Here is a 53,873-nt window from a genome sequence, read left to right as displayed (position 1 = left end):
TACACAAATATTCCGTATTACAATTTTTGAAGGAATAAGTAGAAGGGTTGTCTGGTGACTAAAATAATATATTGTTACATTTGTGTTGGTTTGATTTATTCTAGGGACACTGTTATGAATACGCTCATAAAATGGGAATAAAATACAAGTATAGTAGATCGTATGTTCAAAAAGAAATGTGATACATTCGACTCATTGCTTCTGTAAAACGAAATTCAGGATATGGCGGAATCCCAGCGGTGTAGTGTCGGCGTATGTCGCATTTTTCGCATTTACTTCCATTGAGTACCTACATTGCCGTGATTTACCGCACTTTGAATAAAAGCTGGTATACGTACCTGATGCGGGCGAGGAAATGCTACAAATTATTCAGTATTGAATGAAGTACCTACACAAGTAGTTACATATTATTTATATAGTTAATTTATATTTTATATCAGGGATCGGATACCGGTATTTTTTCGTTCTTTGCTAATTATTCCATTTCTAATTGGGCAATCTAATAATACGAAGTCGTTACCTAAACACACAACTGAGTCCTACATTTTGAGTATGAAATAATTCGAAATATAATTGGTTATTTCGAAGTTTTTTGCAAAAAAACCGGTTCCAATCCCTGTTTTATATACATAAACTATAATATCTGGGAGACCGAGTTTTGCTCGGAAAACATATAAATACTCAAAAATGCGCATTTTTCCAGAGATAAGACCTCCATCGACTTTTCGCCCCCGAAAACCCCCATATAGCAAATTTCATCGAAATCGTTAGAGCCGTTTCCGAGATCCTCAAAATATATATATAAATAAATATACAAAAATTGCTCGTTTAAAGCTTATTGGCAAGGTGCGAAGTCGGTGGAGGGGGAAGTGGCGCTGATCGTCACAAACACCTCAATCGCCACAATCTTATGGAATGTCCGCCATTAGTACTAGCGGCAGCCGCTTGAACTAATTTTACTCCATAAGATTTAACGTAGAAAGTCCGCCAAAATGAGGGCAGCACCAGTCGTGCACCTAGCGAATACCTTTAAACGAAAATCATAAAAATGCAATATGTAACAAAGTACCTACTTTGTTACATTATTACCTACCTAATAATAGTTGTAAGCCGTCCGTACTAGAAGCGAGGTCCTATAACTATAATAATAGAAGGAAAAAAAACATTGTGTTTCTTTTAATTTCTGATGAGTACTTTACTTGTTTCATACTTTTTAGAACGTGATGTTTCAGTAGACATATTTTAGTTTTGGATCTTATTTTATTATTACATTATGAAACAATAGTTACAACTTCAATTTAAATTATGAACTTAGCACCTACCTAATATAAATAATATCCAAAATAAATTATCCAAAACAAACGTTCGGTAACTGTATTGTTTTCGTTTAATCCCGCAAGCGTTCGCAAAGTTTCTTTATACAATTATGTTGCCTCGTAATTAACATAAACATAGTGTTTACGTTATACACGCGCGATGGTTGTGCCACAATTAACTTGTGAAAACCACTCAGTACACTCTATAAACTCATTTATGCACTAATATCTGGGAGACCGAGCTTTGTTCGGAAAACATATAAAAACTCAAAAATGAGCGTTTTCCCAGAGATAAGACCTAGCTAGATCGATTTTTCGCACCCGAAAAAACCCCCATATACCAAATTTCATCGAAATCGTTAGAGCCGTTTCCGAGATCACCGAAATATACCTATAGGTATATAAATAAATAAGAATTACTCGTTTAAAGGTATACGATTTTCACGAATTTTTGAATGACTGGTTAGGTCTATGGTCAACCAAAAGGATTGGTAGACACACGCTAAACTTATTTTATATATAGTTTTCGGGTTCTCTAACACAGGGATCGGAACCGGTTTTTTGCAAAAACTTAGAAATAACTAACTAAATAACTTTCGAATTATTTTATACTCGAAATATAGGACTCAGTTGTGTTTTTAGGTTACGACTTCGTATTATTAGATTGCCCAATTAGAAATGAAGTAATTAGCAAAGAACGAAAAAAATACCGTTTCCGTTCCCATACAAAAAATACCGGTATTCGATCCCTGCTTTTACATTTTTGGTCGTATTTTGTAGAGGTATGTTTTAAATCCAAAATACTGTCACTACGCCATCTTTTACTAAATACCTATAAAATTTAGATAGGCACGCACGCACTTTTTCAGTAATGTATGGTAAACTAATGGTTGGTTCTTAGGACAAATTAAGCTATTCTAGTCACTTTCCTCTAAGCCACTCGCTTTTATAAAATTGTGCCGTTACACTACTACTACTGGCATGTATGTTTGTTGGTAGATATTGAACTAAAACGTTGAACGGCCATTAGGTGAGTCGCCGTAATGGCCACTTCCCGTGGTACTTACGCTGCGGTCTTATTGCCTGTGATTCATCTCGTTCATGCTGTAGGAACTGACTGAAACTGTTGGCTATAGGGAATATAATTATGAACGGACATGTATATAATAGTTAGGTAAACTGTGCAGTGTTCACGCACTTGAAATATATATCATAAAGTGGTCAGTGTATTGCAGAAGTGGCCCCTAATCTAACACTGCAATCGGTCCACAGTAAATTGGTTTTACTAAAAGATACATCAAAGCTCTTTACATGTACAATAAGAAACCCTAAATGTACGTATTGTAGGTACATAATATCCTATACCCATATTAGGCTGAACTAGTTTCTGCTTCCATTATATTTGGTATTGTATTCGGATCCTAGGAAGCTTCGGTTCTATATTGCAATAGTAGTTTATGCAACAGTGATATAATAAGGGTTCTTAAAATTCAAGGGTCGAAGTTACAAAACGAGACGTAGTCGAGTTTTGTAAAAAAAGACCCGAGAATTTTAAGAACCAATTATGAGCTGTTGCATACATTACTTTTTCTATGACAGCTGCAAAAAAAAAAAAAAAAAAGTTATTATTGAAAAAAAAGAGTTATTATTAAAAAAAAAGAGTTATTATTTAAAAAAAATTGAGTTATTATTTAAAAAAAAAAAGAGTTATTATTGTAAATGAAAACATACCTCTTTCAATCAAGATGATCGGAACTTGTATCTTAAAAAAAAATAAAGCAGTTGTATTATACTCATAAGATGACTGCTAGCAGTCATCTTATGAGCCTATAGACAAATCATTCAAATGACATTGCTTTAGATATCACTGTCAGTCATTTAATTGACACATTTAAGTGCTGGAGTAGAAAAAATGTTTAAAAAGTGTGATTGAAGTGTTTTTTATTTAATGATGATCGTGATCTAAAATTTAAAAAGTATTGAAACTGAATTTTAGGTCTAGTTTGTTTCTAGTGCAATTTAGAAGTAAGTAGCTCACTAAGAAGTAAAAGGTTTATTGTTGTATCCTTCAGCAATGCCTATTAGTGGGGACGGCCTCTTAATAGCCACTTTCTTTTAATATAGCCTGTACATTTTGCGCCCATATTGCTTTTGATATAGCTTCGGTATAAATAGGGTTGTCACTCGCATTTAATGGGTTAACTCGTCCTTCATACGAAAATATCTGAAATATGGACTTATAAATATCTATATGACATTTATTTTAGGAATAGGTAGGTCGGTTCTTATTATAAACACTTAGGAAGATCGATGTTTTTTTAGCATTTTATATAATAAATGTCTTATAATAAGGTATGAGCGTTCTTTTTCACGATGTAGTAACCCTACAATATGAGCGGGTAAATATTACGTTCTGTACTTATATTTACTGTACGTAAATGACTTCTATTAGTTCTATTTAATAAAGTTGCTGTTTCATTAAATTTAATACAACCTTAGCTCTAAACTAGCTTTTCCCGCGACTTTGTACATGTATAAGTCATGAAACGGCTAGTTGTCCAAAAAATATTACGTTGGAAGAAAAGACCATTACATTCATTTATTTATTACTGTACTATACCTATTATAATTATATACTTTTTGGCACATTCATCATTGTCATACGAAGTAAACTACAGTATAATATAACATGGACCTTGTATAATGATATTGGGTAGGTAAATTTGTTTATTAATACCTATTGTATACTGTGTATTTTATCTGAAGAATAGGCTCCCACGTAAATGATGATGAAAAATAAACATCTGTAATAATTACCCACTTTTTATTAATATATCATAAAACCTTGACATAACAAACCATACTTTACAAGTATTGAGGATTTGAAACAATCACATTAAAATAAATTAATCTTTTTTCACAGCTCTGGTAAACAAGTTGTACTTCCATAACAATAATATCACAATCAAACCATTACAAAATACAGCAGATCTAGTTAAATACAACAAGATAATAAATAAAATCACAACAGAGTTTCAAAGACCGGTGGTTATAAGCGTAAACTATCATTCGAAGGACCTTGTTATACTCAATGCCCAAATTATTTTGAAACATGTACCTACAGGTCTGAATTTATAATATCAACACTTAGTAACACTTAACTTTTGTTAAATACTTCATTCATTATACGCTAGAAGTTGGAGAAATGAGATAAATGAATACTAGTTTTAATCACTGGAGCCTAAAACATTTACCATTCTATTTTTATTCTTACCTAAAATACCACGGGGTGTAGGAGTTAAGCGGGGTTAAGGGTTTAATATTCCTATAAATACTCAATAAATAAGGTATTGTGCAGTGTATAGTATAAGAAAAGTAGAAAAGAAAATACTAATTTATTTTAATTTCATTCAATATCCACCCTACTTCTATCAATATGTTTGATTTAACCGTAGTTGGAAAAAATATTCATTGTCGTCATCCGTCGTCCTGGCATCTTTTTCCAGGTATCTAGGAAAATGACATACCTATAGCAAAAATAATTATTTTAATGGTTCATACATGTATAAATTATATGGGATACAATGACAATAGCGCATCCTTAATGCATTATTTTGTTTATAAATATTGCATTTAATTAGAAATATAGACTATTTTATACAGGTGTTACTTTGCTACCTTGGACGTCATATTTCTAGCCCACATTATTTCAAGCTCTCATTGATAACTATTCATTTTCAGCCTTATATAATTTCAACTTCCTTTTTAAATGTATTTATTTCGTAACTCGTTACTATTTTCTTCAAACAACTATTAAAAGAAGCAATGACGACGTCATTTTCCTGCCACGGGCGTCATATTCCTGGTCAGATTTATTTTAGTATATTATTTCTTCTAAACTATTTACTTAAAACCGGTGCTTTATGTATCATTTAAATTCTATTTCGAAGGTGTTTCTTATATCATAGTTATTTTTCTCAAAATCTAAAGAAAAGAAGTGACCAGTAAAATGACGCAAAATTACATTTCAAAAATATAACAATTGTGGAATTGAATGACAAAATAAGTCTCTATCCTCGAAGTTTTACACAAGACTTCTCTTTTACACAAGAAATCTTCAGTGAAATATAAAATATTTCATTTCTCCAACCACTAACCTAGACACTAGTCGGGGTTAAGGAAGATACAGAGGTATAAAAGGTCAGTAAAAACACTATAGGGTCTAAGTGTATAATACAGTTCTAATGTTTTCTTATTCACACATATTTTTTCTCACTACATCTTTCTGATAAATCGTCTTTGCGATTGATTCTTTAACCTAAATTTCATTACAAGTAATAGTTAAATACCGTGTGTTTTCTAAAACTACTAACATTTAATTATTTTATTCATATTCTAAAATTCGGAATAATTCTGGCCGCATGCCGTTTAAAATGTAATGTGGTCTTTTAATGTGTATTCATTATAAATAAAGATATATTATGAAAGATAACAAAAGAGCAACCGTTTAAAAACTAATTTATTTTACTAATCTCACAGGAGACTGTTAGGTACTTATTCGATAATGACTAGACTATGGAATGTGCTTGGCACAAAATACTCTGGTAACGCTTAAATAGAAACATTGTCTAAACTCTTAATATTAGTTTAAAAGTTTTTTCATAAAGAAAAAAGGTTTTGGACCGGGCAAGGGAATTAGGCGTTGCTTTATTTCATGCAATTCAGTCTTCAGCTTTAATCGATTTCGGTTTACCGATCTTAGTATCGTTGCCTACACTGTTGTTGAATCGGTTGACGACATCTCGCACCTTACCTTTGCTAATGACAAGTTCCTTATCATAAGTGGGTGTGATTAGGCCTCTGTCGTTTCCATTACAAACTGTTTTACTTTGGACAGCCATCATTGCTGCAAAATTTGCGCTTTGTGATTTTCTGAACTCTTTCACGGCTATATCAATATTGTTGATCAGATCTTTTGCTACAAATGTTGCAATTTCATGCTTAATACGGTCTCGTTCATTTAGTAATTCGAGAGGTGTTTGTTTATGAGAATCTTGAGTTTTTTGGTCATTAATTTTATATTCAGGACTCTTTTGACGATGTTTGACCGAGTGAGCTGCAGGGCTGTCAGGGCCTTGGAATGTTATGCTAGGGTTATTTGCAGTGTTTTCACTCCCATTTAAATCATCATAGCTATGAATTTGAGGATTTTTGGATTTTTTCTCGCCAAGCAACCAGTAAGTCGTCATTTTTCCTTTACCCTGTAACAATGTAAACATCATGGTTGTAAAACGTGCTAGCTATATTTTGATACCTTTAATATATTAACACATATAATGTTGATGAAATTTATAAAAAACTACTATGATACCTTCATCGTGATTTCTCCTCTGCACTCCAAGTCGAAGCAATCGTACAAGTCTAGGACTTCTTTGGTCTTGGGACTGACGTGTATCTTAAGCGCCTCGCCGTGAGACTCCATCCTCGAGGCGGTGTTCACGGTGTCCCCGAAGAGGCAGTAGCGCGGCATCTTTAGTCCCACCACACCAGCCACACATGGTCCTGTAAATTCATGTTATTTGTAATTGTATATCCGTCGTTATGAAACTAATCGCAAGGGTACCAAAAATACACAACTTCACTATACAATATACATAATTTACGACCAGCCCTAGTAGCACGGTAGCATTTTTATCGTTTATCACCGTGTCTGTCACGTTCTAACAAGTATGTAAGTGCGAAGTCCGTGCTGAGCCCGCAGTGCGCAGATCCGATACTACCGCCACCGTGACATATTCGCCAATGATAAGAATCGCTAAGTATCACACCTGTATGCATTCCAATCCTCAACAGTAGTCGCTCCCCAGGCCGGTGGGGCACAGTCTTGCATGCCACTCCATTCAGCAGCGCAAGCGACATGCGCGCGATCTCCGCCGCGTGCCGGTTACCGTTGCGCATGGGCAGACCTGATACCACCATGTATGCGTCACCAATGGTCTCCACCTGGTTAAACAAATGAAAAACCGTTTCATGTGTGTGTGGTATGGTCATAAATCGTGGGTTCAAGCCCCGCTTGTGCTGTATATACTAGAGTAGAAAAAATCGTTCTCAAAATAAACGTCAAGACGATGCAAAAAGATAAGAGAAGCATAAAGATTATTAAACATTCCGTCAGGATCCAAGATGGAGCTGACAGAAATCAAAATAATGAGAGCCTATCCTAATAAATATGAAGGGATGAGAAGGGATTTATGGATTTATCTGAGCTCGACTTTGTTAATGTCGCACTCAAATCGGATTTTAGGTACCTATCTAAGTAAATATAAGTTGAATACCGCTTGAAAGACAAACCGAACTCTTGAGACTTAGGGCCCGATTCGGATTTTGTAATAGACATCTGTTAGATATCTTTTAGACATCGCCAAGATACGATAACGATATGTTTAAGATCTAAACTATCAAATTTGACATTTCCGCGATTCTGGAGATACTCTTGAACGATTTCCACACGATATTACTTAGAGATCTAATTCACATCTAATAGATATCTAACACGATCTATCGTAAAAGTGACATTGGTTGCCCGAATTGAGCTGCAAAAGAGAACTAGTTGAAATCTAAACTATAACGTATCTAGAATGGATCTAGTACGTGTCGTCTCTTGTGAATATCTTGAAGTTCGAATACGGCAGTTACTTTCTAACATCAATGAAGACATTTTGTTATTTTTGTGCATACATTTCGCTCAAACTTGTCTTGAATGATAACAAAACAATTTCATTTTGATGTCAAAATGTAAGTTTGAATTGGCCTCCTGATATTACCTACATACGTTTATCACGTTCCACTTAATATCAGTATTACAGTATTTTGTGCTAATAGGGATATAATATTTTATTAGCACTTAAACACATCGCGTGCTTAAATAGATACAATGCAGATAAAACGGTATTATGCTCTCATTATGATATCATTATTGTGCTTAGGTAGCTACTTAAAAAGTTTAATTACCTACAAGACACACAAATACACATGGAACATTAAATAAGCTTAAAAATAATAATATGTACAAACTATAAAACACGGCCTCCAAGTCACTGCCGATAGGCAGTGAGCCTAGAAGGCTGGCCGCATTGCCACGTTGAATGGCAATGCTAATGCGTTGAGCAAAATATTAGCCAGCCCTCTGGTCCCTTGTGGCGTCTATAACCGAGCCGCTAAGGCCTTAATTGTATATTCGGCGCGCGCTTGGCCCCCATAGGTACTTATACCTACAAGTAAAAGTTCTCACAGTGTGGAGTAAATGAGGGGATGTGTAAATACCCAATTCTTGTCATCTTCCCTGGTGGAATTTTAACGATCTAAATTTTTATCATCCGTCGTCTAGGTGTTTAAGTTAAATATTGCCATTTAGCTTTATCGGCTTTTCACTAACCTTGTAGACGTCAAAGTTTTCAATAATGGAGTCGAACATGGTGTACAAATCGTTCAGGAGGTCGACGACCTCCAGGGGCGTAGATTCTGCGGACAGTTTCGTGAAGCCGATGATGTCGCTAAAGTATATTGTCACCTGAAATATTATGTCTCATTAGTCAGTTGTATATGTACTTTTGCTAATGTCACTCACAAAATCGTGACAAATTTTAATTCGATATATATGCCAATCCCTGTGCGTAATGTTTGTCATATATAGATACACAAGTACCTAAACCATAATCATCCCATCTTCGCCAATCATTTGAAAACTCTCAGAATAAGAAGTAGAAGAAAAACCGGCCAAGTGCGAGTCGGACTCGCGCACGGAGGGTTCCGCACCATCAACAAAAAAAACAAAAAAAAAGCAAAAAACGGTCACCCATCCAAGTACTGACCCTGCCCGACGTTGCTTAACTTTGGTCAAAAATCACGTTTGTTGTATGGGAGCCCCACTTAAATCTTTATTTTATTCTGTTTTTAGTATTTGTTGTTATAGCGGCAACAGAAATACATCATCTGTGAAAATTTCAACTGTCTAGCTATCACGGTTCGTGAGATACAGCCTGGTGACAGACGGACGGACGGACGGACGGACGGACAGCGGAGTCTTAGTAATAGGGTCCCGTTTTTACCCTTTGGGTACGGAACCCTAAAAATAACATAGTTATTAAAACGAATATAATAAACAAGGATATATTACCTGATCATAGGTCTCGGCCATGACCGGCTGACCCATAATAAGCTGCGAGGCGACTGACCTGCAAGTGACACCACATGTAAACACTGCGTTATAGGGTGTTGTATGGCCATACCTGGCGCGCCCTCGGCTCTTTATCATTGATTGACAATGGATTCGACCCAATTTACCTGAGTCTTAGTGTATTTAGGATCGTAGTAAGTTGTGGAACTGACACCCAATCTACGTATTGTATTCTAGGTTATTTCAGCTTTGTGTGACTTAATTGTTTTTCTACTGCAGCATTTTAATTTGCTAATTAAATGACTGGCAGTGATAACTAAATCAACTTTATTTGAAGTGCGGCGCGGGGAGCGCGGTGGCGCTGAAATATACTTGTCTATAGGATTTATACAACTGCTCAGCTGTGAATAAATAAATAATCATGCTATATGGATGCTGATAAGCAATAATGTGTAAACCCACAAAAACTTAAAAAATGAGATTTTAATGCCATATTGTAGCTGGTCCGCTCGACTTCATTTTGCAAAAATGACCTTAGTGGTTTGAAATTTATAAATATTTCAAAAGAAGGAAAAAAATGTTAACACAAATCCGTTAACATGGGTTGTCTGTTTTGCATTAATGTGTTTAGTGCCTTAACTTATGCAGTAATGGCCAGAACGCGTACTTAAATGTCAATAATGTCTTATGAGAGGTTAACTCATTATTGCGGAAATCACATTCCATTAGTTTTGTTTTGCCAGAAGCGCTATGAAGGTAAATATTGCTAAAAATAGTGTTTATAATAAGTAATTTTACAAATTTAGTGCACAAATATGTTAATTGTTGCGGTTTTAAAGAGATAAATACTGTATTTAGAAAGCGTAATCACATTAGTTTTAAGGGTTTTTTGTTTTGAGGAAAGTTCGCCGAATTAAACTAAACAAAACGGCAGAGTGCTGTAGTTTTTCTAAGCAATTCATTTTAAATGCCAATTTGAATGTATGTGCATTCGTAAAATAATGTTATTTTTAAGATTATAATGATTTTAAATAACTTGTTACACTTGAATCATTCTTGCAAATCGAAAAAAATATCATATCAATGCATTATAAGGCTTGATTGATTATTGTAAAACAAAATTTATAGTATGTTAGTATTTAACCACAACAAGTTATGTGCTATAACATGTTGATTATAAGTTCAAAGGCAATTAGCAAAACTGTGTTAAGTATAATGACACGTTCTTGAGAAAGTTTGACGTCATGATGCAATTCGCAATAAACAAAAAGGGGATTATTGCGACAAATTTTAATTTATACGAAAATTATTAGTATGAATCACTAGTATTAATTGTATTTAAACTGACAAATACAACAGTTAAATCAAAATCTTTAATTTTTAGAACAAACACTCAAAAACCGCGAAAAAATCTTTAGACACCATTTTCTCAAAATGGTGCTTATGTGGGTAAACACATTATTGCTTATCAGCATCCATATGGTACAACTGTTGTATTTTTTTAAATGGTATCTTCTTGTTAAAACAAACTGATTTACTTTTGTGCTTTTCTTCGACCTTTGCATTTTTAGAACCCTTATTATTATGTTACCTACGTAAAATATGCAAATAGAACACATATTTAAATATAATGGCCCATAAATCCCTATTTGTTAAAAGAGTGTAGGCGGCTATATTCGTGTAGGTGCTCTAAGCCTTTACTATAAGCTGCTTTTCTATTATTAAACTGCTATCAGGAACATAATCTTCGAACGGTCTGATATCTGATTAAGCGTGATATTCATGAGCCATTAAATACCTGGTTTATTCTCGTGCTAGAGCAAAAACGTTTTATATCTAAGGTCCAATAATTCTTTAAGAATAAAGGTTTAAATGTTCAATCATGGAATTGACCTCACAGGCCAATTCGAGTTTTAGTTATTCGATCTGTTTCCGATATGACACTGACAGATCCAGTATTAATATGTCCATACTTAGTTCGACGCTAAGCTATGGTTTTCTAAATATTTTATTTACTTCGTTAAGAGTTGATAGAGCAGCTCCTCTCACTTTCTCTTCTCCTCAAGATAGTCGGACGTGCACTCCTCCACCAGCGCCTCGAGGTTGTTGGCGTATTGCTCCACTTGCGTCAACAGCATGTCCAGCCGCGTGGATGTCTCGCAGTCCCTAAACAACTTACTTCGGTAAGAGTTGATAGAGCAGCTCCTCGCACTTTCTCTTCTCCTTAAGATAGTCGGACGTGCGCTCCTCCACCAGCGCCTCGAGGTTGTTGGCGTATTGCTCCACTTGCGTCAACAGCATGTCCAGCCGCGTGGATGTCTCGCAGTCCCTAAACAACTTACTTCGGTAAGAGTTGATAGAGCAGCTCCTCGCGCACTTTCTCTTCTCCTCAAGATAGTCGGACGTGCGCTCCTCCACCAGCGCCTCGAGGTTGTTGGCGTATTGCTCCACTTGCGTCAACAGCATGTCCAGCCGCGTGGATGTCTCGCAGTCCCTAAACAACTTACTTCGGTAAGAGTTGATAGAGCAGCTCCTCGCGCACTTTCTCTTCTCCTCAAGATAGTCGGACGTGCGCTCCTCCACCAGCGCCTCGAGGTTGTTGGCGTATTGCTCCACTGGCGTCAACAGCATGTCCAGCTGCGTGGATGTCTCGCAGTCCTTAACCAACTTACTTCGGTAAGAGTTGATAGAGCAGCTCCTCGCACTTTCTCTTCTCCTCAAGATAGTCGGACGTGCGCTCCTCCATCAGCGCCTCGAGGTTGTTGGCGTATTGCTCCACTTGCGTCAACAGCATGTCTAGCCGCGTGGATGTCTCGCAGTTCTTAACCAACTTACTTCGGTAAGAGTTGATAGAGCAGCTCCTCGCACTTTCTCTTCTCCTCAAGATAGTCGGACGTGCGCTCCTCCACCAGCGCCTCGAGGTTGTTGGCGTATTGCTCCACTGGCGTCAACAGCATGTCCAGCCGCGTGGATGTCTCGCAGTCCCTAAACAACTTACTTCGGTAAGAGTTGATAGAGCAGCTCCTCGCACTTTCTCTTCTCCTCAAGATAGTCGGACGTGCGCTCCTCCACCAGCGCCTCGAGGTTGTTGGCGTATTGCTCCACTTGCGTCAACAGCATGTCCAGCCGCGTGGATGTCTCGCAGTCCCTAGACAACTTACTTCGGTAAGAGTTGATAGAGCAGCTCCTCGCACTTTCTCTTCTCCTCAAGATAGTTGGACGTGCGCTCCTCCACCAGCGCCTCGAGGTTGTTGGCGTATTGCTCCACTTGCGTCAACAGCATGTCCAGCCGCGTGGATGTCTCGCAGTCCCTAGACAACTTACTTCGGTAAGAGTTGATAGAGCAGCTCCTCGCACTTTCTCTTCTCCTCAAGATAGTTGGACGTGCGCTCCTCCACCAGCGCCTCGAGGTTGTTGGCGTATTGCTCCACTTGCGTCAACAGCATGTCCAGCCGCGTGGATGTCTCGCAGTCCCTAGACAACTTACTTCGGTAAGAGTTGATAGAGCAGCTCCTCGCACTTTCTCTTCTCCTCAAGATAGTCGGACGTGCGCTCCTCCACCAGTGCTTCGAGGTTGTTGGCGTATTGCTCTACTTGCGTCAACAGCATGTCCAGCCGCGTGGATGTCTCGCAGTCCCTAAACAAACATATATATACAGTTTACATGTACAATTGTATAAATAAGATGGGGGTCGATAATGCTTCGAATGGCTTCGGGAAATGATGGTAGAACTGGCCTTTGTTAGCTCTGCTCGACTTGACGACAGACAGAAAGGAAAAAGTTAAGTAAATCATATAAGCATCAATCATAAAATGTCCCTGATATATAATTTAAAAGTCTCCTCGCCTTGTGTGGTGATAAATGTTGTTTCACTCTAGATCAAAATGTATTATTTAAAACCTCGTGCCTTTCACAACGCTCAATTCCACATTTGGAGTATTTTGCTTGGTCGAATATCAATGTTAACGCGAGGGGTGGAACAACAAGTAAATATACAATTTTGATATTGATCAAAGTAAGATAAGTGTACATAGTAATAATGTAGATAATAGGGATGTTTCCTGTACTTAAAATAAATTATTTCAAACCCTGCACAAAATAAAGCACCAGATAATTATTAGAAAAACATAGACAGCAGTTATTTTTAAACACAATTTGTATTTAATAAATCGGATTGAAATATAAAAAGTAGATGAGTTTACCGTGACGTCACTACATTCGTTTTCATATAAATTCCATATTAGCAAATCGTTTTGACAGTTCTAAAAAAGAAGCTGATTTGACTAGTAGGAATGTAGCCTATTGCTTTCAAATTTATCTGTGAAATTAGAAGAGTTGAAATTTCTTGGATATATAATTTTCTTTGTAACTACCTAACTACAAATATAATAAGCCTGTTCTGTGAAAGCACTCGCACGAGGCAATTCAAAGCGCTGGAATGAATAGGAGGGAATTATGAAGGCGCGTGTCCTGCATACTGGAACACACACCTTATAGACTAACGCAATCCTGCTTATTAGCCTGATTTTGCGGATCTCATCTGTTTGCATCGGATTAGAGGTTGGTACTATGGATATAATAAATATATTTATTTATTATTTGAAGGTTATCATCCGAGCTACAATCATGATGACTAAATTGGTAAACACACTCTTATTCTTTGTGTTATTTTAAATAGAAACACTACTTTATATATTACAAACAGAAATAAATGTCATATACAAAAAAATATATATATTTCGATTAGTAAACATTTTATGAAAAGTTAAAACTACCACAGCAGAGGTGCAATAAACAAACAGCTAAACAAGGCAGTACTTCCACCTAACGAACCATCCATAGTACAAATCTAAAGGTCAGATTGAGATCTCAACTATTTAGTTTAAAACTCGATTTCCGCAACAAGTCGTCTTGTCGTTATCCTATTTGTCGTTGCGTGAAGGAATTCTACAGTTAAGCGCTGCAAGTTCAGACCATTGCCTACGTCCACTCAGTGAGTATTTTTACTATGTATTAACTATGATGATTATTTACTAGCAATATTGTGTAAAATTAGTTTTAAGTACCTAACTATTCAAACAATGTTTTGACTGCTTACACGTACCCACATTAAAACTAAAAATTGTAGACCTACCGGGCGCTCAGATCGCTACGTGCAAACTGAGGCACCTATCGCCAACGCCCATAGTCATCTATCCCACTTTTACCCTACTTACATACTTAAATTATATTAATATTTACATATTACATGAATTTACTAAGCCAATTTAAAGATCCTTTTTAGAACTTCATATCAAACTAATCCCCAGAATACTTCCTTAAGTGGCTGACAGCTTTCAGACATACTAGTAAGTGTTAAAATATTACTCGCTCATATCTCAATAGCTACTTGATTTCACGAAAACATACTTGTTAATTCTGTGGATATTTTCCTTGAGCGCTAAGAAGTCTGGCCTATCATCTTCCGGAACCGTCCAGGGCGGTTCCCCCGTGAGAGACTGGCGCGGAGACACGGACAGCGGTGACGTGCCTCGATTGCGCATCTCTGCACTACCTGGTGGAGAAAATTTTATTTAAGAAACTTACCTACTTCTATATGGACATAGAATTTTCCGATTGAATAAACAACAGCTGACGTCTTAGTGACGTCAAAAATGTCGTACGAGTTAAACGTAAACACACGAAAATCGATGTCTGTGCAGGTGCACTGACTATAACTTGTATGGATTCGAGGGTAGGTCAGTTCCTACTATTCACTTGAAAACAATTCCTAGATAACTATTCAGAAACTTATAATTGAAAAGGTATTTGATCCACTGATATTTAAACCACACTGGTACATGTACAATTTCGCTTTTTAACACTTTTAGCCAAAATTCCCCACTAGACTTTGTTACGTAATATTTCAAGTGTTAAACTACATTAGTCCAAATACACGTTAGGGCGCTCTGTTTGTTCGTGCAAGCACAAAACTTTTGCAATTGAATATTCGTTGAGCACAATACTAACTTTACTTTCAAGAGCATTACATTTCCCGCATTGTATAAATGTTCCCTTTGATAAATGCAACTTAGTTTAGTTGAATGGAGCCGAGCCAGCGGGGAGTGTTCTAGATGCGGTTGACACAAATGGTTAGCTGGTTGAAAGTGAGGTCGGCGTGCCGGCCTGCCGGGTCATACATTACGAGTGTGCAGGTTGATTGGAATGCTTGAAGTTGGTTAGACTGCTTCAATTCCGTATTTCAGTAGTCATAAATACATATAAATGTAGATATGTATTTATAAACTACCTGCAGATCACAGCTACTTACTGCAGTAGTCAAGAGCAAGTACTTGAACTTGTCCTAATACGTATAAGTTGCAAGCGTGTAATGAAGGCGTCACAATTCCTCCTGAATTGGGTCTGACGGTGCACCAAAAGCCCGAGGCTCCCGAAAAGTTGTTAAAGTTACGCTACCGGCGCCCTGGGCACTACCAGCGACATCGACCTAAGGACATGATGTACTACATTGTACGTTAGTTACGTTTGAACTTGTCCTCCAGCACGGCCGCGCAGTAGTCGCAGGCGAGCGTGCAGTGCGGGCGGCGCGACTCCAGCAGAGGACTGACGGCGCGGCGCGGGCTCGGCGAGTCCGCGCCGCCGGGCGGCACCAGCGACATCGCCCTAACAACAATAAAACAGGTATATATGTTATGGTTTCCAGCAGTTTCATCCACATGGCATCCAGTGATTAGTAAATAAGTAGCATAAATTAATATCGTCGGTTGAAAAATGGGTAGTGAGTGTTGTGTGTCAACCGCGTGACCATTTTATCAGTCGACATTTTTAGTGTTTGCAAAACGGTCAATCTGTTAAACAAGATCAAGTGTACCCACACATCATGATTGACATCAACAACAATCTTCTGACAAGAAGCTAATACTCTTGCGAGTTTTATTCGGGACCCTGAAAACAATGTCGCCTTTGAAATGTCGAAGGTGATTTTCAAGCTTAATTATATCCCGCCCGCTTTAGTAAATAATAAGGCGATTCAGTCCCGCTTTAGTAAATAATAAGGCTATGTGGTGACACAAATAAATACTTATGTACCTACATCCTTGGTTTTTGTAGGTAGGTACCTGTGTATATGCTAAATACATGTTCAATCAAATGTGAATATTATTTACACACCCCAATAATACCTTGGTTATGTGCCATAATTTATAACCAAACCAATCAGTATATTTCTAAATAAAATCATCAAACAACAAAATCATCCAACAAATTTACTTCGCAATTATACTTCATTTCTGAAAATTCGCAATATTTGTACTTAGTCAGGTATGGAATATGGTGTTTAATATAGCTTGAAAAATATTAGTCTTGTTTCACAAGTTTTAAGTCCTGTCCACTCTTAAGCCAGAACTTGTGCTAGAGTTAGAGAAAAGTTCGAAAAAGGAAGTTCAAAAGCTCACTACCGTCACAAACACAGTTATAAACTTTCAAACTCTAAATAGAGCTTAATTAACCGCTACGGTTAAACTTTCAAATAAGACTTTTGTTTACAAAATGCTAACTTCTATTAAAAAACAAGCTTAGGTAATTTTATTCTCAACGGACTTTGTTGGTGTTTTTGCACTACTACTTTTATCATAGTGATATCAAAACATCGTATATAATGCCTTTATGTATCTTAAATAATGTAACATTTCTTATAAATAAATCCTATTTCATTTTGAAACTAATCTGTTTCGCGTTAATAAGGAAGGAAATAATAAAATTGTGTAAGCTACTATAATTTCTTATTAATAGATAAATTCAACTATGTATTAATAAGATCCATTTAAAACCCATATGGGGCATTATCTATGAAAAGGCACCTTATTGTCGATGGCGCTTACGCCGCACAGCATCGCGCGACATTGTATTTATATCGGAGCATCGTTAATAATGGCGTAAGCACCACCGACAATAAGGTCCCTTTTTATAGATAACGTCACATATTCCCCGTAATCAGCACTAACTGCACGGAGCGAGCGAAGCACAAAAGTAATCTGATACTGTTGGGAAGTGGGCCACATCAGAGTACCTCCGGAGAGGCGCTCGTCTTCAAAAGCACCATTTAAGTCTCGATAGACATATAAGTAATGATTTAACCTCGCTTGTAAATCTATAGCAAATATGGGACTCTCATATTACAACTCATTATTTTATTTATACAGGTATATAAAAGCACCGCCATTACTAAATCACTAGAACCTGTGCAATGTGTATGGATGGAGCGAAGCACAAAGGTAATTTGATACTTTTATACCTCCGGAGAGGTGCTCATCTTTAATATAACCTTTTTATCACGGTTATATGATTGACGAGATGATTAACCTCTCCCGTTTCGTAAATTTGTAGCAAATAGGTACTATTAACCATTTGAGCAACAGAGAAAATAAAAGCTGAAAGTTTACATTTTAAGTTAAATTTCTACAGCTGCCTGATTGGGTATTATCATTCATAGCAGTATTCATGTGTAGATGGTTATGGTTAAGACGATCGCCAGAGGAACCATAACGGAGAGTTACGATCTCTTGAAATATATAAATATTCCTTTCTCAGTACAGAAAATTGATTTGTGATACGCTTAGTCAAGTTGTTAAGTTAAATACTTTTGTGTGCTGTTTATTTTGTGTGCACTTGTGCGTATTCGTAAATATTTTAATTACTCACAAAACACAAATCTTGGGCTTCGTTTCATTTTATTCTTTAAAAAAAAATCTTATAAATAGATACCGCGATTATCGCATGTGCAATCAGATTATTTACGTTAGACGCTAATCAGAATTCACATCAAATGAAAACTATTGTATGATTAGTTATTTCTAGTAATCCTTTTAACGCTTTCCCTCGTCAGCAATGCTTGTCGCAGTCATATTTTGCCCCTTATGAAGCCTGTCACCCCTTTGTGCCACGATCAAAGAGTTTTGTGTTTTATGCCTTTAATTTGTATAACAAAACACGCACTTACCTTCATCATATTTTACATAGGTACCTACCTACTTTCCTACTCTTAACAGGGTCAAAAGTTTAATAAGAACGGTGCATTTTTTCTGTTCATTGAATTTGTTTTTATAGACATAACTGGGTATTAAAAAGTATAGTACAATTTAGAGCCTCTGTGTTCAAGAGAAACTTATTGCAACAATCATAAAATGAATCATTCGTTGGAAATAATGTTAAGGTAAAAAATACATTATACGAATATGTAATACTTATAAGTATAAGTACATTTTAATAGAATAGATAGAATAGAATAAAAACATTTATTTGCTTAAAGATTGTAATTGCACACAGATGTCAAAAGTAAATTAATTTAGTATCACATGTTTATCCAAAATATGGCATATAACCTTAACCGTAACAGTTTTTCATGTAATGTCATTTAGTTTTTCTTTATTGATTTAAATGCCATCTAAATGAGTGGCCATCTAAATCTTACGGTCACGTGATCGTCTTACGCTGTCTCGAGTTTAACATTTTTTCCACCAGCGCCGCTAAAGAAGTTTTCACTTCAAAACCCCTTTATATTGCATAGTTTAGTTTTTTATTTACCAAATCCTTAATTCAATCCTTCCAAATCTAGAGCTCGTCCCTTTTATAAACATGAGCAAGGGCCGAACTTCATATCAATGACAAACTCTACCTCTAGGACCAATGAAGTCTGCAAACACTTGACCCCTCCACAAACAAATATTTCTTTATGTAGATCTGTGACCAAAAGAAAAATCTCAAAGTTATTTCAGCTTCTTATGTTTAGAAGCCACTGGCAAAAATGTTCCAGAATAAATAAGTTTTCCTCGCCATAATCACATCGTCTAGACAAACAATAAACACCTACTCAGACATTTCTACAAGTTGGCATTTAAATTAATACAATTTTGCGGTCAGAGAAGTTTAGAAATCACAATTGTAAAGAACACAGCCCACTCAAGTATTATCACAAGTTTAGAAAAACATAAATAAATGTAAACGGTTTTCCCAAGTTGTTATTTTCCGCACAAAAGACGTTGCTTTGTGCAATGTAACATCAATAGTGCAGCCATCTCGAAAGATATAATTAATAACGCTCCGATGCTAATTAACTTGACTTATTAAATTTGAAATCGTACTGGGCAATTTACCTTAATTGGTTAATTAAGTACTTATTGAATAAAGCTAAAGAGAGATTGAAAATATAAACGACCAGTCATATAAAATGAACATTTATTTCCAACTTAAGGCATTCATACAAATATAAAGTGTAAGATTTTGTTTGCCTACAGAAAATTACTTACACAGAGGTTTATTAGAATCCCTCGTCTACTTAATAGGCACTTTGGCCCTTATTTTATTTCATAAAACTTCAAAGCTTAAATATAAGTAGGTTGTACTGGCGAAGAGGTGCCGTAAATGTCTAAAATATTCATAAAGACAAGTGACGACTTCAAATTTGCTTTAATTTTTCATTTATTTCATAAGCTAGTTAACCTAGTTAACCATGCGACCTTATAAAGCTGTCAATATTTGCATGGTTATTTTAACAAGTTAAGGAGACACCAATGTATATTACCTAGCCGCAAGTGTATACCCACTTTGTGAATGAATTCCATTTATGATGTGTCCATGCAATTTTGCAGGTCGATGTATCTTCAAACGGCCAAGTCACATATTTTGACTAAGGTGTAGAGTTTGTGAAGTTAGGGCTTGTAGAGTTAGAACCCAGGCTCTACAAGAGATCTGATAACAGTGATAACTTTTGGACAGTGCGAGCCTTATGGTTTCGTCTTGGCAACATTTTACATGAAAATGGGCCCAATTCGGATTTTGTAATAGACATCTATTAGATATCTTTTAGACATGATACGATAACGATATGTTTAAGATCTAACCTGTCAAATTTGACATTTCCACGATTCTGGAGATACTCTTGAACGATTTCCACAAGATATTACTTAGAGATCTAATTCACATCTAATAGATATCTAACACGATCTATAGTAAAAGTGACATTGGTTGCCCGAATTGCGCTGCAAAAGAGAACTAGTTGAAATCTAAACTATAACGTATCTAGAATAGATCTCGTACGTCTCGTCTCTTGTGAATATCTTGAAGTTCGAATACGGCAGTTTATCTCAATACAGTATAAAATAAAACCCGGACAAATACCACAAGAATACGCCATTACTCCTGCGCTATGTTCGGTCTTAAATTCGGAATACTCAATTCCGAATCTCGAGTTCAGGTTATACTAGCAACGAGGCCCCAGTCGAGGCAGAAATCTTTTAGGAATTAAATAGCTAAGCTGGCGGCGTTATCAACTCGCAGCATTCCTTTGCGCGCCGGGTTCATTCAAGGGTGAAATTCCCTCGTCTGCCACACGCCCGGAATTGTAGCAACCCTTACCTTAACATCTAGAAAAAAACCTGTTTTTGAAAAGGACTTTTCTTCCTTTATAATGTATTTTTGTGTTTAAAATGGTATCGTTTGTACTGGTAAAAGCAAAATGAGTAGAGTTAAATACTTAGCTATTCGTACTACGCCGTAGCTCGTAGCCTGCTAGTCTGTTGGTAGCAAAAATCCGCGGCCGGATTTTTTGTGGTAGGTATTGTCTTCGTTAATGATTAGCGTGGAGTTTTACTACAAATTGACATGCCATACTAAATTAATTTGGAACACAACACGTAAACCGCCATACGTTAGAGAATTACAGTGAAATTATTCTAACATCACATATTTGACAGTTACAAATTGACCCTGACATATATATGACATTAAGGCTATCAGTTAAACGGTAGATCTTAGCACTTAGCATCATATCTATAAGGGTGAATTCATAACTGTCAAATATGTGATCTTAGAAAATAAACACTGTACATCTTCGATCAACACGGAAGGGATGCGGCATTCGCACTATTTCCCCTCTGCATAGGTACAAGATCAACTGATCTAACGCGGGTAATAAAACTAGTTGCGCTCGGATTTTTAACTAGACCGAGTCCAGACGCGCGAGTGAACACAGCAGCAGAAAAAATGCCTAATTGCTCGGTTTTTTGTTGTAAAAAGAGGTCGGGGACATCAAATTTACAAAAAGAAGGTGTTACATTTCACATGTAATATTGTTTTTACATGTCATACGTTTAATTACATTTAAACACAATTATTATATTTTAGTATCATGTAATTGCTGGATTTATCGATTTTTCGCGCCCAGTACAAATTGCGGATCGGTCGAGTGACAAATCCGACTTCTCATCTCTTGACGAAATTGTGTTAGTGTGCGTGTTGTGACACTTGTGACTCGTCCGTACACAAAAACAGATCGAGGTGTGCAAGATTTGTCTGTGTAGGGTGTCATTTTCTATGTATTTGTGTCGTCATTACAGATTGGATTTTGTACGTAAGGGTGTGAAAAGTGCGACTGTGTGCACGTTCCCCCCCCCCCCCCCCGCGAAAAATGGCAGAATGATTTGAATGTCAAGATATCGCTTGGGCCTATCCCTTCCGACGTGTCGGAAGCCCGTGTTGATCGAAGCTGTACATAATCTTGTTTCCGTTTGACATGACTACTGCCACTGACGTAAAGGATTGACATGAACTGACACAACCTTGAGTGTTTGGGCTAGATAGAAATAAAAATTCGGATTTCTTTTTGCTCAGAAAAGACACTTGTTCTGCTTGCTTTTCAGGATTTTTTGTATTTTAGGGTACCTACACGTGATTCAAGTTTTATAGAATACCATAATTAAATTTTTTACGCTATAGTCATCAAACATATACAATGTAAAGGTTTTCTTGATAATAGTGGGTTCAATTGATTATCAAGTTAACAAAACACCATCATCACTGGCACATTTTTCCGAAAATCGCACGACGTATATTAAGCGTGAATTTAGCATATTATGAAATAGCGCGAGTCGAGACATATACGTAGTAGATAAGATTTTTTTGGTCAAAGAGACTTCTTTGATTTTATTACTACTTGTCAATAGAATAATGCTTAATAATGCTTATAGCGTTATAATCATTGATATAGTATAAAGAACTGGATACCCAATCAGCGGCCAAAAATGGCCCCACAAAAGTAATGTCAAAACAGATCATGCATTACTTTTTCGTTTAGTCTTGTTTGAAACGCTCAAATGTGAAGTTGTCAACAATTACGAAATGTGCCGTTAAAATATGTAAAAATAACAATGATAAAACAAGGAAAAAGGATGGAATGTATTTCTTTCGGTTAGTTCTTTGGATAGCATTACATAATTTATGTAATCTGGTGGTAATTTTATGGTTTTGAATAAATTAATTTGTTAGTACCAAAGAAGGGATGTTAAGGAACAAAAATCTAATGAGTCGATGTGAGGTCAATATTTTTTTATATTTTTATATGGAATTCATAAGAAATAATATTATGTTTAAATTCAAGATTTCCAAGAAAACCTATGCGACGTGCAAAGTGGACTGCTATTTAATTATAGCAAGAGATAGGGGTGATGCAGTTTTAAACAAGGCAAAACGGCACTTGTGTGTTCGGCCCATTTCCCTGTTTCCGACATATACACCACCAATAAGGGCTTATATCGACTAACTGTAAATGCTAAACCTGTCGGAACACAGTGACAACCACAGGATTTTTTTTATAAAGTATAGGTAGACTTTATAAAAAAATCCAATCAGTATCTAAATGTCCCCGTGCACCCGCGCTATGAGTAAATGTAGATCTTAAATACACAGTTATTTAATAAGTAGAATTTATTTCAAGGAAATTAGTATTTAAAGACGTATACTTACGAAATAAAAATTTAATTTGTTTGAATTTGAACCACGAATTAATTTTATTTGAGCTCCCGATTAAATTAATTTTGTTTTATTTATTACTTCAATTGGTTTTTCTGTACAGTAATACATATTAAAGTGTATAGTTTGTAGCTTTCTAATAGACCCCGAAGGCTATTGTCTATTGTTAAGAAAAACCGCTCGTGCCACGTGCCACAACCACCTGCATAAAAAATCGGTACTTCGGTTACTGAGTGCCGGCGAGTCGAACGCTACAGAACCAGTCTAAAATGTGTCATCGAGATGCGTAACAAAGGCGCGTTATCGGAGAGCGCACCTACACTGGTTTTTTGAGCGTTGGACTAGCCCGCGCTCAGGTGCCAAATAGAATAATTAGGACCCTTTTTGCAGGTAAGTAGCACGTGCGGTTTTACTGAACAATAGACAATAGGATAAGCCTTCGGGGTCTACTAGAAAGCTACAAACTATACCAAAGTGACTCCATTCGTTCATTATTCTCGTTTGACGTTGTTTGACGTAAATACGTTACGTTTAGTGCCATCGGACTAAATTTTTTAACAGTGTTGGTACTTATGTTTGCAAATTTGACACTTAATGCTTACGACATTAAGCTCTTTTCTGTACGAAACATTTATCTTGACTCAAAATTTACGTAAGCGTTTTTATCATCAATGCAAATGGTGCGAAACGTCATTGGGATCCACATTTCTTGACGTTTTTGTTCTGCTTTGTGTGTCTATTTCTTTTATATTAAGTCAGTGGTTATAATTAATAACTTTACTATGTAAGGAAGTAACAATATTTACGCATTTACTAATATTATATAATATTTTACTTATGTTCTGCGAGTCCACGTTTCACTAAAAACATAGGAAATACCGAGTTATTTTACGATATTATAGATCATTACATTATTTAGTCGCGCTACGGAAAATCCGGGTTTATTCATGTATGAGGTATACATAGTTGTTCCTTTTCCTTCGTAATATAACCTCCCTATGAAACGTATTTATTGCCTTAGTAGGCGATATTGTGCGCCCAAAGCCATTATGAGGGAAGCTCCGCATATTCCCAATAACGGTACAACGAAAATATAGACCGCTACCGCAAATTCGAAGTAAATTAATATTTATTGGGTCCCAGATACCTAGATGGATAGTTTTCGCTTCTCATTATTCGCGTGGTACAAATATTTTATATTTTCTGTTTCTTTTTCTGAAAATAAGAATCGTGTGCAGGTAGATAGTACCTAAGATTACTGCTTGTGTTTAAAAAAGTTTTCTTGCTTCTGCCAAAACGGAATATTTATGAAACTATAATATCATGTCCATGTATACAGTGTGTAAGTTAAATACGGGCAATAAATTAAACCAGATATAGAATTTACCCGTCTTATCATTAATTAAGATGTTTTTTTTAAGTTACACTTAATTATGACCCCGTGATTAATTTTTTTCCACATGTACCGAGCAGCAATGTACTGTAAACATTAAGAAACAAGATGATAATGACATTACGAGATACGAGCTTTTCATAGTAACTGCCAACAAGCGTTGACAGTTACTTTAAAAAGCTCGTATCCCGTAACGTGTGTGGTGTATTACATTGCGTGTAAAATCTATCTCAATATACTTTTTATGTCCTATGCTAACCACCGTTTAAATATTCGCCCGTATTGGATTTACACACTGTATAAGTTAGTTTTTGAACTGTCATAAATAAAAATCATGTCATGATTGCTTAAATCAGAAATATCAGAATACCTAAATCACAATTAAACAGTTCCATATGAAGAAATTTTACATCAAATTAGTGTAGGTGCCTAACTTTAAATTTACTTGATGCGATTACTAGGAGGCCTAGGACAGGTCTGATGAAATTTATGAGTAAAGAACTCTCGGGTTTGCCTTTTTTTCTGCCAAAGCATATCCGAAGTACCTCATTATTTTGTTCTGCTCACCCTAAAACCCATGAGCTTCGTGTATTTATAATTCATTAATAGGTGAAACTAGCACAGATGGTCATACTTCGTGTTAAGAGACTTGATAGTCAATAGTCATTATTTGTCACAGCGGCTTTTAGAAACTGACATTGAACCGAAATTGAAAACTTATATGTGCTTATGTTTAATAATGTTCTTATTATTGTAGACATAGAATTTAGACCAGTAGGTCGAAAAAATAACTGTACATAGTTTTCTTCGCATTCGAACTAAGCCGTTTGAAACTAGCCTGTAATTCAATCAGCGTCACTGTTGAATAACTGAATCTATCACGACAGTTACTTGTATTTATTTACTCGTAAGTAGTTGAATCAGCTAAATCGAATTGATAGTGAAGCAATGATTGCACTGAAGCTGGCGAAAACTGCGGCAGTCGTTACGAAACTCGCGTAATAAATATATTATGTTGAGGATTTATATTATTTTATTTACTCACACCATTGTAAAAAGTAACACAAATGGAGAAAATATAATAAATGGATATTCAATATAAATAGGGCATTATGAATCTTTAAAACGAGCCAGCATTTGAATAAACGATCCTTAGTTATTCGCTCCGTGCAAAGCACCTGGTAGGGGAAGCCGAAACGATCGCAGCGCTTGATGTGGCCAATACTGACAAGTTTGGTAACTTTGTTTCTGTCAATTCCCATACTTCTCAGTTATTTTAGCTTTATAATCACACTTACGATAAAAATGGGTCACGGTAGCTATTGTGTGGTAAACTGCAATAATACTGGACGAAACAGTAATATTAAATTTTATATATTTTCTACGCCGAGCTAGATATTAGCCTTTTATATCATATAGTACTATTCCAGGCTTAACAACGTAATGGCTAAACATTTTATCTAGTCTATGTCAACACAAGAGTTTTTCTTGTATGTTAATAAAATAGTATGGCTAATACAGTGTACCAACATTAAGTGAATGTAATATTAGTTATTGAAAGCCCGTCAAAAGCACACTTTTGGCACGTAGGGTTATCTGTCATCTGTCACAAGTGTCACAACAGACATTGTGCCTAAAGCGGGAGAACATACATTTTTAACACAAAATATGTTGATTAAAACCTGTGAAAAAGGTCAAAGTTTTTATAATTGCAAGCATCGTACGTATCCCCAGGATGAGGATCATTAAGTAAGTCATCAAAACATAGCAAAACATACGTTTTTTCATTGAATTTGTAACGAAACAACAACGAAGAAAATTGACCGAATAATATAAAATACACAGATAATTCTTACTGTTTTCACTAAAGCAAAAACCAAGTGTATTTAACATGAAATAGGAATAGATTCCGCACATTGTTAAGTACATTATAGTAAATATTTTTAAGGAATAATCTTTATTTTGTTGCGCTCGTTATTTGACAGCGCCGACCACGTTGCGAACGCTAGGCGGCGCTGCCATCGTGCACGGTCCCAATAAAGACAAACGTCTGAACCACTCGGTGCTGCATCCTAAGCTGTTTCCCAGAACTATATTTATTTTACGTAAGTAAATGTTTATGTACATATATAATAAGGGTCAGATGCCTTAGGTAATACTTTATGATTAAGAAATGACCCTCTTCGGAACGTTCTTTAACTGCTCGCCTCGGCTTGCCTTCGAGAAAGCAATGAATTATTCAAATGGACAGTTTCGGCCAGCTTACATTAATTTCAGTAAAAGAAGGCATCTCTCGGGTACGTTTTAGAGCTTTTCGTGACATTGTTAATTTAAGTATACGTTTACTTTACCTGTCCCATCAAAGGTACTTCTAACGTTTACCTATAATATGTTTAATTTTGCATTTTCTTTAACCGTTGGCTTTTCAAGCATTGAAGGCTAAGGTTGAGTGGCATCCAGATTGTTAATATTTATGGATATTTTAGCTCTATGATGAAATACCTGTTATTTTGGCTTTCTAAACACAGTACGACTACAAATCAGAATACCGAACTCATTTTCTTATGAAACTAAGTAGGTAATTGAGTTTTAAACAAATTTAATAATGACTACATAAATAAAACTTTTTAGATAAAAAAGATAATTTTCACCTCAGCAGCTCGTTCCAAAATACATACGAGTATGGATTCTTAATAATTAATTATTAATGAAAATAAAATTTAACACTTCATAAAAACTGATAAAAACACTATATTTTACGTTATTTATTGTCCGATTAAAATAATGAACTCAAGAATACACAGAATATCACGTAAAATAAATAATTATAGTTTTAAGAATCTCTACTATAGTTTACAAATAGTAAGTATCCGCAATTCGGACCGTATCATACAATGTTTTTTTTTTACAAAAAAAAGTTGTCGATTGAAGTGTCAATGACACAGTGATGGTCGTTGTTTCCATATATTACCTATTTAACTGAAATTTACTACGTTTTGTTTTTGTGTTTGATTGTGGTAATTCAACTTAATTGTTAGTATATCTTAAGAAAGCATGAGTGAATAGGTAAGTGATGAAGGAGGATTACATTTTTCAGGTTGTCTAATATGTTCTCACTGCTGAGGTGAAAAGTTTTGTGAACTACACGAGATCAAAGTTATTTACATCTCGCGCGTGAGTCCCTTACTACGCTCAAGATTCTAAATTAGATTCACGAGCGTAGCGAGCTATAAAATCTTTCGCTTGCACGGGACTCAAAATAAGCACTCGAAGAAATATCAAACTTTGATCTCTTGTTGTACAAATAACTATTACTTTACTTAGGTACTTTATTACTTGATATTTTCGTAGAATAAGTAGTGAATACTCCGATCCCAGCCTAATTGATCTCAAATAAACATGATAGGTACTTCTCAAACAAGATATCTATTCCACGAAATGAGGGGATTACCTACAATTGGGCTAGTACTAATGAACATATTATGTATTTAATACCAAACGAGGTAATTAATTGCTTAAAGTACTTTATTTTCTGGTTAATACGATCCACATTTAAATGACAATGCAAAAGTAAGACTTGGGGCTGTAAATGTACCTAAAGCCGATTTTCCCACAACATGTGTGTGTCAACGCGCGGAAGTCAGGGTGTGATTAAATTATAACCCGGCTCAAGTCGTATCCAGGGATGCGAGAATAATAATGAATGTCCAATTTCAACATTTCAGTTATAGTCGCGTTCCGATGACAAAAAATGCCTCTTAGTTTGATTAAGGATATTGTGTTGTCTCTGGCCCAAATTTGACAAATGAAAAGGGTTTCAAAGACGTACTTTACTGCGCGAAAACAAGTCACATAATACATACATCATTGAATAAGTTTCTAATGAGCAATTGAAACCATAACGAGTTTAATATGAAAAACAAAATGGCGTTACCATTAAACTAATTTCACGGTTCAAGTAACGTATTTGTAGTCACTCGCGTGACATGTTTCAGAGAGCCTAGGTTTCCATTTTCAAACACGGTCCTCACTCATGACAGTTTAAATTCGATTACGGCGTTACCATGTTATGCAACACTTAAACCGCCAACAACATTTATCCATGGAACTGAAAACTCGCTAACATGTTTCCATACAACAATGATGAAGAAAACAAATTTTCGTGGTGACTATGAGCCTTTATTATTCACATGTCTTTGTCGCAACAAAGTTAGGGCATCAATTCCATCCATCCCAGCTCCGTTATTACGGGATGTTACCGTTCAGATATTACGTAAAGGTTTTCGGCTTATAAAATTGCATATATAAGACATATCTCATGATTTAACTTGTTTATCTTTACGATAAGGCGAGGTAAAAAGGCAGACAACCAAAAGGCATTCTCTACCACTGAAACATCAGGCCAAAAAATATTTAAGTAAATATTTGGTGCGGGAAACGAGTGCACATTCACGTAACGTTTAGAGATATATATAGACTACTTCTATGATATAGTGGGATTGTATCTCTAAAATATAACAGGGACCCAGTTACAATTTTATGTCTAAAAGTAAAAATGAGATCATGAAAGTAATTTTTTGTCCATGACACTTAATAATTATAATTGTTTCTAAGTCGAGCTATTTCATATAACGGCTAACCCTCTTACACTTCCGAAGTTAAAACAAAGCTAATTTAAGATAAGTAGAAGTATTTATTTCGCTTCTTCAAACTCACGATGGATCCCGAATGTCAAAACTTCTAAATTAAATCTTAAGGAGTTTCTTTTCTTTGTAAAACAATATTAATTCTCTTTTAAGTTGGATACTTTTTGCTGGAAGTTATGGCGAAGCACGCCAATGCGAAAAAAATGACGTTAATGAGTGAAACGTACCGAATTAAATTGTGTTCTCGGTCTTTGATAAAATATCAAAGACAGTTAAAAGTTAAGTTAAGAAGTTCTAATATTATTTACATTAAAGCACGCAAAAATATATAAGTATAAAAGGTTGTTATTTTTGCGCGCTTCATTTGTAAGATAATACTAAATTACAGGTGCGGACAAGAACTTTACCTGAAATATAGGGGCTATTCATAAATCACGTCATTTCAAATGGGGGGGGAGGAAGTCTGGACTGATTTTTGGATGATTTTAGGGCCCCCCTAGGGGAGTAAAAAATCGTCACATATAATATCCATACGTATTATACTCTGGACATGTGTTTACCCCAATCAGCTGTCACCCGTCGCGGAGTGCGACTAGGCTGACGTATCTAACTGACACGAAAATATGGTCCACGCTGGTACGGCGCTGGTTACATGTTTTATCAAGGCAATTCCGGTTTTTTGTTCACTTCAGGCGGTAAAATAACATACGAGCAACTTTTACCTATATTTTCACTGATGTAATAATTTTGCATGATCCCAACGATGGACACAGTTTTAATGTTGTTAATGAATTAATAAAAATGTTAACACGGTTATTTTCAAATGTCTTTTTTTATACTACGTCGGTGGCAAACAAGCATGCATATAGCCCAACTGGTGGTAAGCAGTTTCCGTAGTTTATGAACGCCTGCAACTCCTGCTGTCATTTTCACTATTAAATTATTGAAGTATAGATTCAATTAAGTATGTCAATGGTCAGTGAGTATTTTGCTAATACGAGCATGATGAAATTCCGCGATTACCTTGGCGCATTACCTAACCGTTATAGTGGATTCTTATTAGAGTGTAAAACCTAACCTTAGATATGTAGGAAGTCAGTTATTATTATAAAAAATTGGTTTTATAATATTACCTAAATTGCGGCTGTTACATGATCAAGGGTTAAAGGGTGTATATGTAGGTACATACCCGCAATCGCAAATCTTATGAGAAATAATCATCAGTGTAATAAACATTAAAATTTATTGTATGTATTCATCAAAAAAAGTTTTAAACTAAGTTTTGCAGACATACTAATTAGAGTGATGAATCTATATCACAGACTACACAAAAAACAATAGATTTTACAGTGAAACCTGGTTAAGTGGGACCTGGATAAGTGAGAAACGTCTATAGCTGAGACGCATGGTGCGGTCCCGACAATTTAGCACTGAATTACCTCTGTTAGTGAGATAAAACGAACCTCTATAACTGGGATTAGCTGTTGTGATTTTATAGTCACATTTACCTCTATAAGTGAGACAGAGAGTGTATTTTACCTCTTTTACTGAGACTATATTTATAAGATTACATTTTCCTAATTGTTTTTTGCCAATGCCAATGAACAAAAGCTCTCCATTATGAACACTTACTTTAAAAAGAAACCAAGCAGAAAATGGACATGGGAATCTCCAGACTAAAAAACGCATAACGAAATAGATTTTATAATGTGTAATAAACCTAAACAAATATCAAATACAGAGGTACTACAAAGAGTGTCATTTCCATCAGACCATAGGTTACTGAGAGCAACTTTTATTATGAATACACCTAAAAAACCTCGAAGCGCATTCAAAACCATGCCCAGATTGCCCAAATCAGACTCTGAAAAGACCACATATATCCAAAGCCTAAAAGAAAACCTAGACCAAGGGATAACTCTAAACATACACAATATCCAAGAATATTATGATACACTGGAAAACATAATTAAGAACAGCTTAGAGAAGGTAAATAATGACTTGAAAAATAGAACCAAAATACTCAGACAAACAACAATCGATTTAATAAATAGACGAACAGAACTTATCCAAACCAAGAACAAAACACGAACTATGAAAGAAGAACTCAAAGCCCTATTCAAGCTATCCAACAAGGCAGTAAAACAAGACTACAATAAACACAGGAGGGTAATCATAGAGAGAAACCTACTCACACACAGAAGTAGTAAACGGGCACACAAGGAACTGATTATACACAAAGACTGGATTCAAAAACTAAAAAAAGGAAATGAAGTAACAAAAACCAGAGCAGATGTCATTAACCTAGCCACAGAGTTTTATAAAGAACTCTACAAAGAACCACTGGAAAATGAGAATAGTGAAGATCACCCACTCCTAGAACCGGCATATGAAAACAGCATAGAAGCAATAACAGAAAAAGAACTATTGGTGCACATCAAAAAACTCAAATCAGAAAAGAGTCCCGGACCAGACAATATTAGCAACGAACTGGTTAAAATAGGTGCCCCGCTACTGATTCCCTATCTAACAAAGCTTTTCAATGAGATACTAACAACTGAAACTGTCCCTAGACAATGGTGTATCTCGGACATAATACTACTTTATAAGAAAGGAGACCCTTTAGATATTGGCAATTATAGGCCAATCAGCCTGCTGTCAACTGTATACAAACTTTTTACATCAATAATATTAAGCCGCATATCACATAAAATTGAAGATAGTCAACCAATAGAGCAAGCCGGATTCCGTGTAGGATATTCAACCATGGACCATGTCCATACATTGGAACAAATATACGAGAAATACAAAGAGTTTAAAAGGCCCCTGTACGTAGCCTTTGTAGACTACACAAAAGCTTTCGACAGTATAACACATAGCTCGATCTGGAGTGCGCTGAAAGACTGTGGAGTGAACAAAACATACATAAACATCATAAAAAATGTCTACAAACAAAGTATCAGCAGAGTAAGACTGGAAACGACAGGAGAAGAAATACCTATAAGGAAAGGAGTGAGGCAAGGGGACCCACTATCACCAAAGATCTTTATAGCTGTATTAGAAGGCATTTTTAAAAGAATAAACTGGAAAGACGAAGGACTCTGGATACATGGCAAGAGCCTCAGTCATCTCAGATTCGCAGATGATATTGTTATCTTTGCGGAATCAGCCACAAAACTAGAACAAATGATGCAGACTCTTGCAGATGAAAGTAAGAGAGTCGGTTTGTACATGAACACAGGGAAAACCAAAGTCATGACCAACAGCCAAACCAAGCCAATTGAGATTACGGGAAACCAAGTAGAATATGTAAACGACTATGTCTACCTCGGCAAACAAGTTTCGTTCAACACAAACAACAATGAAAATGAAGTAGAAAGAAGGATAAACTGTGCGTGGCGGAAATACTGGGCACAGAAAGAGGTATTAAAAGGAGACTATCCCCCAAACCTAAAAAAGGTCATTATGGACACTTGCATATTGCCCAGTTTGACATATGGTTGCCAAACATGGACCTTCACAGGCAAAATTCGAAACAAAATCACAACATGTCAACATGCAATGGAGAGGAGCATGCTAAAACTCAGAAAGATACAAAAAGTCAGAAACGAGGAAATAAGAAAGAGAACGAAAATTATAGATGCGCTAAAACAAGCCCTACAACTTAAGTGGAAATGGGCTGGCCATTTGTCCCGATACTTGGACGGAAGGTGGACCTTAAGAGTAACAAAATGGCCAGGACCAAGGGGAAAAAGAGGCCGAGGAAAACCACAAAAACGATGGGCAGACGACATCATACAGATAGCTGGAAAGAACTGGATGGAAACAGCAAAAAATAGAGAGAAATGGAAGGGTACTGAGGAGGCTTTTACCCAGCAGGGATCAGTGCAATCAAAAGTGCAACCAATTTAATAATAAAAAAAAAAATGATATTAAAGCACTGAGCAATAAAGCTATAATAATAATAATTGTTTTTTTAGAATTGTATAGGAATTGACCTCTGTATCTGAGATAACGTCAATCTATGACCTCTCTAACTTGGACTTTATTGATCAATTTCCGTATTCATACTAACTCTTAGTCTATGCACAAATTCCGCATTTGCTTGATTGTGTCTAAACGACTTCAAGTTTCATTTAGTTATTTTATGTAGTTATAACTATCGAAACGAAAGCTGAAATTTTGATAAGTAACACGAATAAACAGATTTTCATTTAATACATTTCTAAGACGCAATGAAGGCCGTATCAAATTTAATTGAAAAAATCTATCCTTTGGAGAATCATTCAAAATAAATTCAAAGAAATATTTAAACAGACTTAAAAAAAATTAGGGACAAGGATTATTTTACCTTATTTATTTTTAAAGATAATTACAAAATACCTTATTAACCACCTCTATAACTGAAATATATCCTCTATTCTCACCTCTATTAATGGGACCCTCTGTAAATGAGACAGACATTTATTTGTACCTGGTTAACTGAGAGCCTGGGTAAGTGAAATACCTCTTTAAGTGAGACAAATCTGCTCGTCCCTTGAAGTCTCACTTATCCAAGTTTCACTGTATATTGTAGATATTCTCATATTACTAACGAGCGTGTAAAAGAGGTAAACAATTTTGTAATCGGATACAAAGTATAAATAAAGACATTTATTTGAGGTTGCGTTTCTCTTAACAAGCTACAAGTTCAAATAACTATTTTATCAATTGCTCGCAGGTAATCGCTTTGTAAAAATCTACAGTCTAGTCTACAATATTGAGATTTGCTAAAGCAAAACATCAAAGAAAAAGGTTTGCGTTTGTTAACCGAAGTCACTAGTCTCGTAAGTAAATATTCATTTAAAGGTAATCTTGTTCAACTAGGGAATAAATAAAATTATTTTATGAAATATTTTTCTAAATCTTGTAGTCAATACTCCGACGATATAATTTTCTTTAAAGCCATAGAAGAAAAGATTAACTAATGTTTCAAAGAGTTTGAAATTTAGTTTATATACGAAATAACAGTTAGGAACTTGTCTAATTAATGATTATAAAATTCTCTTAATTTAATTCCTAGATAAACTGACATAAATACTGTATAACTTCCACGCTAAAATTTTAAGAAGCCTAATTATGCGACTTTTGCATAAAATATGATTTTGCTTGACATGTTGAAAAGTTGAGAAACAGTCAATCATACACCTTGAATATTCCTTTATTACTTCTAAAATAATGATTGAATTAGGTCAAAAAGCGGTGTTGTTTTGTGTTTATCGTGCTTATGCCTGCATCGTCGGAGACCATTGTCGTTATGACGCGGGTTCGTTCGAAGTGACAAGATAATACATATCACATAACCTAGCTACCACACCCAAAAACTTGACGTCCGCAGACCGTCAACATTTTATATCACAGTATGTTTATTTGTTTAACTTTGGGCATATTATGACAATGATTAGTGACAAGGATTACACGTTATGTAAGTTATGTCTTTGGAGATTTTAGTCATATTAAATTTACACACTCCTAGTCAGAATATGCATTAACACTTTTATCGGCATTCATAATAGTGTGCCAGAATAAACATGCACTCGTATTTATTAACATACTTATTTCTACATTCATGAATATAATTTGTTAGCATCCTTATATTTTTATGTAAGATACTATATATAACTCGTGCGTAGGTATGCCATCATAATTAATAAGAATATTTTCCCTTTAATTTAATTACCCGCCCAAATTACCGGACCTAAATTAAATGAGAAATCCCGTGGCCTAACGGTCGTTTATTAGAATTCTGACAAAATGAAAAGGAGTAAATCATAATCAAGTGCTAATTTGGCTGCTTTACGACCAACCTGTGCCTGAGTAGGTACACCAACGTTGTACAGCTGCAATTTAATTACTTGTATCTATGATTTCTCTTATAAACAAACGAATACCTTATGATCAATTTATCATCAAATTACAAACGCATAAATAACCTAACTTTGTGATAAAGATATATTATAATTTGGAAACTCTAGCTTGTCAGCAGAGGCAACCATACGATCTATTATAACAACTGCAAAGAGAGTGACGAATAATTTTTTTATGTTGCTGACCAAGTTGACCAGAGTATTATAAATTGTATGCACTTAATTATTATAAGCATAATAATAGTTTATTTCATGCAACCTACATTCTACGTAAAATACGAGCCTGAGAATATATTTTTAAACAGTGTAAAAGTAGGACATGAGGTTAGCGCAGTGCACAGTAACATTATTAAATGCAGTTAGCGTCAACATTTTCGTAAACAAAGAGTTAGCAAGACCCGGGCCCGACTTAATTAAAATCTGGAATCTCGTGGAAAAACAACTTTTATGTTGCTTAAGACGAACATAAATCATTGCAGAAAGCACTAAGTACCCTTCTACTAAATTTAAAGGATATTTTTTTGGTTTGTTTGGAGCTTTTCTTCTAGGTGACTAGGGCAGACCTGTTTCCATTTTTTTATTATCTGCTCAAGAAAGAAAAAACCTTTAGCTGTATGCAAACGATGAATTTTATTTTAGCATCATAGTTTTAACAAGCCTTAAGTTACAAGTGTAGGACTATAGGTACAGTCCGTACAGTCAATAGCAAATTAAAAGTGTGCCAACGTAGCCAAATAATAATATATCGGTAGGTTACACATCATTATTTCTATGGTAACAAGTACCTACAATATATTTGGCCACTTTGTCCGTCACTGGTCACATCACACCTCTATTTGATGCTGACTGTACGATATGTATTTCCAGCTTTTGTAGCCGCGGTTCTATTTAGGCCGGTATGTCTACTCGTCTGCTCAGTATTTGTAGAAATAATAAAGATGTCATAACATAGCAAAAGAATAAAGTTATTATTTCAAACGCTGTTTATGATTTTATCTACATACTTCATTTCTTGTTTTATCATGATACTATACTTGACATTTCAGCCATACCACAGAGTAGAGAAACGGCTGTGCAGACTAATCTTGCGGGTTGTTTCATGGAGACTTTCACACTAACTCCTGAGGCGATGAAACTTTGCTGGGATTTAAAAGTGACATTTCGATGGAATAAATTGAATATCACGAAAACTACATTCAAGGTCAAATATAACTTAAGAAATTATTATAATTATAACGAACCGTATAACAGTCGGCTAATAAGGCATTGGTATTCAAAACAGACGGGCAGCGAGCGCTTAGCCCGAGCTCTGCAGCGACCGCACGTACCACAATTTGTCTGTCTGCCAAGTTGGTGTACAGGCTTAATGCGTATTTTGGCAAGTTGCTACTGTGGAGAAAGTATGCCAACAAAAGAGATGAAAAACAAACAGCTGACCGTTTGTCAGAGTTCAACAGTTGGCTACTTAAGGCCAGACTACATTTATGACAAGTCTGGATCTTAAAGCAATGACCCAGCATATAGATAACTAAACGATAAAGTATCAACAGAAAATACAACGGAAAATCTAGTAACTAATAGATTAAATTCCGGTCACGGATTCGATTCTAAAAAAAATAAACGCCTAGAAAAAATAAACGTCTAAAGAAAACAACATATCCGGAGAAAGCTTGAAACCCGTGAAGTGTTAACTAGGTCACTGACGCTGGTGAGTAACAACATAATAAATTAGGATACGGGCTTCATAAAATTAGCATAATCAGCCTTTGCAACTCCGCGAACGCCCTAATCCGAGATGAAAACGCTTCGTTACTTACTCATCGGTGCTTTTGCTGGCGAAAATACTTAAAGCTGAAGCTGACTGCAAAACGAAAAGTTGGTGGTAGATACGATTATTTAATAAAAGATTACTTCTTGAATTGGCACCTTTGGAGTCAGTGTGATTTTATTTTAAACTTATTTAACTTACTAAGAAGCTTTGAATTTCCCTAAACCGAATTATTACAGAGCGGTTTTGTAAATATTATAGGTATAGATATTCACCAAGTTTGGGTAGTTGTATTATTAATTTTAAGACGCCTTTCAAAACCCAATGCAAGGGTGAATTCTTAAGATTTTCAAAGTGGTTTTAACGGTTTTCTCCATTTTCTGTAAAATTCGACCAGAAAAATTCCCCCAGGTTAGCACCATAAATTGTATTACTAATGTATTCGTAATTAAATATCTTGTTCATTACTAATCTGAATTAACTATCTGATTGAGGTGTGGTGCAAAGCATAAAGGAGGAACATAAACTTTGTAGCCACTTTTACGAGGCCACATTACTTAATTGCTGAAATAAAATGGTATTAAAAGTAACCCAATTCCGGATGATCTAAGGACGATTAGTAACATTTTATTTGCGCTGTAAAAAAAAAAAATGATTGACAGCTTATTAAAAAATATACAAACACAGTTACAGAGGAATAATCATTTATTTACAAACAAGATATATACAGTGTATTACTAAAAGAAATTAAAAAAAAGCGGCCAAGTGCGAGTCGGACTCGCCCATGAAGGGTTCCGTATTTAGGCGATTTATGACGTATTAAAAAAAACTACTTACTAGATCTCGTTCAAACCAATTTTCGGTGGAAGTTTACATGGTAATGTACATCATATATTTTTTTTAGTTTTATCATTCTCTTATTTTAGAAGTTACAGGGGGGGGACACACATTTTACCACTTTGGAAGTGTCTCTCGCGCAAACTATTCAGTTTATAAAAAAATGATATTAGAAACCTCAATATGATTTTTGAAGACCTATCCATAGATACCCCACACGTATGGGTTTGATGAAAAAAAAATTTTTGAGTTTCAGTTCGAAGTATGGGGACCCCCAAAAATTTATTGTTTTTTTTCCATTTTTGTGTGAAAATCTTAATGCGGTTCACAGAATACATCTACTTACCAAGTTTCAACAGTATAGTTCTTATAGTTTCGGAGAAAAGTGGCTGTGACATACGGACGGACAGACAGACGGACAGACGGACAGACAGACAGACATGACGAATCTATAAGGGTTCCGTTTTTTGCCATTTGGCTACGGAACCCTAACTAGCTTAAATCTAAAATAGGCCCTTGAGGCATTGTACCAAGGATGCTGGCGACATTTCCTCGCTGTATCGCAATGCTGATACGTTGTGCGAGGTAGCCGCCAGCTCTTCGGTCACCAGTTACGTCAACCAGACGCTTCGCGATTTCTGCGAACAACTTATGCGCGCTATACAGAGTAGTAGTTGATACACTGCCGTATTCGAACTTCAAGATATTCACAAGAGACGACACGTACTAGATCCATTCTAGATACGTTATAGTTTAGATTTCAACTATGTAGTTCTCTTTTGCAGCGCAATTCGGGCAACCAATGTCCCTTTTACGATAGATCGTGTTAGATATCTATTAGATGAGAATTAGATCTCTAAGTAATATCTTGTGGAAATCGTTCAAGAGTATCTTCAGAATCGCGGAAATGTCAAATTTGACAGGTTAGATCTTAAACATATCGTTATCGTATCTTGGCGATGTCTAATAGATGTCTATTACGAAATCCGAATCGGGCCCACAGTATCACATGCAACTTGAAGAAATACCATTTGATTTAATTAATAAATTCAATATGTAATCTAGATCGATCACGGCATATAGATTTTTTAACAAGCGATGTAGCAACTTAACCGTAGTAGCAACCCAATAACATATAATAGTAGGTACCTCTAATAATATTTCAGATGATAATGGACATTATTCAATAATCTAATACCTTTAAACGAGCAATTCTTGTATATTTATTTATTAATTTATATTTATATATATTTCGGGGATCTCGGGAACGGCTCTAACGATTTCGATGAAATTAGCTATATGGGGGTTTTCGGGGGTAAAAAATCGATCTAGCTAAGTTTTATCTCTGGGAAAACGCGCATTTTTGAGTTTTTATATGTTTTCCGAGCAAGGCTCGGTCTCCCAGATATTATTTTATAAAGCCACAATAACGTGATTCGTTTATTTCCACTATATTTGACTATGACCAAACATGGATGAGAAACTCCAACAAAGAATTTGTTATCCGATGTCTTTACAGAAATAGTGTGAATGAGCGAGCAAAAAACGAGAAGCCTCTGCTGGGAAATGAACTAGAAAAGAGCCCTGAATGATGAATTGGACCGTGAATCAAATCGGGCACCGCTTGTAATGTGGACAATTGGGAAAAACGCTCAACCGATAATGTTACTATTGAATTCGGTTAGTATTATATATTATGTCGTGTTATATAAGAAGAACCTCAGCCTTTAATAATATAGGTACCTACGCCGAATGAATTCATAGTTTTGGAAGTATACTAGAAGATATTTCATATCACAGCGGTGGCTAAAAAAGAAGAGAAAGATAAATAAATGCTTCAATTACATTAGACAAGGATTATAAATTATATTTTGATTAATTTCGACAGTGACGTTTAACACTTCGCAGTAATTGGGGTAAGTATCTAAAACTCTTATAGCTTATCATCCAAACGATTAGTAAAACAGTGAAGCAAGGACCAGATTGTACTGTCATTGCCATTTATCTCTGTGGAATCGCAATTCGAATTAAAGAATCAGTCTAGACGTTGCACAGGACCTAATAACCGAAGCAAAGTAACTAAAACAGATAGCTCCGACTATCTGCTTCTTGGACATTAACAGGATTGTATCTTTAACTGGCAATAAAAATAATTGATACCAGTTTATTTGCATTTCTTTATTTAAAGAATACGATAGTATTCTGCTAGAGCTTAAACGCAGAACTTGAACTAGTTTTCAGCGTTTACACAAAACAAAGAAATTAACGGGTATTTATTAGTATAATACAAAATCACTGTTTTTTTACAAAGCTATTAAAGTTTAGTACTACGACAGACATTCTTACATTCACTTAACTATATATGTAAAAATGCATGTCATACTATAAAAGATATGGAAAACGTGGCTGGCTAAATTAACCCAACAACCTAAATGAATATGTGGTCCGGCCAAATACACGGAATATTCAATCAATTAGGATCTCCCTAGGGTTGAGATGCGAAGGCCAAAGTCCCCAATTCCCCGATTTCCTTAATCCTAAGTGGCCCAAATGCCGCAAGCACTCCGGACGAACCATTCGTCCCACGGCCGCGGACTACGTTCCTTAATGTTAATATAACGCACTATCGATAAGCGATTTCGCTAAGTGGTTTCGTATTTATATGATCTAACTATGTAATCTAAAATAAAAGTACTTACGCGATATATTTAGTAGCAGTATGTTAATATAAATTAAGCCACGAATGTTAGTTATACCTAATGTATAGACGGTGGCTAAAAAATAACTGCATTTCCGTTGCCAGGGAGGTTTTCCGATTATACTGAGCATCTTTTACTATGTGACCAACCCCGAAATCGAGAAAAAAATATTACCCTCTCATAGAAAATGGCCCAGCCAAAATGTATGAAACAGCCATATTTTTTTCCGCGATTTCGGGGTTGGTCCCATAGCACAGATTATATAATAGTTATTACGAACAGATACTTATCTCTCAAAGAAAACGCAAATACCTACCGTTTTGATACCTACACAAAAATACAATGGAGTGACCTTCAACGCGCCGCACAACGCTAGGGTTGCCGACGCGACGCTTAGAAATTTTAATACGTGTAAAGACCGGTCTCTAATTCGATTGATCAAATTATCAAACTAACATTAGAACTTGCCATAAAGTATATAACAGCATAGCGTTAAATAACTACATTTAAGCAAGTTAAGTTGCAATAATTTATAATATTCCGTTTATGCGTTAGGTTAGGTTAGTGTTTACTAAATACTCATTTTAAAAGGTCATATGTCCCTGCAGTTTTATAAACCACGCAATGAACCCAGCAAGAATTAGTTTTAAAACTTCGTGTAATTTAAAACCAGATATAGATTAATGTTACTCATTAAAGAAAAATAATAGAGAACCCATGATTACAGGTAATTCATAATAAGATAACCAGAGCATAAATGAGTACCTATTTTCCGGTATAAAATTAAGATCTTACTGTCGATAAAATGATAATTTACCAAGTTAGCTACCTATTTCAAATAGATATCTAACTATAGGTACATTTGTCGTAATAAACACTACATGTTTAATTAAAGTAATTCAATAGTACCTACGTAGCTTGTAACTATCGTAAAAATTGTCAGTGCGGCGCGCGGTAACGTGCGTGCGTGAGCGCGTGTGGCAACCAACTGGCTTGCTTTTCTACCGTGAACGGGAACAGAATCGTAGGTATAAATCCGAGCTCGCGCGGAGAGTTCCATAGGCCTGCCCATAGTAAAATTTGCTCAGTATAATTTCAACACCTCCATGGCAACGGAAATGCAATTATTTTTAGCAACCCTCTGTATATTGATAATAAAACTATATATTTTTGTATTTATCTATTTTATAGTACGTATTTTTATTTGAGCTGTGTATTTTTACTATGAATGAAGTTTACCCATGTAACCTAATAGGTACATTTGTTTCTAAAAACCTAATTTCTAAGCAAGTATGACACCCGTTGTGATAAACAACTTAAACCATTTAAATAGTATTTACAAGTTTGTTTTTTTTTCCGGAACATTCATTAAAATTTACAAGCAAAAAACTACTTAGAAAATACTTGTTTAAATACACATACTTTCCTGTCTAGTTCATTTGTGTTTTCAAAGCTTCTAAGCTGCCTTGGGATTCAGCACAGCCAATTAAAAGTTTTAATGCAGCCGAGGCCACGGAGATAAAGACAAAGTTGCGTCAACTCCGTTCGAAACAACTCGGATCAGCAAGTAGTCGATTGCACTTACAAAACAGGCAGAATTAAGTTAGTACAGAACTGTGTACAAGTGACAAAAACTTAATTAATCAGAATTTTAACACTAATAAAATAAATACTGATAAAAACATTGTCCATGTCCTGACAGTATTGTGAAACGCGAGAGACATAATGTAAGGATGACTCGCACTAGAACGGTCCGGATCCGGGCCGGGCTACCGTCACCTCGATTTTTATGACGGGTGACGGGTGGTGTTTTTTAGGTAACTATATAAATGTTTAAAACGTAATTGGATTTCAAAACATTTTATTTGGTATTGAATAGTCTTGATATTTCATACTATACCACGGATTGTTAAGCAGGCTCTGAGCATTCCCTAGGCGTCAATAAACTGGTCTAGGATGATGGCTATAGAAAATATTAGTATGTACTACATGATTTTCTCGTTAGACCTGCAATATGTTTACGACTGTCTGGAGAAAACAACGAGTTTTATATATTCTGATATTGAAATATCTGAATCAAAACCGTGGAGATAGCATTAAATAAGTTCAATATACTCAGTTCAGTTACCATAATTGTGGACGTGTTTGTCATATTGATGAAAATTCTCATAATGCAAAAATTATTATTACTTATGCAATATTTTATAATGTATGTAAATGCTTTTTATAAGTACATTATCTGTCTGGTAATACAATTTTTATTCATTACACAGCTCAACAACACAGAAATACAAAGTCAAACATTATAGAATTAATAATAAATACATACCTAAAAACTAAAAAGTACATTATTAATTTACTATGACATTGACTCAATTTAAGTGTTGGCTTTTCGCTTGTTTCATATTTTTCGTTCACATCACGTTCTAAAACTAGCATCGTTGGTAATGAAGGCTTAAATAATTCAATGGTACTCACACAAACAAAATGAAAGTAACACTACATGAATCATCTTCAAGGTCGTTCAAAGGCGGAGCATTCAATAAATATATTGAGTACTTCACGGCCTCGCGTGTATGGCGGCCACCGTGAATAATGACGTGCTCACAAACACGGCAAGAACAGCCCCTCTAGATGTGACGGCACGCCATCCGAATACGTAATAAAGGAATTAGTCAAGACACCTGGCGTTATGCCTTGTGATATTCATCATGTCAGAGTTTTTGACGCGAGCGAAATTGAAAAGGTGTGGTGTGGTGGTTTTAGCTAAGTATAGGTATTTGCTAGAAATATTTTTAAGGAAAAGAAGAGACATTAAAATTTCTGTTTTACACATATTTCTGTTTTATTTAGTTTAAAACTAACCCGTTACTTTGTAAAATAAAGCACTTATCTTTATGAGAAAGATTATAGGTATCCGATATGTTGGTATTTCCGAAATAATCCAGTTTCTTCAGTTTCTTGGTTCCTTAAATTACATTTCCTTCATTAATTGCATGAGCAACATTGGCAGTTAGGTACCTTTCGCTTCTAACTTTTTTAATAGTCAAGCTACAAAAATATAATTTTCAGTCCAAAGATGGTCCAAAGCAATTGTTACGGACAATGAGCCCCCAGTTCTTCATCGATCCAATTTAACGATCTCCGTTCACTAACCAGAACGTTTCCAAAACAGCCAATATTGAGACAGCGTTAAATAAAACATTAAACACAAAGACAAAATTCAGGGGCCTTTTTACAGAATAGGCGACGGAAATAAAAACCCAATTAAGTATCCTCGCTCCCAGAATTTTAAGGGAAAACGCTCGATTTTAAAGTCAGTTAACAGCTTTTAGCGTAAACGCTTTCTTCCTGTGTTTATGTTAATAATGAAAGTGGACGGCAGCTCTGGTTTCAGTTTTAATTTACACAATTGTCTTGCTACTCTCCCAGAACTGCACTGCTGTTACAAACCAGAAGAAGCGCCGAACACAGAAGGTTCTGCGTTTTTTCTAGTTTGTACAGTTAGGTTATATTAAATGACTTACTGTTAAATATTTTGGTTTAAATATGAATCTTGTTGATTGTTTAATGGTTTCAATGTTATCGTTTTTGCTATAACTGTTTCTATTTATTATCTTCGTTAGTTAATACATTTTTTAGTTTAATTCCATATAAAAAATTGCCTACACTTTACAATTGACGTACCGCACAAAAGTTTGTTTAAATATGTACATAAGTGATATGTGTGAGTGTTATTAAAATACATTTTAACACATAACCTCAGTAAAAAATTATTTAAAAATTTATTACAAACCTCCAGTCGGTCTCTTAACGTTTTTGTAGCTCTACACAACAAATGTAACTTCGTTCTGCTGTAAATGATAACCATTTGGGCCATTTTATTTAAAGTTGTCCCCTACACTTTTTTTTTAATTTGTGAATGTATATGTTATTTCTACTCAGAATCACGAGCTCTTTCTATCCTAATAGGAGAAAAAAGTCTCCCAAGGTTTTTTCCCATTCCGTTACCATTTTTTCATAGACTTTGTATGGCGGTTTCGGAATGGAAAGATCGAAAAATGTATGGAAATCTTGGGACACCTTTTTCTCCTATTAGGTTCAAAAGAGCTCATGGTTCTGAGTAGAAATAACATAAAAAATCCAAATTTTGAAAAAAAGTCTAGGGGACAACTTTAAATAAAATGGCCCATTTGTCTCTTGTGACCTCGGTATTCCTCCGGAATTGTTAGATAATTCTTTGGTTACATGAGCAATTCGTGTAAACATTTATAAAAATGTAGAATTATTACTTAGGTATACAGTTGTTGTATTGTAGGTGTTACATGAATCTAGTTTATGATAACTTTGGCAATTATTTATGATGTGGGTTGGATTTACGTGGATCCATAAACAATGAAACCAATAATGAAATTACATTGCACTTAAGTACGCACGTCACGCTATCGAATCAAATTTACACTAGGGGTACAGGGGGCCGATTTTTGAATTTCGAGCGCTCGATTTCGTCACTTGAAAATCGGTGGAAAACAGCGAAATGCTAATTTTTGAAATACGAGCGAGCGATAGAAATTGGGAATCGAATGGTATTGACCACTCGTTTTCAATTCTATTAGTAGAATTTAAATGCCGGGTACTGGAGATATTATTGAACGAAATACACGAAATCGAGCGGTCGAAATTAAAAAACCGGCCAAGTGCGAGTCGGACTCGCGCACGGAGGGTTCCGCACCATCAACAAAAAATAGAGCAAAAAAATAGTGTTTGTTGTATGGGAGCCCCCATAAATATTTATTTTATTTTATTTTTAGTATTTGTTGTTATAGCGGCAACAGAGATACATCATTTGTGAAAATTTCAACTGTCTAGCTATCGGGGTTCATGAGATACAGCCTGGTGACAGACGGACGGACGGGCGGACAGCGAAGTCTTAGTAATAGGGTCCCGTTTTTTACCCTTTACGGAACCCTAAAAATCGGCCCCCAGGTTGGTTTCGTCGGTAACAGACAGACGAGTTATTCTCACGTTTATTAATATTACATGCCAATTTTAACGCACACTGACATCTTTGTCATTTAGTTATCGTGGGTTTCGCTCGTATTAGGTACATACATTTCGAGAAATTGGTTTGCCATGTTAGAATTGTTAGGGTATTTATCTAGCCTTAAATTTACCCTTATTTGTATTAACATGGCAATCATACCTAACATAAACATAAAACAACATTATTTCGGCTGTTGAAAAATAAACTCTGGTAATACGAGATTACTCCCACGATTCCTCGGATTTGGTTGAGTTCAAACAATTTGGCGAACAGATGGGATAAAGCTCTTCCTCATTGACCTTTTGAATAAAATTCCCGGATTTCGGTTTAATGAGCAACTTATCAGCGAACAACCGATTCCGGCAACAGCGGCAAATTGGATGGCTTCGAGCCGTCTTTTACCGTCTCTAGTTTAATATTTCTGTCCAATTTATCTCAAACTTATTGTAAACTAGCGACCCGCCCCGGCTTTGCACAGGTTAACAAATTATACATAAACCTTCCACTTGAACCACTCTATCTATTAAAAAAACTGCATCAAAATCCGTTGCGTAGTTTTAAAGATCTAAGCATACATAGAGACAGACAGACAGCGGGAAGCGACTTTGTTTTATACTATGTAGTGATATCGAGATGCAGGAAGTCAGTTATATAGCTTAATTTGTTTGCATACTGCGCGAGACGTCAGCTTATTTTCTATTTAAAAACGATTCTAGTTATGTTAAATCTCGAAAATCATTCCCGTATTAATAATTTAATTTTCTCCAATATGCTCGGAAATGTTCACCTTATTGTAGCAAAAATAGTACGGGAAGTTCTACGTTATTGTCAAACTCTAATTTAAAAAAATCAAACTATCGCTGTCCTGTTCTAGCGGACGGGAATGAAAAAAACACTACAGTAATAACTTATTACTGTAGTGTTTTTTACTTTTTAAAAATAAAAAACGCAAACAGCCAATTATTATAGCCGCGAGCTATAGGATAGAGTGAGATAGTAAGATAAACGACCTTACTTGTCTCGTTCTTACAAGACCGTTGTGCTAGTGTATGATCGTGAGAATACTGCTTAATAAAATCAAAGATTATTTTTATATTTTTTTAAGGATCTCATCCGTGTACATAAAGTTTATATAGTTTGTCAAAGGACTTTCTCATTTCAAACATAGACAGAGAGAATCATACTATCTTTGTCTTACACTAGTACTAGCACCCAAAAGAAAAGGATGGGTATAGTTTTCCTGGTTCTTACTGACTGACAAATTGGTTTGACCAACTATATTGCACAATTATATTGAATGAACGAATATTGAATGATACTGAATGGCAGAATAAGTTTGTGCCCTAAACTTTTAAAAATTAATTTTAGAGGGAAATTGTTTTTGAAATTTTTGATGTGAAGGTTCGATTTGAGTGATGCTTCATGCTTAAATAATTATTATTTTACCTTATTTCCTCGCATGTTTGGAGAAAAGCACTATATATGCCTCGGCAGGAATAGCAATTCGTGGATTCGTCTTCTTTGTCGGACTCCGCTTCGCGTCGTCCGACAAAATCGAAACTCATCCACGAATTGCCCTTTCCCGGCCTCTGCAATAATGTACTATTATATTTTTTTTCTAATCATGAGCCCCGAGGTAAAAATGTATGTATGTATGTATAAACTCTTTATTGTACAAAACACAAAGCAAAAATTTATGGCACAGGATAGGCAGTACAAAGGCGAACTTATCCCTTAAAGGAATTTCTTCCAGTTAACCTTTGAGTAGATGAGAATTGATGAAAAACGGTAGACAAATATAGCACTGAGTACAATAGCAATGTTTTAATTATAACAATCTATTTTGTGTTACTTGGATATGGATAGTTTTGTTACAGTTTTTCTGACTGTTTTTTAATGTTCTGGTAATCTATCATTTCTTAACCAATTTAATAAAAGTATTTTTATTCAATAACATATTCCATCACATTTATTAATTTAGTAGGTAAAGGTAAGTCTAAATTAGAGTAAAGCAACAGTCATACATACGAGAGCAAAAATATATAGGTACTTGTTTTACATTATGTTTAAGCAGATCTTTTTTACCATAATAATATTTTTTTCCGTAGAATACGAGTGCTCGTGAGAGCCGCGAATCGCTAGGGAATAAAAGTGAATAATTTATGTGCGATGTAATCCATTTAAGCCGATTTATTAAAAACAATAAAAACGTAACAGTTAGCACCTATAAATAAACGCTAAATGTGTCGTGTGCGGCCTCCCGTAGTCGAGTCTGGGACAACACGACACTATGGTAAGCAAAACATCATTTGTATATCCACAGCGTACGGCGCTTACGACGTTGTTTTGCTAATAACAAAAATAGTACGTGTTTCCAACCCCAAAGAAGGGCTCAGAGTTCTCATTAAATATTTGTAAACCTGCTATGCTAGTGGAAAATAAACAGATACACGTAGAAGCCACAGGAAGAGAGGAGAGAAGTGTTATACAAGAATACACATAAGAAATCAAGTTTCAGGGTCTTGTGCCGAAATAATATTACATTTTTCATGTTTTTTATGCGTGTACAGTCAAGTGTAAAAATATGGGTGCACACATCATGCTCAAAAATATGTCCCAGAGCTCCTATTATTTTTATACTCGAGACATACAGGTCAAAAATATGGTAAAATAAAGGCATAATCGTTTCCTCGCCTATCAAATTGTACTAAAAGCCACCAAGAAGAAGAACCTACGAATCTACCCTACGAACCTACTACGAATTCACCTAGGTATGTATTTAAAGTATTTCAACGGATTTGAATAAATATTTAAACATATTCTTACATATTATCAGGCTTAGCTCAACCCCAATCGTCATATATATCATCATACTTAATTTGTCTGTATATTAAATATTTGAACTAAAAAAAATATGAACCATTTTATAGAATTATGTATGTTATGTATATTTACTAAATATTACCTGTATACTTACGAGAACTTTCAAAACTACTTAATAACAGGATATCGTCTTGAAAAGACCATTCATATGACATAAAAGGACTCCGTTAAATTGTCTCAGACTTCCCTTCCATGACTTCATAAACTTCGTAATCAACAAATCATAAAAACGTTACGACATTACGAAAACTCTCAACATTTCAAACACGTGCGCATCTTCAGATTACAATAACGCAACTTGTAACAAAACAAACTTTACTTACGCTTCGTTCCGATCCGTATAAACCACTTATCACTTCCACTTATCAACTCGGTCACTTGTAAGTATACTTTTGTAACTGTTGTAAGTTTGAAGAAGTGCTACGGGCTACGCGCGTAGCGGTCTACGGTCGGCGCGGGACTGTAGCAGGCGCTACGGCCAAAGAGTTCGGAAGGCTGGCAACCCTGATCGATCATTAAGGGTGCGCTCTGTTTGTCAACGTGTTTTATTATAATATATCCTGAAAGGTATTGCACGGATTCGTGGCGCAGTTGCGTGTAAAAGGATGGCGTTTATGACGAAATATGATTGCCACATCACTAGTCAATAAAATTGAACTAAGTGATTGAAATAGTCTATACAAATTCCTACAAAATAAAGCCAGACTAATTCAGACCTGGCTGAGCCTTACCGAGAATCACCTAAAAACGGTTTCAAATTATCTAAAAGGCAATTTTACAGAAATATGTAGCTTTTACTTTTTCAGAATTAAAATATTTTTACGTTTTGTTATCTACATCTCGTTTCACGTAAGTATAATAATATGTACTATGATTTATACCAGACTATTAGAAGGAAAAAAATAGGTATATTTTAGTCCTGCATGGTCATAGTCAAGAATTATCTAAGTATGAATAAGTAAATCCCCGAATTTCTGAGACCGGAGAAGTATTTTTTAAAGTACTTATTTATTTTTTCTAAAAGTGTTTTTAACGTTTTCTCGAAATGCAATTTGAACTTTATTTATCAGTGTTTGATTTCAATACAATCTTTCACAAACGGCAAAGCGCGCATTGCATTTCAATTCTTTTAAAATAATATTGAATTTCGTACCATCAATCTTCCGAGTAGTCCGGAAAACATGTTCTACAGTGAATTATGACTTTGCCGTTGTGTACTTTACATCCTTGTGTTATAAATCACTTTGTGACGTTTTTTGTACACGAATAAATACTGTTGGCCTTTCATGGCTATTTCAGGACTCAGCTCCTGTGCCCTATAATTAGGGAGTATGCGAGTGACTAACTGTTTTTAAATAAACCTGACTATTTTTGACAATGTTTTTTCTATTACGAGTAAATAAGTAGCTAACACAATAAGCAAAGGGCTGCTCTAGATCAACACAAATTAAACAACTGAAGCTTTTGGACCTATTGTAAATTATAAAACGATGGCGATGTTAATTTCATACCATTTTGACATCACTCAGTCGTGCATCTCACTCATAATTTATATTGTTGCGGACTTTTAAGTACAAAGCCGCTCCTTGTCGCAATTTTCCCCGAGATCCTAAGAATGCAAGTCAACGTCCGGTCACCGAACTGGGAACTCGATCGCGGCAGACACTGGCGGACTGCCAAACACCAACAAAGGTCTACAGACGACTTACCCCCGTTTTAGTGTAAGTGTAAGGCCTGAGTGGACGCTCGAGTTGGGCTTGCAGCGGGGCGGGGCATGCGGCGTGCATGTTAAACAAATGCAAGCGTATAGGAGTGGCCTTAGTACACGCTGCTCAAATCACTTGTGAGCCCGACGCCACGCTGCACGCCCCGCCGAACGCTCCGCTCCGAGCGTCCACTCAGGCCTTAGTGTAAGGCCTGAGTGGACTGAGTGTCGATCTCTGAACTTTCATGCCATGCGACCAATTATCATGAGCTCTTCCAGACCATCTGGATCTGTTCTATTCAGATGGCCGAAGAACCGAAAGGAAGAAGAATAAAAACAGTGGAGTGCCTCGTTTTAACCATACAACAATAGGTAGATCGTCTACAATAATAAGTAATGTAAAAAATAGCAAATATGTGTAAAGTTGCGGAAATAAGCATTCTGTAATATTTAGCCATTCGTAGTGCCTCTCTATGTTTCGCTTTTCCATTTGAAATTGAATCTTATGATAACCAGTATTAGATCCTTTTCTGGCATAAACAAGATAAAACCATTTGAGTAGACGAATGAGCTAAGAGTGAATCGTGTTTATTCCACCGCGAATCATGTCGTTTGTTTTAAACCTTTCAGTTAAAATGTAAGTCACTAGCTATAAAGTAATAAAAATAAAATTCGTGGGTACATTTTCTTCAAAACGACGGATATTAATAATGTCGGTCTCGTCTAACACTCTAGTCATTCCCTCAAGCTCGAGTTCTCATTTCTCGTGTTTTATTTTTGATGCGGCGTCGGACTTATTCGGTTAATCACAACAATATATTCAGCACCTTTGTATTAATAGAACCGGATTTTAGGCACCAATCTCGATATATACATTATTTTCATAACTAATCAAGTTATCTGATATGTAATCACGGACAACACGTGTAAGAGACTCTATACCTACCTATAATAACTACTTAGCCTTAGCTTATGTAATGGTACCTATGTATGTTACTGAGTAATTGTATTTGCTTGTATTAAAAGACATATTATCGGAGACAAGAATCCGTTTGCCAAGCACAATAATAATAAAAATAAGGATCATTCTTTCACATTACCACATCATCGAAATAAAAACATTTTCACTTTCAGTATTTTAAGTTTCAGAAAAAGAGAACATTGAACATTTACTACCTTTTTATGATTCCATTGGCTTTCACTGTCAGGGTTATAGACACGTATCTACAGGGTGACATTTAAGTCGTGATCAGTAATATGTTTTTTTAACTCCATAAACAACGAGCAATTTAATGACCCTACTCTTACTAAAATTAGACAAGATTTTTTTTATTTTTTTGTTTATTTTTTGTCATTTATTTTACTTTTACAAGTGGCAATCTGGTATTTAAACAGCTTTGTAACATATTTCAAATGAAAACTTAAGTAAATTTTATTTCTAACTGGGACAAATGACAAAACTGATGTCAATGACAGTTCCAATTCAAAGAGGCGATTCAATTTACTAATTTAAATATCTTAATAAGCCGTTGCAATATCCTAAATCCACTTATAAAAGTAAAATAAACAAAAAAATAAAAAAAATCTTGTCTGATTTTAGTAAGAGTAGGGTCATTAAATTGCCCGTTGTTTATGGAGTTAGAAAAACATATTACTGATCACGACTTAAATGTCACCCTGTATATCTTATATAGCTTCCTTTGCAATGCGTAGAGTTGATTGAAAAAAGGAAAAGCCCGGAGAATAGCTAGGATACGCCGCATTAAAGAGTTTTACGACCGAACATTTAGCTCAGTGGATGACCTCGTTCGAGAAGGAGTTGGAAGAGGAGCGAAACAACTTTAAATTGTTCAAATTATTAGATAAATTTTAACCAAGAACCTACGAGGGGTATTCAAAATATTCTCGGTATGAGAATGAAAACAAACAAGTACGAAAAGTTTGATATTTTTATTTTTCAATATACTCCCCCCCTATGTTCATACACTTAAAAGATCGATCAATTATTTTTTTTAATCCCTCGTAAAAATATTTTTTATCTTTCGTGTAAAAATGCTCCTCCACTGCCGCCTTCAATGCTTCATCGTCAGAAAATTTATTTCCACGCAGATCCTTTTTAAGATTGGGGAGCAAAAAGAAGTCGCTGGGGGCTAAGTCCGGACTATACGGTGGGTGAGTAACAGTTTTAAACCCACGTTCAACAATAGCTGCCTTGGCAATATGAGCAGTACGGACGGGGGCGTTGTCATGCAGAAGCAGAATACCTTTGGTTAACTTTCCTCGCCTCTTTTCTTTAATTACATCCTTTAATTGACGTAGAATGTTAGCGTAGTACTGTCCTGTGATATTTACACCTTTTTCTTTATAATCGATTAGTAATACTCCTTCACAATCCCAAAATATCGTGGCCATGACCTTGCCAGCTGAAGGGATGACCTTCAACTTCTTGGGATGAGCTGAACCCTTAATGTGCCACTGCATGGACTCTTGTTTACTCTCTGGGCCATAATGATGAACCCAGGTTTCATCTCCAGTAACTATTCTTTGCAGCACCTCATCAGGATTTTCACCGCACAGGTCAATAAAATCGGAACAACAAGCTACACGCATGTCTTTTTGAAGCCGAGTCAGCATTCGCGGAACCCATCTTGCACTTACTTTTGACACATTAAGATGGTCATGTATAATATCATGTACGGTACCAATAGAGAGATTGGTTACTTGTGCTATAGATTTTACCTTCACTCGACCATCTTCCAATATAAGTTTTTCCACTTTATCAATATTTTCTTGTGAAGTAGCTACTACAGGCCGGCCAGGTCTAGGGTCATCTTCAATACTCTCCCTTCCGCGTTTAAACTCGCTTGACCACTTTTGAATGGTAGATAAAGAAGGAGCAGACTCACGGTAAACACAATCCATTTCCTCTTTTATGGTTTTTTATTTTTACCCTGTTTTGTCAAGAATTTTATCACGCATCGATGTTCTAATTTAGTTAACATTGTCAATTCGCACAGGATGTTCATGTTTGTTCAGCAATTGCAGAAAAACAAAAGACTATCTCGGTTCGAATTATACTTTTTTTTAATGTCAATGAATAAACCTTAGCGGCCAGTAACGAAAGAAATTTTAGAAGAGGTCGTAAGATATCAATACCGAGAATATTTTGAACGCCCCTCGTAAACAACGAAGGGACAAAGCAAATTATTTTATTAAATATGGTTCCGTGATAGATATAGACATACAAATAATAATGAAATTCTAAAGTAACAAAAAAAACAACGGGTTGCACTCAGGGAGTGCCGCCAGAAGTGAAAACTCAATCACTATTGCAAAATGTCTGCAGCACTATGTAATTGAGGTTAACGCCATCTAGCGTTATTTGGTCGCATTACTTGAAACCCCTAAGCACATCACTGTTAGTACTCGATTTATATTAATATCAGTTAGAGCGAAACTCACTAGATGGCATTTAAATCAATAAAGAAAAACTCAATGACATTGAAGTAACAGTTTTTCGATCAGGTCACGTGTCCGTCTTACGGTCACGTGACACCTCTCGCGAGTTTAACATTTTTTCCCCATCACAAAAAGTGCACAGCGCCGCTAAAGAAGTTTTCACTTCGAAAAACAAGTCGACTTAAGAAACTCCTCGTCTTTTGAAAATCAAGTACCTAGAATTACTGATTGTTGAGT

General features: G+C 35.6%; 1 protein-coding gene across 1 annotated transcript; it reads right to left on the bottom strand.

Annotated features, from left to right (window-relative positions):
• Positions 1-5,853: 5,853 nt before the first annotated feature.
• On the bottom strand, positions 5,854-49,076 carry LOC134662474 (atrial natriuretic peptide receptor 2-like). Its single transcript, XM_063518708.1, has 9 exons — positions 48,796-49,076; positions 16,017-16,156; positions 14,903-15,047; positions 12,980-13,129; positions 9,493-9,550; positions 8,752-8,886; positions 7,145-7,319; positions 6,688-6,878; positions 5,854-6,577 (listed from the first exon to the last, which is right to left on the bottom strand). Exons 2-9 carry the CDS (start codon positions 16,150-16,152, stop codon positions 6,038-6,040), a joined length of 1,530 nt encoding a protein of 509 aa, XP_063374778.1. The 5' UTR covers positions 16,153-16,156; positions 48,796-49,076; the 3' UTR covers positions 5,854-6,037.
• Positions 49,077-53,873: the final 4,797 nt, after the last annotated feature.

This window comes from Cydia amplana, chromosome 1 (assembly GCF_948474715.1).
Source record: "Cydia amplana chromosome 1, ilCydAmpl1.1, whole genome shotgun sequence".
Taxonomy (NCBI): Eukaryota; Metazoa; Arthropoda; class Insecta; order Lepidoptera; family Tortricidae; genus Cydia; species Cydia amplana.
Note: the sequence above shows the minus strand (reverse complement) of the source record. Positions and strands in the feature narration are given on the sequence as shown.

Excerpts from the sequence above, each read along its gene's own strand:
- LOC134662474 (XM_063518708.1), bottom strand. The coding sequence starts at position 16,152 with ATGTCGCTGGTGCCGCCCGGCGGCGCGGACTCGCCGAGCCCGCGCCGC. Across the intron at positions 15,048-16,016 it reads GCTGGAGGACAAGTTCAAAC|GTAGTGCAGAGATGCGCAAT; the intron begins GTAACTAACGTA and ends TTTCTCCACCAG. Across the intron at positions 6,879-7,144 it reads GAGGATTGGAATGCATACAG|GACCATGTGTGGCTGGTGTG; the intron begins GTGTGATACTTA and ends ATGAATTTACAG.